Consider the following 72,089-nt stretch of genomic DNA (forward strand, 5'->3'; position numbering starts at 1 on the left):
TACTTTGGTACTGATATGCCATGAAGCTTAGAACAAATCACTTTACCTTTCTGTGCCTGTTTCCCTACCTCTAAAATGAGAACATTTCTACCTCATGTGGGTGTTAGAATGAATTAGTTCAGTTTTATACAGCACCTCAAAGAAGTAAAGATCTATATAAGTGGAAGAATCATCTGTCTCAGGAAAATACATAACCAGTGCTCTTTATTGCACCTAAAATGAACTTGTAATTTTAAGAAGTTTCAATAAAAAAAAAAAAGTGTTTCTGACTTAGTCTTGAATTCCTTATTTATATGTGAATAAGATGTGAAGGATACGTGAACACATTGTGAATTCATCCTAAGAAATGCTGCAGTTGCACACTGCTAGCATAAGAAAGGAAAGTCTGTCACCCAGATATGTTCTGAGACATTTAACACTCATGTTTAACCTTTTTGGCTAATTCTTTGTGAAATCCTGTCACTTGGCTTAATAGTAAGATTGTCTGTATAGTGGGTTTGTACGTCAAGACAAGAATCCAAATATATTGGTCAAACTCCAAAAGAGGTGTAGTTGCAATAATACCTAAGTGAATTTACTTTTTTGTACATTGTTTAACAGAAGAAAAAAATACAAAAGACTCAACTGTCAAATATTATACATGAAAGAACCAGAACATTATATCCCCTCTCTTAGAAAAATCACCAGCCACTCTGTATCCAGTAAAAGCATCTGGACTCCTCTGGAGGATGCATGGTGTTCTTAAGACTCAGAAGACGTGCTAATACTCTGACTTCTGTTTTAGCCGTAATTAGGTTTTATTAGATCATGGGGTTTCACAAACAGGGCAATCATGGGTTTAACTGGAGGTATTACCCTGCAAGCGTGAGGACAGCACTTTATTCTGATGCTTAGCCATCCTCTGCTGGACAAACTGAAAGGACTTTCTTGATCTGTGACTGAAACTAACTTTTCTCATTAGATCCCTAATCATCTGTCTTACTGGAATGCCCAGGCTCACTTCCAAGTTTCCACAATAAGCCTAGCCTTTTGGATATCCTCAGAGTGAGCCTAGGCTGGAAAGATAAGACAACCTCGCTGAGAATCAGTAGAATTGGGTTCTATGAGTAAGTGCTGTGGCTTTTGATCTATCACTTCTCTGTGCCTCAGTTTCTCTATCTGTAAACTGATGATACTTACCTGCCTGTGTAAAATGCTTGGAGATCTGTGGATGAAAAACACTATATACATTCAAAGGGTTCATGCCACTGGCGCCGACTTCTACCTTGAAACATGCTGAAGTCAGGAAATGCCAACGTTAAAATTGAATGTGCAACCTTAACACCGCTTATGTGCATGTATGCATCACTATACCGCCCTCAATTAGTTGGTCAAACTTTTAATAACATTATATATTATGCTATTTTTTCTGATGGCCTTAGACACCTGTATGACGCTTACATCACTGTGTACAATCCATAAGTCACACATGCAGTTTGTGAAAATAGTTTATACACAAGAGCCCTACATCACTCTCCGCTCCTCTTACAAGATTGTAGAAATAATTGCATTCTTTTAGAGTGTCTTTAACTATGTGATTATGTACACCGTAATGGAAACAGCTGTATAATATTATTTTTGCCTGTGTAAATTTAAGAACTTTAGAAAGTTATAGAATTTAAGCTTTTAAAAGAAAAAAAAATCATATTCTGTAAGAACAACCCTGAATTTCACTGAATTATGCATATTACTGAATTGACAACGTTATATATGGAACAGATGAAGCTTTTAACAATGAGGAATTGTTAAAGGGCTGTCTCCATGATATTGTAAATTACCAGCACTCTGCTTCATACTGTTTGCACTTTTAACTGTGCAGGTCCTAAGGCAGTTGGCTGGCATACTGTCTGGCAAAGTTAGCCACAGCAGCATACTCGTTCTTAGGACATCAGTTAAAAAGGGCCAAAAAATCATACCAATCAGTGTTTAAATATAAGGTGAGATTCTTAAACCCGCATGCCTGCCAAATCCAAAGTATTGTTACAAGGAACTTCCTTTTTTCTTACCATATGTCAGCTTCAGTCATTTTGCCCTTCAAGCTTTTTTGTTACAATAGGACAAAATGTACAGAATCGATTTCATTTCAAATTAAAAAAAGTTTCTTTTTGAGTGTAGACCAGGCCTGTAAAATTTCAGTCCAGAAGCTTGAATGTTTTCAGAATGTTGAGTGAATGAAAAGAGGGCTAAAGGAAACATTTAGATAACCTTAAATACCACTGTTAGGAGAGCTCCAGCTACGCAACCCACCGCTACTTTAAATGATGATGTGCAGTGTCTCTGGTAGGCAGATCATAGAGGGTGTGAAAAACTAATGCATTACAGCAAGGTTTTCAAAAAGATGGAGTCACATAATTTAGGAAACAAAATGGCTCTCTCCTGCCCCTTGAAACCAGAATTGTTTTCAATTCTAGGTATCAAACGTGGGAATTACCATCGTTCAATTCATCTAGGGGAAAATGCAGTTGTAGTTCAGAGACTGAGCTTCTAAATCTCTACTTCTAGCTTCTCTAAATCTAGCTTTGTTACTACAGGTAGTAAATGCTATCCAGGAAAACACTACCTAGGAGTTATCTTTCCCTTTTTAAAAAAACTAGTTGGAGTTTGTATAGAAAAGTGTAGATGCTCATGGGAATAAAATGAGTAAGATTAAAAGAAAATTACACGATTCAGCCTAATATGTCATTTTGCTGTCAAGGCTGTTACTGTTGAACGTAGACACTTCCAAAAGCTTCCAGAAAGCTCAAAGCCAGATTGGTCAACAGGGCATTGAGCATGGACAGTACAGCTATGGTCTGTTGTGTTTACAAGTCATAGAATTCTGTTGGACTAGTGAGCAGGACTGATTTAGCACTGTTTCACAACACCTTCCCGATCATGATGACTTTATTCAGATTACATTCCCATGAGAGCCACACTGACCATTTACAAGATCTGCTGTTTAGTTTACAAACTTTAGAGGGCAAAGTCTGACCTGAACTAGCAGATATTTACCTGCATTTTTCCAGTTAGAATCAATAGGAGTTTTACATATTATTGCCCAATTTACTGCAGTAAATTCCCAACAGAAGCAATGTTTGTATTCAACAAGCAAAAAATTGCCCAATTTGAATTTAGTCAGGTTTCTATAAATTATTTCAAAATTTGCTCTTTGAGATAAGGCTTCCTATAAATATAGTACCATTTTTCTTGTGAGAATCCACCAGAAAGAACTCAATTTTTCAGGGGCTTTGCAATACAGCACCGGTAAGTTTCATTCCATATGGAAACTTCATATTTGTACCATTTTACCTTGTTTTGCATTCAATTTTTGCCTTAGAACAAGTGATTTTTATGATGTAAAAACATATGCAGAAACTAAAACTAACTTCTGTCCCAGCCTGGTGCTGTCATGGCAGAGAGGATTTCATTTTTCTGAGTAGAAATCATCACTTTGGTAACTCTTCTGAATTGTGTGTGACCCTGAAGATCCATGTACCTGTTCCAGAGCAGTTATAAGAGGAATTTACATTATCTCTGCAGTCTTTAAAATATTGCCCAGTTTTCTGACATATACTTTCCTTCTATTACAGCCTAAATAAGTGAACAATGAAGTTCTACAATTGCATGTTGTTGTTGTCCCTGGTACTGTGTGTCAGTGCCCAGAACTGGTTCACTGATGCTGGAGCATTCGTACGGGATGCTTATCTAGGTATGCTTTTTACTCACTGCATGCCCGTCATCCAAACTGTTCTCAAAAGTTATGTTTGATGAGAAAAACCATAACAAATCAGTTTTGGTTTGAAACTAAAAACTCTTTTTTGGATTTCTCTGATCTTCCACTGAACCAAAAAAATCAATATTTACTCAGCGGTATATAGGAGCCTTTCTGCCTTCTCTAGAAGCACTTTACTTGGAAGCCAGAGTGGTGAAGTGACTAGAATGGAATAACATCTAAGTTTTGTTTTAAATTTGCAGTGTCTCTATAATCCTTTCTCTTCTCCAGGCGCTGGGGATATGTGGCGTGCATACAGCGACATGCGGGAGGCAAATTATAAAAATGCAGATAAATATTTCCATGCTCGTGGGAATTATGATGCTGCCCAAAGAGGGCCTGGCGGTAAATGGGCAGCAGAAGTTATTAGGTAATGGATTGAACTTGGATTATGAGTTACATGTCAGTAAAGAGCTATGCAATCAAATTACTATGAAGTACATTGTAATTCATAATTAGTTATTGTCCTGTTTGAAGTGAGGACATTTTTATTTAACCTCTGAACTGGCTAAGTGTGAAGACCATGCCCATTCTTGAGTTGTAAAGGTGATTTCTGAGCTGACCTATTTGGATATGTTCTGATATCAGATCCCATTACTATGGGCAGGGAGGCCGATGTTTTCACCAGAGGGCTTTTAAAATTTAAATAATCGCAGGACCTCACTTTAATCTAGAACCAGTACATATTGCCCTTGGTATTTCATCCAAGAAAACTATGATCAGTGGTTCACTTGCAGTCCTCTAATGAGGATTGTTTTAAAATATTGCTATTGAACGTGATGACTATGATATAAAGGAGCTTATGAGGAGTGGGTAGAACTTAGTGGAGGCAAGTAATGGGAAAGCTTTTTAATTCACAACTGCTGCACTGATGCACTTCTGGGATGACCTCTGCTATTCACAGACAGGCTAAGGTTTGTGTCTGTGTTTGTGTGTGACAAGGTAGGCGAGCTAATATCTTTTATTGGAACAACTTCTGTTGGTGAGGTATTTGTGCGGGTCCTCAGTTTTATGGAAAAGTCGTGATTAAACTGTGGGGGATAAGTGAAAAGTAAATAATTTAGTTATTGAGATTTAATAATAAACTAAGATAATCTTTGTTTCCTTTTTCCAGTGATGCTAGGGAAGGTTGGCAGGGTGGCATTAGTGGCAGAGGAGCAGAAGACACACGTCAAGACCAGGAAGCAAATGCATGGGGCAGAAGTGGAGGAGACCCAAACCGCTACAGACCAGAGGGCCTTCCCTCAAAATACTAATGCAGCCTGTAATACTTTACAATGGTTCCATTTTTCTACCCAGTTGTGCAAAACCACAATAAATAAAATCTTAAATTTCTGAAGCTCTCAGTGAATGAACAAACATCCTCAGCTACATTAGAAAGGATGAAAAGCAATATACATACAAATCTTTCATGATTTGGGGCCAAAGGTTACCCTTAACTGCCCGGGATTTGGAAGATTCTTCCAGATTATTTAATGATTGTCCTTTACTGGATTTGTTGCATATTCCTGGAAGCAGCGGGCACTGGCCACTGTCAGAGACAGGCTCCTGGACTATTGTGATCCATTATGATAATTCTCCTTGTTATTGTTATCCCCATTTTACAGGGCTATTAATGTTAATGTTGACTTGCCTAACTTCACAGGGGAGTCTATAGCAGAACTAGGAATGGAGTCCAGTCCTCTAACCATAAGACCATCCTACCTGGCTAATTAGTTTGGGGTGTAAAAACCACCATACAACGTTTTAGGTATCATGGCAAAAATAGAAATTTTGGGGGCAGGTCAGGAGGAAAGTTAACATTTTAAATGAAAGGATGAAAACACATTTTCCATGGTGCTGGGAGTCTAGGTCCACTTTAATGAGCAGTAATGGTGCTTATGTTTTAAAAGTATATATTTATTGTTGTCAGGTGGGTAGAACCTCTGTTCCATCTGAGGTCAGGCTAGAAATGCTGGATCGGAGTCATCACTGGATGAAATTTCCCATTGTTGCCGAAGAGCAGGAGTGTGGGGAAACAGCATCAGACAGGGGTGGCAAAACTAAGTTCAGGACTAGTTAATGTACATTGATAAAAACTTGGAAAGATTATAGGGTTTAAAAGGCTCAATGCTCACATCTTGAAGTCGAAAAGAAAGTAAAGGAAAGGAGAAGCACAAAATCAAATCAAAATGAAACCAGTGTTTTCTGGTTGTATGCTTCCTAGTCTTTGGATAGTTACCAGGCAGCTGACCGCAGTCTCATCAGAGTTTTCTGGTAGTGCATTTAACCCTAACATCTTCACTTAAAAACAGAGGAATATTAGAAATTCAAAATCATGTCGGCCTAACAGTCCTGAAGAAGAGCTCTGTGCAAATCAGAAGCTTTACTCTCTTCCCCAACAGCAGTTGGTCCAATAGACATTATTGCCTCACTCACCTTGTGTCTCTAATAGCCAGGGAGCATTAGAGCTACAACAACGATATAATTAGCCCCTAGTCCCACTCTTGAAGCAAAGATCAAACAAATTTGCAGCATGCAGTGGCGGATTCTTAGCATGATTCTGTTCAAATAATTTTTAAGGCCTTTCCTCAGTTTTTACGGTAAAAGTGCATAGTCAATTGGCCTCAAATCTATCACAGACAATTTGTTGGAGACAGACCAAGTCAGTTGTATCTGACAAACATTAACAGGATCTTGGGCTTATTAAAGTATCTCTCATGGTATAGAGAACATATCTATTTATAGCCTTGTTGATTAAAGCTCTGATCCAAATCCCATTGAAGCCAGAGAGAGTCCTTCCATTGGCTTCAAAGGTCTTTGGATCAGGCCTGCATATCCTATTTTGGTAAACATATGGACACTCATATTTACCAGCTACTTGAATCTGGGGATTGTAATTCATGAGTTAGGGTTTTTTTTTTTTTTTGGATGGGTAGCTATGAAAAACTTCAACCCCTTTTCTCAGTAGCTTATTTGGGCTTAGTGAAATTTACTTACGAGCACAATATTTTAGATATTAGTGAAACCTCCTACAAGTCAATTACCAGAATGCACCATAATATGGAGCGTCTGGGAGAGATCCTCCAAATCAGTCTTTCTGCATTAATCTGTGCAGTCCCACACTATACCCTCAAATCCTTTCAGAGTAGGGGCTTGGTCCAAGTGTGGCAGGAGTGGTCATGGCAGTACTACTCCCTTTTGGCTGTCATGGGTGATTTGATCTGGGGAACATCCTCAACACAGCTTCCTTAAGATCTCCAGGTTTATTTCCCTGCAGCTTTTGGGACTCATGCAGAGCGGAAGGGCTATGCTCTCTGCCCACTTCATAGGTGATCAAATTCTGTCCCCTCAACCCACTTGAAACTTTTGGAACGCTGCAAGTTTGAACTCTCAGAGTTTCTCCTCATACGTGTCCCACCCCATCCTTTGCATAGTTTAAAAATTTACTGTTTCACAGCAATTTTCCATTTCTGGAAACAACTTGTGTCTGTTCATGTATCATCGAAGTGATGATATACAGGTGGGTTTTGCAGTTTAAAAACACAGGCCGTGCTCGACTTTACGATGTTTAACTTAAGATGAACGACACTTAAGACGTTTCTGAATTGACACCCTGATTCGACTTGCAACCATTGGTTTTGACTTTACGACGCTCGGTCCCGCAATGGAGTGGGTTCCGGGTTCCAAGTTACAACATTTCGACTCATGACGCAATTTTCAGGAACCAATTGTGTCGTAAGACCAAGGCCTGTCTGTAGTGCTTTTTAAATTGAGTGAAATTACCTGTGAACTTACACAAATGACTACAGGCAAAAAGTTCAGAGCTGGATGCTTGGGACTTGTTGGGTCTGAAGCCTATTGGTCAGGCAGGTGTGGTGGTTTCTTTATTCACTTCAGTAGGTTAATTATTTTGAGATCAACTGATCTACATACATCTCAATGAAACATTAGGAGGGTCGGAGTGTCTCTGGGTGAGGCAGGGTTGGGGGGGCTCTGTGCAGTGGCTGAGGTGCTGACTGTCTGTGGGCTGCAGGGGGCGCTGTGGGGTGGCTGAGGCACTGTCTGTGGGGGGCAAGGCTGCAGGGGGCGCTGTGGGGCGGGTGAGGCGCTATCTGTGGGGGGCAGGGGGCGCTGTGGGTCGGGTGAGGCGCTGTCTGTGGGTGGCAGGGCTGCAGGGGGCGCTGTGGGTCGGGTGAGGCACTGTCTGTAGGCAGCAGGGCTGCAGGGAGCGCTGTGGATCGCGTGAGGCGCTGTCTGTGGGGGGTGGGGCTGCAGGGAGCGCTGTGGGGTTGGTGAGGCACTGTCTGTGGGGGGCAGGGCTGCAGGGGGCGCTGTGGGGCGGCTGCGGCGCTGTCTGTGGGGGGTGGGGCTGCAGGGGGCGCTGTGGATCGGGTGAGGCACTGTCTGTGGGGGTGGGGCTGCAGGGGGCGCTGTGGGGCGGGTGAGGCGCTGTCTGTGGGGGTGGGGCTGCAGGGGGCGCTGTGGGGCGGGTGAGGCGCTGTCTGTGGGGGGCAGGGCTGCAGGGAGCGCTGTGGGGTTGGTGAGGCACTGTCTGTGGGGGGCAGGGCTGCAGGGAGCGCTGTGGGGCGGGTGAGGCGCTGTCTGTGGGGGGTGGGGCTGCAGGGGGCGCTGTGGGGCGGGTGAGGCGCTGTCTGTGGGGGCGGGGCTGCAGGGGGCGCTGTGGGGCGGCTGCGGCGCTGTCTGTCTCTCTCTCTCTGGCTGGCTGCCGGGCAGGTTGTTGGTGCCGGCCCCAGCAGCCGCGCGGCGGAGAGCGCTGAGCCCCGCTGCTAGGTGAGCCCTGTGCGGCGGGACCTGCCCTCGCGGGGCCGATGCAGAAGCCGCTCCCGTCCCCGCAGCAGTGTGAGGGCCGAGCCCCCGGGGAGGGGAGGAGGAGAGGGCCCAGCCGGGCCCGGCCCGGCCCGGCCCTCTCCTCCCCTCCCAGACCAGCGGCTGACGGGGCCGGCCGGGGGAGCCGGTGCCCCGTGCGCTGTGTGGTCTGGGTACGTGGGGTGGGGGCAGGGGAGAGCTTTTTGTGTCGTCACACCCCTGAAGGCCGGATGAACTTTTTGTGGGCCCCATGGGGCAAGGTGCAGGGGGCGGGATGGTCAGTCTGCAGAGTGAAGGGCGGGCTGGGGACAATGAGTCACAGCGCGGCGGGAGCAGCCGCTCTGCGCAGCCCAGCAGGAGGACGCTGTTTACAAACTTGCAGCTGCCAGGCGCACACAGGCCTGCCCAGCCCTGAGCTGCCAGTCTGCCCCTTCCCCTTGAGGGCAGACCCGTACCACACCGCCCCCCTGCCCAGTGCTCCCTCGCCCACTGATCTCTATGCCCAGCCCCCACCCCTCCCAGAGACCTCCTCCGCTGGCCTCCCACCACAACGGCACATCACCCTGCACACCTCACCGCTCACCCAGCGCCCATAGACCTCCCCACTGCCCACCACCTTCCTCACAGTCCCACTATCACAGCTGCACGGCACCCCTCATTCCTGAGAGGATTCTGCACCACAAAATTAAAAATTCTGCACACAATGTTTTAAAATTCTGCAACTTTTATTTGTTAATAAATAAATGTGGCGGCTCCAACATGGCAGTGGGGAGCACAGGCCACTAGTTGCATGGAGGTGGGAGACCACCCTGCAGCCTCCCCCCACTCCACCGGGACAGGGACTCGGCAGTGAGGCTGCACCCTACCTTAACACAGTGCAAGGGCCAGGCCTGCCCCAGAAACACCCTGGGGCCTAGCCCCCTTGTGCCAGGTGCACCAGGTGTGGGTGAGCAGGCTCAGCCCGGGAGCAGGATCCAAGTGCAGAGGGACTTAGTGTGGGGGTAAGAGAGTTCTCTGTGGGGCAGTCTGGTTGCAGGCGGCTCAGTGGGAGAGCTGGATGCACAGAAGCTCATTTGGGGGGTTCCAGGTGCAGGGGCAATGGGACTCTTCAGGGGATCCAGGTGAAGGTGTTTGGGGCTCAGAAAGGGGGGGGTCTAGGTGCAGGGGAGATGGGGTTCATTTGGGTGGGGGTCTAGGTGTAGGTGATTGGGGCTCAGTGGGGAGGGTGTCTGGGGGAGCTCATCGGGGTGGTACAGAGGCAGAGGAGGTCGGGCTTGTCAGGGTGAGGGTTTGATGGGCCTGTTTAACAGGGGAGCCCCAGTTTCTGCCAAGGGGATGCTGCATGCTGGGCTCCAGCTTCCCCCTGCCCCCCATCCCCTTCTCTTCCCCATCCCATGCCCCTTCCCCACTGCCTCTTTCCCCTAGCTCCCGCTTCCCCTGCCCCCTTCTCTTCCCCATCCCATGCCCCTTCCCCACTGCTCCATCTCCTCCCCATCCCACCCCCTTCCTTCCCCACTGCCTCTTTCCCGTAGCCTGCCCCTGCCCTTCCCCACCATAGGCACTCACTGTTGTACAGAAAACAGAATGGCTCCCAGCACACAGAAGAGGAGCTCAACCAGCACTAGGACCCAGAAAGTGGCATCTTCTGAGCAGCACCCTCTTTTTTCAGCGGAGCAGCTCTGTGCTTGCAGAAAGTGCGGGAGGCAGTGGCATATGACTCTGTGAGCCCCCACGCCTCGCCTCTGTTTGGGGGGTACTGCCCCCCAAAGTAAGCCCATGTGGCCCCTCGGAAGCAGCACAACCAGCAGGATGAGCGCGAGTCTGGCCTTCCCTGGCCAGGCTCCCTCAGGACCCACATGCCTGGAGGGGCCCAGTAGGGCCATCCCTAGACATCTCTAGGCCTCTGCGGGGGGCGGGGGAGAGCTGCACCCAAAATCTGTGGGGGGCAGGAGCAGGCTTGGGGGTCAGGGAGGAAACTGTCCCCCAGCACGAGCCGGCAAAGCGGGCTGTGGCCGGGTTGCTCCATTTCCTGCCATCCAGTGATTGCAGGGTGGGCCTGACCCCGCACTCACAGGGCGGCGGGAAGTGGAGTGACCCAGACCCAGCCCGCTCTGCTCTGTTCCCCTGGCTCCCAGCCTTGGGACTGGGGGGCAGGGGGAACTGCCCCCTAGCATTCACCGGCGGTGCGGCTGGGGCCGGGTCGCTCCACTTCCTGCTGCCCCGTGAGTGCAGGGCACACCTGACCCCTGCTGCAGCCCCCCGGGGAAGGGGCAGAGTGGGGGCGGGGCTGGGGTGGAGCAGGTGTGGGAAGAGATGGGGTGGGGACAGAGCAGGGGTGGGGGCAGCTTTTCTGGCCGGCTCAGCTGTCTGGGGGATCAGGTTGGCTGCTGGAGGCTGGAGCAGCAAGTCCGGACACTGGGGCCCCTTCTGAGTGTGGGCCCGGCGCCATGGAGCCACTGCCGCCATGGTAAACCCAGTACTGGGACCTCTCTGTGGTTTGGTGGGGACAGGCATGCTGCCAGCTCTTTCCTGGAGTCACTCCCCACTCATCTTTTTTTCCAGAGAAGCAGGATTTCTGGAAAGCTTCTGGTCCAGAGTTTGTGCTGGATTTCTGAAAAATGGATCGGAATCCTTCACCCCCTTCTAGTGATGCTGAGGACGAGCAGGCTGCAGGCGATTCCATTGGGAACACAGTCTACAGCAAGCATTGGCTGTTCAGTACCCTTACAAAACTGATTGAGGTGCGTGATAAGTACCATTCATCGGTCTCAGAAGACCGGGGGACACTCTTAGGTACTGAGATCTTGCTGTGTTAACAGTTGGCCTGCAGGTTAAATAATGCGTGTTGTAACATAGAGAGAAAGTGTCCTCAGTGAGTAACCAGGAATAAGATTGCTCACTATTATAAGGAAGGGTGAAGAGCTATTTAATCTAAAGGACAACTGTGACGTTGTGCAGTCTATATGGTTTTATAAAAATATAAGTGAGTATAATGTAACTGGGATATGCTTCATGCAAAAGGTCTCTTGTAAGGTATCATTACAAAGCTTATAATCTACTGAGTGTGATTATCCGATTTGTATAAATGTACCACTCTTGTATCTAAAACTAGAAATATAAAACATAACTCTGAGGGCCTATTGTAATTATGTAAAGTGTGGGCCATTAATGATGGTTTGGAATCTTGATGACTCCCATTAACAAGGACCATTGTCTGCAGATGACTGTGTTTACCTGTGAGTCTTCCTGTATATGTGTGCTGGCAAGTGAGTAATGAAGTCTTGCAGTGACATGTGATCATGTCACCTGAACTGGAATCCATCTTTAACCTGGTGCTTTTCCAGTGAGGGGGGGTGGAAACCCAGAGAGACAAAGGGTTCCCGCCTTATGCAAAAGATATATAAAGGGGTGGAAGAGAACTGAGAGGGGGAGAGGAGCCATCATGGAGAATCCCCTAGATAACACCTAAGCTGGAACAAAAGCTGTACCAGGGGAAAGAATTGTGCCCAGGCCTGGAAGGTGTCCAGTCTGAGAAAAACTTCCTGAAGCATCTCTGAGGGTGAGATTATCTGTATTTAGTTTGATTAGGCATAGATTTGCGCATTTTATTTTATTTTGCTTGTGACTTACTTTGTTCTGTCTGTTACTACTTTGAACCACTTAAATCCTACTGTCTGTATTTAATAAAATCACTTTTTATTTAGTAATTTACTCAGAGTATGTATTAATACCTGGGGGAGCAAACAACTGTGCATATCTCTCTATCAGTGTTATAGAGGGCGAACAATTTATGAGTTTGCCCTGCATAAACTTTATGCAGGGTAAAACGGATTTATCTGGGTTTAGACCCCATTGGGAGTTGGGCATCTGAGTGCTAAAGACAAGCACACTCCTGTGAGCTGGTTTCGGGTAAACTTGCAGCTTTGGGACTAGTAATTCAGACCCTGAGTCTTTGTTAGAGCAGACTGGAGTGTCTGGCTCAGCAAGACGGGGTGCTGGAATCCTGAGCTGGCAGGGAAAACAGAAGCAGGGGTAGTCTTTGCACATTGGGTGGCAGCTCCCAAGGGGGTTTCTGTGATCCAACCCGTCACAGTGGCGTAGTCGGCAGGATCTGTGCACAGCTGATTGCTTTGAGATACTGGTAGTGATTTTAAGTGAATTTTAAGTGTGGTGGCTGAAGAACAGACAAAGTGGTTACTGGTTTGTTATTTTCTGTTTGCTTATTTCGGGAAAGGAAATTAGGGACAGAAAAGGAAGCAAAATAAGTAAGAATGAAGATCAAAAGAAGCTAAAACTACACAAGTTGCAAATTGCCCAGAAAGACTGAACAATGGGCGCTGGAAATGTCTCTGTTAACTAAGAAGCCCCTGAGCTGAGTACATCTCAGTTTCAGTGAACTGCAGATGGGTGTGGCCCAACCTCTGTCTGTGCTGAAGCTGACTGGAGTGTCTAACCTAGCAAGACAGGAGGGGAGGGGTGCCTGTTCTGGCAGGAGGGTGTTCTCTGTGGTATCCCAGCTCATCAAGTGATGGTCTCAAGGGAAGACAAATGGAAATTAATGTACAATTTGCCTGGGAAAAGGCTGCCCTGGAAAAAGAAAAGGCTGCCCACCAGCCTGAACTTAAGAGACAAAGCAATTAAGACCCAGAAGCATAACCTGGCTGTAATGAAGTGGAAGAGGTGCACAGAGACATGTATCCTGGAGCTGGAAGTTGGGGTCCTGGTGACTGCTGCGGTGGGAACAAACCCCAAGGACTCTAGCTGGAAGCAAACCCAACCTGAGTGAAAGGGGGGGGATTTTGCTGGCCAGCGAAAGGTCTCTCATAGCTGGTAGCTGTGAGCCTACAGCTGGATCAGGGTCTCTTTCCCTTTTGGGGGACACAGGAGTGTCTGCCCCATAGGGGAGCCCAAAAACGAATTTTAGGTATACTGCCTCCGCCATGGTCAGTGTCCAAGTCTCTGGCAGTAAGTTCAGGAGGAGGGTGTGACGTTGTGCAGTCTATATGGTTTTATAAAAATATAAGTGAGTATAATGTAACTGGGATATGCTTCATGCAAAAGGTCTCTTGTAAGGTATCATTACAAAGCTTATAATCTACTGAGTGTGATCATCCGATTTGTATAAATGTACCACTCTTGTATCTAAAACTAGAAATATAAAACATAACTCTGAGGGCCTATTGTAATTATGTAAAGTGTGGGCCATTAATGATGGTTTGGAATCTTGATGACTCCCATTAACAAGGACCATTGTCTGCAGATGACTGTGTTTACCTGTGAGTCTTCCTGTATATGTGTGCTGGCAAGTGAGTAATGAAGTCTTGCAGTGACATGTGATCATGTCACCTGAACTGGAATCCATCTTTAACCTGGTGCTTTTCCAGTGAGGGGGGGTGGAAACCCAGAGAGACAAAGGGTTCCCGCCTTATGCAAAAGATATATAAAGGGGTGGAAGAGAACTGAGAGGGGGAGAGGAGCCATCATGGAGAATCCCCTAGATAACACCTAAGCTGGAACAAAAGCTGTACCAGGGGAAAGAATTGTGCCCAGGCCTGGAAGGTGTCCAGTCTGAGAAAAACTTCCTGAAGCATCTCTGAGGGTGAGATTATCTGTATTTAGTTTGATTAGGCATAGATTTGCGCATTTTATTTTATTTTGCTTGTGACTTACTTTGTTCTGTCTGTTACTACTTTGAACCACTTAAATCCTACTGTCTGTATTTAATAAAATCACTTTTTATTTAGTAATTTACTCAGAGTATGTATTAATACCTGGGGGAGCAAACAACTGTGCATATCTCTCTATCAGTGTTATAGAGGGCGAACAATTTATGAGTTTGCCCTGCATAAACTTTATGCAGGGTAAAACGGATTTATCTGGGTTTAGACCCCATTGGGAGTTGGGCATCTGAGTGCTAAAGACAAGCACACTCCTGTGAGCTGGTTTCGGGTAAACTTGCAGCTTTGGGACTAGTAATTCAGACCCTGAGTCTTTGTTAGAGCAGACTGGAGTGTCTGGCTCAGCAAGACGGGGTGCTGGAATCCTGAGCTGGCAGGGAAAACAGAAGCAGGGGTAGTCTTTGCACATTGGGTGGCAGCTCCCAAGGGGGTTTCTGTGATCCAACCCGTCACAACAACTTTGGTGCAAGAATATACGGATGTAAACTACTCATGAACAAATTCAGGCGGGAAATGAGAAGAATGTTTCTAGTCATTAGAGGAGTGGAAACAACATCCCAATAGGAGTTGTAGGGCAACCAACTCAATTGGTTTTATGAGAGCACTGGAGAAATGTATGAGTATGTATGACCAGGTTGATTGTGATGTAGGGGGTCAAGGCTCAAGAGCCCTTGGGTTCACTTCTGGTTTATGTCTCATGCAGGGCCGGCTCCAGCATTTCTGCTGCCCCAAGCAAAAAAAAAAAAAAAAAAAAGCCGCGATCATGATCGGCGGCGGCAATTGGGGAGTGAGGGACCTGCCGCCCCCGAATTGCCGCAGGTGCCGCCCCTCTCCCTTGGCCGCCCCAAGCACCTGCTTGTTAAGCTGGTGCCTGGAGCCGGCCCTGGTCTCATGTTCCTAAAAGCTCATGCTTCATGGTTTTAGTCAGCCACTGGTGGGGGTCAGGAAGGCATTTCCTGGCCCCCAATGTATTCTGGGTGTGTGTTCTTTTTTTTATTTCCTTCCTCTGAAGCATCAGGAATGGCCAGGGCTGGAGATAGGACATTGGATTGGGAGGGCCAGTACTCTAAGTTGGCACCAAACGTTCTCTCTATCAGGTGCGTGGCTGGTTGGTTCTTGCTCACATGCTCAGGGTCTAATCAATTACTATATGTGGGGTCAGAAAGGAATTTCCCCCCAGTTTAGATTGGCAGTGGCCTTGGGGGATTTTTCCTTCCTCAGCAGCATGTGGATGCGGGTTACTTGCCAGGATCATCTAGGTATAATCTCACATAATCAATTATTTCCCTGCCATTGCAGGGGCCTAGGGCACTGGTGCACCTCAGTCTGTGGCACATAATAGTCTAGTCTGTTGTGGGCTGTAAAATTTTTGTCTAATTTTGGTGGTTTGGTTTAGTGTCCAGATGCTGGGTGGTGATGGTGGCGTATGATATATAGGAAGTCAGACTAGATGATCTGGCTGTCCTTTCTGGCTTAAACTGTGTGACTGTGACTTGTTTCCACTACAGCTTTAGTTATTTAAAGTTCACTAGACATCTCTAATATCGTTGTATGATTTGATAACTTTAATGTAACGAGCTCAGAGCACACAATTAATTTGTTATGAGAAATATATCTTGCTCACCTGTGTGTAATATCTCTGCAAAGGAAGTAATACTTGAACATTTCAAGAGAGGACCTCCCACCCTCTAACAAATGTTGATTAAACTTCCCAGCAATCTGTCAGGTAGGTAAGTATTGTTGTCCCTGCTTTTTTAGATGGGTAAATTGAGGCAAGGTGAGGTGAAAGGCCTGCATATTGTTTAAAGGAAAGTCTTTTCTGCCTAAGAATATTAATTTAGAAAATGCTTAAAAATGAGCAGTACAGTTTTGGAAGGTCTGAAAAGAGTAGATTGTTAATGACGTCTGTCTTTGGATAACTAAAGCAATAGATTGTCTTGAACAGTTCATTGTAGTTCTTCACTGTCACTCCCTTACTATTGTTCCATTTTCTTTTTACTTCACTTGATAGGTCATTAGCCCTGAAAAGAGTGATTCCAACTCGAACTGTGAGGAAGTGCAGACAGAGCTAGATGAAGAAATGGAGCATGACATTTGTAAAATGTGGGACATGTCAATGGACGAGGTATGTTGGTGAGCAGCCTGTAATGAAATGTTGAATACAACTGTAAAGCTGAGAAATTTCTCTGCAGTGGTTCAACCTTTCACTGAATGTCCTCAGTCGAAATGCTCCTCAAAGAAGAGGATTGATAGTTCTGGTTAGTGCAAGACCTAGAAACAAGCACTCTTTGCCAGCTTCCAAACTTGAATGGTGTTGCTCCTTCTCTATTCTAGCTGACGCTATCTGCTGAGGGTCCCCTAAGCAGAGTATGAAAGATGCCTGTCCCTGTCATGAAGCTTGTTCGAGTATGAGTCTGAGAATAGCAAGCATTTTTTATGCACTCTAAAGCAAACACTAGCTTATGAAGAAAGATCTTCAGTTAGACACAGGCAGTTGGGTCCCGGGAACAGAAGGGGCAGACACCAGGATGGAGTCACATTGGTGCTAAAGTCCAATATCTTTTCATATGTTGAGGACAATATTTAGAATAAAATCTGCTGCTGTCACAATAGTACAAGCAGGGCTTTGGAGCGGAGCCTGGAGCTGGAGCGCCGAGCAGCTCCGGAGCAGTGGAGCTGTAGGTTTTTAGCTGGAGCGGAGCCGGAGCACAGCTCCAAAGCCCTGAACTGTACAAGTATATGCACTGACTGTAGCACCGCGCAAGGAAGAAACCAGTGAATTTGATAATGCTGTACAGAAAACAATACAAGAAGTTTGAAGACAAGGTATGTTATAGTGTTGGGAAACTTTCATGTGAAAGTAGGATTGGACTGGATTTCTGGGATGGAGCAAAAGGGCAGATTGAAACTCAGTGAAGAAAGCAAAAGAGGAGAGAAGCTACTAAATTTCTGCCTATGTAACAACCCAGTCATAATGAACACACTGTTCCAATAAAGAAAGGTGATGAGGGAGTGGAATTGGCCATCACTTGATGGGCTAAGTAAGAATACGATAGACATTATACTTCTGAATCGCAGGTGGAAATCAAGTATGTTGTCATGCAGATGATTTTTGACAGATATTGGATCAATTCATAAGTTAATGTTGGCATTGATGGGGTTGAAGCCTTGAGCAACTGAAAATGTGCCAAGAGCTAAAATCTATGACCAATTTATCAGGAAATGTGTCAGGAAAGAATACAAAGAAGCTGTGCAGAAAAACATCATGTTTCTGGTGAAAGAAGAAATTAACATTGAAAAGACATAGAACAATTTTTTTTTTTTTTTTAAAAGAGAAATACACAAAAAGAAGTGGAGGAGGAGTACTTGTGGCACCTTAGAGACTAACAAATTTATTTGAGCATAAGCTTTTGTGGGCTACAGCCCACTTCATAAGATGCATAGAATGGAACATATAGTAAGAAGATATATATATACACATACAGAGAACATGAAAAAGTGGAAGTAGCCATACCAACTGTAAGAGGCTAATTTATTAAGATGAGCTATTATCAGCAGGAGAAATGGGCCATCTTGATTATCACTACATAATAGGTCATCTTAATTAATTAGCCCCTTACAGTTGGTATGGCTACTTCCACTTTTTCATGTTCTCTGTATGTGTATATATATCTTCTTACTATATGTTCCATTCTATGCATCTGATGAAGTGGGCTGTAGCCCACAAAAGCTTATGCTCAAATAAATTTGTTAGTCTCTAAGGTGCCACAAGTACTCCTGTTCTTTTTGCGGATACAGACTAACACGGCTGCTACTCTGAAACCAACGAAAAGAAGTGTGACACAAGTTGTACTGAAAGATAAGAAAACTGAATGGGACATATAAGTTGAAGCTGTCAACTGTGAAAGACAAGTGGGGGCAAATGGTTGAGGATGAAGAAGTGAAGGAGGGAAAGAATATTTTGAAGAGTTGTACAGAGTCCGGAACACAGTAGATGAAATGGTCCCTGAAAAGTTTTCCTGTACAAATGAGAGAGAAGAGAAGCTGAAGTTCTTAGAAGTAAAGATTTCACTAGAAAGTCTGAAAAAGGAAAAGGTGCTGGGAATTAACAACATGCCCGCAGAGCAGTTAGGCGCAGGTGAGGAACACACATGAAAGGCAATGCACAAACTGTTTAACAAGATTTAGAAGTAAGAGCAAGTGCAGAGCGAATGGGGGAAAGCGATAATAGTACTGATCTTTAAAACAGGAGATAAGAATGAGTATAAGAACTATGGAGGAATCAGTATGCTGATTATGCGGGGAAAAGCACTCATCAGCCTTGCAGAGGAGAATGAAGAGGTACATAAAGCAGTGCTTGCAGAGGGACAGACCAGATTTAGACCAGGATGGAGTATAAAAAGTCAGCTCTTTGTGATGAGACAGATATCAGAGAAGCAGATAGAACACAACCAAATTTGTTATAACAACGTTAGAGATTTTTAACAACCTTTTGATAGCATTTGGCAGAAAAGATTATGACAAGTCTTGAACATATGGCATCCCCCAAAAATTGATCAAGCTGCTAGAAAACATCTACAGCAAGTCAGTCAGTATGGCGAGAGTAGACAAGAAGCTGATGGAAAGGTTCAGGATAACCATAGGAGTGAGACAAGGATGCACGCTTTAGCCAGATTTGTTCAACTTGGTACTGGAAGCAGTATTGATTAGCACTGAGAGATAATATGACTCTTCTTATTTCGTGTGGGAGGATAATGAATAACCTTAGAGTCACAGAGGATATTGATTTCATAGAATTGTCCAAGGGAGATTTACAGAGAATAACTGCCAGGTAGACTGGGAAAGCAGAAAATTTTGCTTTGAAGATCAGCATGAGGAAGGCAAAAACTATGACAACTGGAAGACAAGAGGGAAGAGGTCAAGATCAAACATATCTACAGTTGTGTGTCTCTTACTTTCTTTTGTAAGAAAGACTGTAATTGACAAGCCTGCAGGGGTTGGTAGATAACTCACCTGTCCTAGTGAATCTGACAACTGCTTGATCCAGCCTGATTCCATGAGAGAAACATTTGATTTGCATGTGAAAATTGTATTTTAAAAAGGAAAAAAATATACCTAATTAACACTTTTTCTCCCCAGGATGTCGCATTATTTCTCCAAGAATTTAATGCCCCTGATATATTTATGGGAGTGTTTGCCAAGTCTAAGTGTCCTCGACTTATTGTAAGTATAGATTAATGGAAAGTGCTGTCCTGTTTAATAGCAATAACAGATAGTCCTGGGTGAACACTTGCAAAATATCCTCCTCTTTCCCCTTTCTCCTTCCTTCATGTTTTGCTTGTATATGATTTGAATGGTAAGGTGGAGGAGGGGGGTGGCTTGTAAAATACACTACATCCAGTGCTTTCAATCTTCCTTCTGCTCCTTGGTCTATGAACAGTGCTTAAAAAATGTTACAGGTCTTGAATGTAGGTATTTGTTCTGGTCTCCCAAAGTGATTTTGGTCTTAGTGGATTATCAGATATCAGTACTTAAAATTCTATCATTCTTATAATCACTTGTCCCCGCAACCCCCCCCCCATCCCCCGCTTTCAGTTTATGTGATTTTAGCAATCTGTATCTCACAGTCCACTATAGATAGGAATTAAGATTCGGAATTCCAGAAGTGCTCAGTGTTTTCTTAACTCCACTTGCACTGAAGTCAGTGGAAGAAGAGTTAGGCTAATACTGATGTTTTTTGAAAATCTCACTCTTAATGCTTTATGTCATTTGAAAGCTGGGTTCCAAATTCTCTGATCATATACTGCCATGGCATTGGCTTCTCTCCTGAGCAATTTGAGACAGTGACTGCCAAAATTGTGGTGTAATTTAAAGGTGGTGAAAAAAGACTGGAGTAAAAATGACGACTTCTTTTTTTTTTAAACCTTTTGACCTGCCAGGGCTAGAATCCAAACTTTACGTTACTGAAGATTTGAGATTTCCAGGTTTCCAGTGACATTTGTTATTAGCACTGGTTATTCACAAGATACTTCAGAGCCCTTGATCTCTGTGTAGAGCTGTACATTCTTTTGGTCATAGTCCAGGAGTGAATATAGTCTATTGGTGATATCTGCTGCATTTTGTTTTTTAAAATACTGCAATCAGAAATTGAGGGGGGTCTGTTGGGGGTTTATTGAGAAGATCCTTTCTCTTGTCAGGAGGTGAATGTGTCATGGGGTTGCATTTGTGCCAAGTTTGTTTGTTCTTATGCTGTTCTTATGCTTATGAATCCAACTAAGCTCCAAACTGATTTGCACAAAGTATCTATTTGTCTGACCTAACTAACGAAACCAGAGAAGTTTGTTTCAAGGTATATTCATTTTTTATTTTTTTAAACCCTTAACTAAAATAAGCCTGAGGAATACTTGCCATCATTTGCCCATAGTATAATTAGCCATCAGTGCATCCGAGGCATTCCTACATGACATCTCTAATGGAAACATTCAGTCTATGTGGAAAGTGAACGCTGATACTAACTCATGTAGAAGAGAAGCTCCACCACAGTTAGATCTGTACCCTAAGGTCATGGAAAGGAAATTGTCACCTATATTGCATTGTCTAATCCAACTATATTGTGATTTCACAGGAAATCTGTGTGGGAATATTGGGTAATATGGCCTGTTTCCAAGACATATGCATGTCTATTAGTAAAGATGACAATCTTGGGTAAGTTTGTGTGTGCTTTTGCTTTCCATCGTGTGCATATATGTTTACAAAATATGGATTAAACATTAAGACTCTTTTTAGTCTTAGATTTTGGACCAAATAGATTAGGTTTAAATGTTAGAAAATTAATTTTATTGTAAATATTTTTGTCTCTGTAGTAGTTTTTTATATTTTTTTTAACAAAGAAAGGATCATTTATTGGGCTTGTCTGTCTTGAAAAGTGCAATGCAGATAAATTAATCCACTGTTCTGTATCTCACACGGGTTAAGAAGAGGAACACAGTTTCTCGTCCTCTGCCCCAACTTAGTTCAGGCGTTTCAACTGACTATTTACTGAATGAAGGATAATGCCGCTTTGAGAAATGTTCAGTGTTTAAAAAAAGCTATGATGAAGAGTTAACCATGAGTCCCCTCTTATCACTCATCATGTGCCCTTGAGCATATATTGATGCCCAGGAATGTATTTTGTCTGAATTTTTAGAATTGGAAACATCATTAATCTCTACACAAATAGAGGAGGATTTTACTTTTATGTTGGGGCAAACTGCTGGTATGAAAAATTGATAGGAAATTAATCCTGTTCTAAAATTAATTTTTTTCTTTAAGAACAATTCAGTTAAACTTCATATTGTAACTTTTATTTACAGACAAATGTTATTGCAACATTTATGTGATTCGGACTCTCCTACTCTGCTGGAAACAAGCAGGTAGGGCATCTTGTTAGCAACTGAAATATTGATGTTTGATAGAGTTTTAGTATGTTCTAATGACTGTAAATAAAATCCTTGAGAGTGGACTGATTACACTGCTCTACAGCCAAAATGCTTCTGAAATAAATGTAGTCAAACTTTACTAATTCTGGGTCACTGAGAACGAAAATGATGCTTAAAATTGTTGATTGGCTCTAGTTTTCAAGATATGCTATTGGGTCAGTATATACGACCCTTGACTTGGGAATGGCGGAGGATAAGTGAGTTATAAAGGGAAGGGATCTCAATTTAAACCAGAAATGACTAAAATACATCTTTGACTGGATCTATGAATAAATCTATGACTGGGTTTGGACAGTACTTGCTTTTTAGGCAAAACAATGAACGATGCAATCTGAAGCTGGTATTGCGTTATACATGATATGAATTGCATCATGTTATTCCTAGAAGTCATGGATGATGCAATCATAACGAAGCTTACATCACTCTGCTGAACAAATTGCCCTATATCAGCTCTAGAAATCATACAGTGTTGTGCTCTCTTATTTGTCAGTGTTTGATTTTGCAAAGGGACACATTTCTGTTTAGCCAAGTGAGCAGAGATGCCTCGTACTTGTGTGAACAGTGCAGATAACTTCTGCTATGTTTGTGGTGAAGTGACTTTTGCATCACAAAAGCACAGTATAACCACTATGGTTAAGAGAGCCTATCACCTTTATTTTGGCTGCAAAATTGGAGATCAGGACAAGAGGTGGGCCCCACACATATGCTGCAACACTTGTGCAACAAATCTTCGCCAGTGGTTGAACAGGAAAGGGAAATCTATGCCTTTTGCAGTGCCAATGATTTGGAGAGAGCCAACAGATCATACCAGCAATTGTTACTTCTGCATGGTGCCTCCAGTTGGGAAAGGTGTGTCAAAGAAGAAAAAGTGGACTGTGCATTATCCAAACATTCCATCAGCTATACGCCCAGTACCCCATGGAGAAGGACTGCCGGTTCCTGATGCACCAGAATCATTCTCACTTGAGTCAGACGAGGAAGAGGAAGAGGATCTAACTTCTGGTCCTGAACCATCAATGTAACAGGACCCACATTTTCTCCCATCCTCCTCCTCTGAACCACACCTCATAACACAAGGTGAACTGAATGACCTTGTCAGGGATTTGGAACTACCCAAGAGTAAGGCAGAGCTGTTGGGCTCCAGACTACAGCAGTGGAATCTCCTGGCAGGTGATGTTAGCAAGAAAGATTGGCCACTCTGACAGTCATTGGAGCCTGGGAGGAAAAGTGTTCAGCATCCACCACTTGTTGAATCAAGGAAGATTTTGTTACCACCCTTACACATCAAGCTGGGTCTGATGAAGAACTTTGTCAAGGCCATTGACAAAACACAAGCAGCTTTCAAGTACCTCCGTGGAAAATTTCCAAGGTTAAGTGAAGCTAAGATAAAGGAAGGTGTCTTTGTTGGTCCTCAGATTCGTGAACTTCTTCGAGATGATGCATTTGACCATGCACCTCATGGCAAGGAAAAGACTGCATGGAAAGCCTTCCAGTTAGTGGCAATAAATTTTCTCGGAAACAACAAGGCAGACAACTACAGGTTGGTGGTGGAAAACCTCCTCAAGGCATACAAAAGCCTTGGTTGCAACATGTCACTAAAGATACATTTTTTCCACTCTCATCTAGATTTTTTTCCACCGAACTGCGGAGCAGTGAGCGACGAGCACAGCGAGCGATTTCACCAGGACATTGCAACAATGGAGAAACGCTATCAGGGCAAATGGAGCCCATCAATGCTTGCAGACTATTGCTGGACAGTGACAAGAGATGCTCCATTTAATGAATACAAGAGACAAGCCAAGAAGCGCCGAGTAGACACTGAATAGGACTAAACTATGTACAGAATAGTTTTTTGCCTTTTGTTTCATAATAAATTTTATTTATATAACCCTTTTGCTGATTTTTAAAAAGTGTTACATAAACAGGACAGGTGAAATATTATCATGTAAAGCAACCATAAACACATGAAAAGACCTAGGTTTACAATTTATGATTAAAACTCTACTATCTACACAATATACATAGACATAAAATGTAAAAACTTAAATATCTTAGAAACAGTAGCCAATCAGTTGTTTTAATTGTCATATTTGAATTCAGCACATCAAAATACGTAATAAATAGCACAATTTATCTCTGAAGCAGACGACTTCTCAAAAATTGTAGACCAGTGTTATTTTGTTTTCTCTCCCTTTCCCTTCTTAAATTCCACAGTGCACTTGGATTTCATCCCTCGTGGGCTTGATTTTTTTCTCCATTGTACCAGTAGGATTAGTGTAAATCCACAGTAACACTACTGTAACTAGGATCTGACCCACTGTATTTTAATTACATGCAAAGCTAAAATTGCAATTATTGTCTAGGTTGTTGTTAACTTGCCTCTCCCAAGCTGAGGTGGCCAACATCTGGGTTGAAAGAATCCGAGAAAACCCATCCGTGTATGACTGTGTTTGTTTTATCATGTCAAGCTCTACAAATGGTAGGTTGCCAAGTAATTTGAGTATTGGTGGTGTTAGATAAAACACAATGCAGAAGTACATCTGAATTGTAAAGACAAATGGCTTTGTTTTGAAAGTGTAGAATACATTAAAAATAGTAAACTTCATGAATACAGAATAAACTGCATCTACTATTATAGGTTTTATAGATCTGTCTGAGCCCTAAAGAAAAAGGGAAGATTGAAATCAGCCCTAGATTTACATCTGTGCCAGATCAAATTTCTTTCATTAAGGCAAATCACATGGTCCTTATTGAAGTACATGTACATAGTATTTTTATTGTTTTAAAACAAGCCCATGTTTTCAGTTATTCCAGTGTAACATTGTATCTCTTTTTAAGGTTTGCTGTCTAAATGCACTGTTTTCTTGTTAGGACTAAACTGAAAAACACTTAGAAAAATAAGCCAAGTGCTGGCAGCTATTCTGCTTATTCTTGTAACATTACAACTCTTACACTGTTTTAAGCATGTAGCTTGACTGACATTTATAAAAATGTGTTTTTCGTCTTCAGCTAAATAAAAACAGCAGAACATTTATTTAGTCTTCAGCTAAATAAAAACAGCAGAACATTTGTGCAAAAATCCTAAAATTTCAGCTTTTTGGCTTAAAAGAATGTTAGCCATAGTGTTCCCTATTTTAAGAAATAATAATACTTTGTTCTTCTATTTGACGGTCTCATTTGTTTGATTTCAGTGGGCCTACCGAAAGTGTGAAGTGCTATTCAACATGAGTATTTATTCTGAGTTTTGGTTTTTGTGTGTTAACAAAGGTGAGAATTTTGTATGCTGGTTTTTCATTATTCATCAAAATTTGTTCTGTGCAGTTGAACTGCTGGTTAAAGTGGGCGAGGTGGTGGACAAGCTCTTTGATCTGGATGAAGAACTAATGTTAAATTGGATTAAAAATGGCTCTTGTCAATCAGTGGGACAGTCTACAGATGATTCCCCAGAAGAACGTCCAGATTTTAAGATTGTACCTTGTGTACTTGAAGCAGCAAAACAAGTCCGGTACGTGTGCTCTTTCTCCTTTACTTTTGGGACCAGGGTAACTGCTGATTATCTTCTTGCGGCTCAATCCTGAAACTCTTGACTTCAGTGGGGCTACTCCTATGAGTAATAAGATTTGGTCCCTGTGATTTGTCATATAAAAGTGCTATGATTTATTATTCTAAAGTTTCTTGTTGTTTATGGGCCCGTTGGCTAATCCTTGTATCCTAGTGTTCATGAAGAGTCATTTTTCTGTTAATAATGAACTCATCTGTTTTGTTTTGTTTTTGTTTGATGTAGCTCAGATAATCCAGAGGGGCTTGATGTTTATATGCATATCTTGCAGCTCCTAACCACAGTGGATGAGGGCATTCAGGCTATTGGTAAGACACATGAATTTTTGTATATTATGGAACGATGCTGCAGTGACGTTAGATTGTGACAGATACTTAAGTAAAAAAAATATATATATTTTTCTCTCCTTGAATCAATGGTTTTTTTCTTTCTCAAGTGCAGTCTCCTGATGGAGGAAAAGAGACTTGGACTTTACTTTATGGTCTGGTTTGCCATGAACTTTGCCAGCCAGATGATCCACCGATCATCATTCAAGAGCAGAAGAGTGTATTGGCCTCTATTTTGTCTGTACTGTCTGCCATGTTTGCTTCACAGATACAACAGGAATATGTCAAGAGGAGAAAAAGCAAGTATCATTTTTACATCTTGTACAATTGACGACTAGAGTCATGGCAGTAGTGGGGTGGTGTGTTTTAATTTATTAATGGTTACTCGAGACTGGTTTAGGGCACAGAATTGTTACAGGTTTAGAACACCATCAAGGTAACAAATTGGCCCATTATAAATATAGGGGTGGCTTGCAAAATTCTTTTCTAAACCAGAGTTCAGATTTTAAACATTTCTAAAATTCTGGGGGTATTTGGAGCTGGATTTTCAGCTGAGTCTCCTCTTTACTGGTTATGGTGATAAGTAATAGAACTGCAAAAATAATACTTGTTAATAACAGAGGCTGGGGTTGCAGTTACTTTAAGAGGTAGGGGGGAATTCTGCATTTAATTCATGCATTTTTATAATTTACATCAATCGTGAATGTCACTGAGAAATGGATGAAAACATAGGCCAGCCTTTAAAATGGAAAGGAGTGACATGGAATGAGAGTTGATTTCTTTAGCAACAGAAGATTGCACTGCTCACTTGGCTGGCAGTTGGGTTTATTATTGTGCAAAGTTTACTGTACTACCCTCTGTTTTCCTTTCTTCGGATGGTAACTAAACTGAAGGGCTTACAGCGAAGTCCAGGTTTCCTTTGTTATTGGGTCTGGGCTTGGTACAGCCTAGGTATACAAGTAATGGGGAGAGGGCTCAAGGAGTTGGACCTGCAGGAGATAGCACATACCCTTCCAATAAAAGAGGGGAGATTGGTTTGGTTTAGGGATCAGAAGCATGGGAGTATTGTGCTTGCTGTGAGCTGTTGCTGGGGAAATTCCACCATGCCATGGGGCTATGTCTTTAAAGACACATAGCCTGCAGAAAGGAGTGGTGTGCAGTTATGATAGCAAGTGAGATACCAATTGTATGTAACAATTCCCAGTTCTCTAGAGTTTTGTCTCCTGGATTGTGCTATCTCCTAACACTTTTAAAAACCTTATTGACAAACGGTGACATATACAGATAACCTGTGGACTTGAAGCAATCAGAATGTACATTTCTACATCCTTATCAAATCTTTCTTCATGTTTCAAAATGGATCCTCTTGACAGTAGCTTGAAAAAAATGCCAAATCTGTCTTTCAGTTTGTAAAACTGGTTTCCTGTTTTTGTATATTAGATATGCCTCTGATTGGGAGCTTGATTCGAATCTTACAAAACATGGAGGACTGTGGGAAGAGATCTTTTGATAACTCAAAGAAATCCCAACCAGAGGAGACTGAGAAGTTGGGAACAGTTGAGGAAGACTTCCATCTGAAAATCTTGAAGGATATCTGTTGTGAATTGCTTTCCAATATGCTTCAAGAATTGTCTAAGGTAAAGAGAAAAATTTTAGGAGGATTTTATGCAGAGGAGGGAAAGAGGAAATATTATTATTTAAGGGACATTTTCTTCCTTTTCTTTGCTCAAAGTACAACTATGTACCAGAATTGAGTTGTGTAAGGTTCTGTTTAGAGAAGTGACTGGAGGTACAACTGTAACCTATATGGCACAAGATAGAGACCAAGATATTTCTGAGTTCTTCAGTCTATTTTGTGAGATAAATTATCTTCTTGATGTACATTGGTAATTCCTTTTTGAATGTGAATTAATGAATTTAAGTCAGGGAAACAATATATGTATGTCTTTAAGCAATTTCTCAGCTCTTGGCTAAAAAGTTCTGAAGATCTTTTTTGTGAGAGCATTTAAGCTGAGAGAATGTTTTCCCGCTTTCTATTCAGTTTTGTGTCAACTATTGTCTCTAGACCAGGGATCAGTAACCTTTGGCACGCGGCCCATCAGGGAAATCAGCTGGGGGGGCCGGGATGATTTGTTTACCTGCAGCATCCGCAGGTTTGGCCGATCGCAGCTCCTACTGGCCGCGGTTCGCCATTCCAGGCCAATGGGGGCTGCGGGAAGCGGCACAGGCCGAGGGATATTCTGGCCGCTGTTTCCCGCAGCCCCCATTGGCCTGGAATGGCGAACCGCAGCCAGTGGAAGCTGTGATTGGCCAAACCTGCGGACACTGCAGGTAAACAAACCGGCCCGGCCCGCCAGCGGATTTCCCTGACGGGCCGCGTGCCAAAGGTTGCCGATCCCTGCTCTAGACTATAAGCTTTCTTACTTGTTTCATGTATTTTACCTGCTTTACAATATGAGGACATGTATATGTAGAGTCCTTTATTTTCCGTTTTTATTTTGTTTGATTTTTCACAGGAATTTATCAGTGTATATTACCACATCAACAAAAACAGATGAAAGTCAGTGCAAAAAACTATTAATAATTTTTCTGGGTAAATATCGGGGTTTATTTTGGTGGATGGAAAGACGGGGAAAAAAGTATTCAGTAGACTAATGCTCTGAATTCCATTCATCAATGTGGTTTGCTGCAGAATTAAAACAGCTCAAAACACAATGCCACCTCTGAGTTTAAGAAAACAATATATCTCTAATCCCTAAATAAAACTTTTCATTTGAATAAAGTTTACTGTTGTATACTTAGAACTATTAGACTATGAATATTTACATTTAATAATTGGGTCACATCATGTGCAGCGCATACACTCAACTTCATCCTTTTCTCCTGCTTTTGTTTTTTTAAAACTTTTGAGGACTTCCTTGAGTTCTGAAACGTATTCTGATACAGATTTTCGTTTTCTTCCCATTTGTATATGTCAAATCTTTAAACCGTTATCTGATAACAGCTTGAAATGTGTACGTGGTGGGCGTGAGATTCATCAGGATGTTCAGATGCTCACGCACTTCAGAGCTTGTGCCCGTGACTGTGTATTGTGTGTATCTTGTAGACTAATATGTAGCTTTACTTCAACAGACAGCTTTGCACATACACACAGACTAATGTATTATCGTAATACAATACAATGCACGAGATATCTGTATTTTCCTAATAAAACAAGTTATTTTTTATATATTTGAATGATACAAAAGTAGGGTGAAAATCAGAAAAAAATGAATAATACTTTTTGTAAAACCCGGGAGTTTTTTGGTAAATGAAAACGAAGGGGCTTGTTTATATGGCACTATGCATGTGACTGTGAGATTATGTATTCAGCAAGTGTTTATGAAATACTAGTTGTGTTTATTTTTTACTGTTGTTTTCTAGGAAAACATATTGGAGGGATTGAACCAGGGGCATCTAAATGAACAAAAATGCTCCTGTGCGTTTCAGAATCTTTTACCACTATATTTCACTTCTGTGAGTATGTGACAAAATCTTTAACATGGGTGAAACATGCAGATTTAGAGAGGGCGGGATTACTCTGACATAAGATGCAATATCTAATGCAACATCAGACATTCTTATTTTCTTTCCTTTTCTTTTGGCTCACATCAGCCAAAACTTTGAGCTAGATCATCAGCTCACGTAAATTGGCAGAGCTTCTTTGTTTTTATAGAGTGATTTAAAAAAAAAAAATCTGATTTCCAAAGAACGAAAAACATATACGTATATTTTTTTAAGCACGATCAAACCTTCACTGGTATTGGAGCCAACTGTATTCTATAGGTTAGTCTGTGAATGTCACTGGCCTCAATGATATCTTGTGACAAGAGTTTAGCATGATTCAAAAAAGGTTTAGTTATTTATCTAGATAACTAGAAGATCCAGTTCTACACTAGTAAACACTTAAAAAAAAAAAAAAAAAAAAAAAAAAAAAAAAGCCTTGCAAGTGATATAAACACTCGTTCTTCAGGCTTCAAACCAGCTTCTAATTTTGGACATTTGAGGGGCAGATTATCCTATAACTGCCTAGTGCGGGGTTTCTTGCAGCTTCTTCTGAAATAGTACTGTCTGCTGTCAGTGATAGGATACTGGAATATACAGACCACTGGTCTGATCCAGTATGGCAATTCCTTTGTTCCATCTCAGTGTATTTGGCATACTTGTGTTTTATTTCTAGGTGGAAAGTTTCCTTGAAACGCTGCGTGAGGCTGATCAGACGCTTGCTGACAGTCTAGAAAAACGTTTCCCAAGCCTGAGGCTCCAGACATAAGAAAGTACATGGAATATTTTCTTCCTATGGAATGAGGATTTTGACTGTTTCTTTACAGTATTTTAGAAATCAACATGTCAGTAAACTCAGAAGTATGAGTTTAACCCCCTTACCTACAGATGGTATTTAAGAAATTTCACAGATATTCCTGGTTAATCTTGGATTAACCTGATCTGGGATGGGGAAGGAAATAAACTCACTTGAAGTCAGTTCTTCATCCTGCAGTCTTGTCGGCTTTTGTTATCAGAGGCTTTTGATTTCTAGCTGCTTATTTGGTACACAAAGCAGAACTGTAAATATACTTTTGTGTTTTAATAACCTGTGAGCTTCTGCTTTTCATCTATTGAAACAATGAAATGTACTGAATCTTTTAAAATGCTACTGACTCTTTTAAATTGTTCTTGGTAGGAAGGTTAGTCAATAAGAAATCTTAAATATCTTCTAGCTAAGCAATCATTAATTTCTTCAATCACCTCAGAAAAGCAGTTCTATCACACTGATAAATGACTTGCTTTGTTTTGGAAGATGTCAGTAGTGTGTGCAGATGTTATAGCAGAAATGTTCCAACATAGTCCACTACGATGTCTGTACATCTAATTTCTAAGCCCCTTGCACTATGGGGCAATCTAGGGAATCTAGCTCCAACACAGTTTAAAATGAATTACTTTCAGGCTACACTGCAACTTCTGCTTGTTGTAGTCAAGTCGCCTGACTCAGAGTTATAGAGTAGATTTGGATTTAATCTCTTGCATATAACAAAACGCTGCTTTTTAGAAATGCTCTCTATGCTTCAGTTCAGAAAAATAGCGTGTATCAAACAGTTCTCGTTCCTTATTGATGTATGTTATTATGTGAATTATTTTGAATGACATTAGAAAATGGCTTTTTAGGCTGGGATTTTCAAAGACGCTTAAGGGAGTTAGATATCCCAACTCCCATTGAATTTCAACTCTCTCAAACTCTTCTTAAAATCCCACTCTTCAGGGTTTTTTTAACTGCAGTATATTTTCATATGTTTTATCTGGGTGCAGTGCAGCTCATCTTGTCTGCTGTGTTTGGACATCAAAGATATTACAATAATATGTTGGCTCATGTCGTTTCTATAAACTGGGACAGGCAACAAGTAGACAAAATTAATTTGAGATATAAAGGAGGATGGAACAAGTTAATGGAGAATAGCTCATTAGCATACATACATTCCGCAGTTATCCAGATTTCTCTTGGCTTCCACTTTACTTGCCGTGAGTTACATGTACAGGAGGTAATGATTGAAGATACAGTATCTGTGTGCTAAGTCTTTTCATCCACACTTCTAGTTTTCAGGGGTGGTATTACTCAGCCTTTCCGTGAGGTAATTGACAGCATCTCTGTTGTTGGCAAGGGGACTGAAAAGCCTGAAAACACTGACTGAAGTCACCATAAGAATTGCAGTCGTTTCTGGCATTTTTTTGTATGTTATTGGAAGCAGTTGTTAACTGAGTGGCTACAGGAATTTTTTTGAATATTTTGAATATTTTATTAAAACTACAGGTTTATAATAAAGATATTTTTAAAAAGTACTTTGGTTTTCTTTGCCCTGTGTCAAATATACCTTCTGAAGAACTGTCAAATATTTACTACTGTCGTGAGTGAAGGTAACTTCTAAGAATAGAACTGAAACCTGTTTCCTATTGTAAAATATCCTGTGAAACATGTCCTCCTTTACCAGAAATTTGTTTTTAACACTGTCTCTCAATATATTGTAAGCCTTTGCTTTGTCACTTAAACTAATGAGACAAAGCTCAGAGAGAAGGTAATGAGACAAATTATCTTTCTTCCAGTGGAAGTAGCCTCCTTGCCTTTTCACTACATTATTTTAACTATGCTTATCTAAGAGAGTACCATAGATGTGCCTTTATTTGGAAGGTACCAGAGGTTTCTTTCAGCATTCACAACCTTTGCTTGTTTGCATCTCTTGATGTGTAGTGCTTTACAAACTCTCCTTAAAGTAACTTTCATAGAAATTGAGAACGGAGACCTATTGGCTCATCTAGTCCAACTCCTGGCCAATAGAAGGTCATTCCCCACTCCGTAGTATCAATTTTTTATGCAGAGGTTGTATGTGTTTTAAATGAATGGGTGTGGGCGAGAGGATTCAGCTCTTTCTGGGATTTTTTTCCCCATAGGCTGGGTAATATCTAGCATTGCAAGAAATGGCCTGAACATCATATGCTATGGAGAAAAAGTGACTATTTTTAACTTCTTTTTTAATTAGAGGAAAACAAATGGGATCTGTTTAGATTTGGGTGGCTCTAAATTCAGGATAGTATCTATATAAATAAAAAATGGCAGTGGTTCTGTGTTGTTAAATCCCTGTAAAAATGGTCCCCATAGATATAATACGAGTACTTCTCAACATGTTGTAAGAATGGAAAATTCTCCGTTCCAGGAGTTCTACCTTTTTACAACTAAGCCAACTGTCATTAAACAACATTTCATCTACAGGGTTTTAAGATTAAAAGGGAATTGGACTGGTAATGGGATATATTATTAATATATTGGGCTTTAGGAGTAGGGACTCCTCAGTGAACAGCTCTCCCCTCTGAAATTCTTTTTTCCGCTGTTCTGACAGAGTGCTAGAATGTTGACCTTCAGGCCAAGGGATAAGATTCCAGACTCTTTACTGTAAGGGAATGATTATCAGCATAGTATAGTTTATTGGTGGAGTAGAGTCCACTAGTGACATCGGCCAAGCTGTTGGGTTCTTTTTAATAATTAGGGTGAATTCCTGGCCTCATTGAAATCAATGGCAAAATTCCCATTGACTTCAGTGGGGCCAAGATTTCAACCACAATCTGTTCACACTCATTAGATAGTGACAAAAAATTGTTACCGACTGATGGCTTGTTTGGCCTGTATGAGATTAGCTGAAGATCCTTGTCCAGCTCCTGTTGGACTGCAGTCAATACAAAAAAACACTATTCTAGTTAAATTAATAGATTTTAAGGCTAGGAATGGTCCACTAGATCATCTAGTCTTACCTCCTATATAACACAGGTCAAAGAATTGCACCCAACTAACTCTGTATTGAGCCAAATAACTTGTTTGACAAAGGGGGGCTTGTTACTTAGGGAAATTTCGTGGCATAGCTATAATGGAATTATTATTTTGTTATTATATCAGTACACATCCCTGTATAGACCTCTATTGTGGAATAAAGGTGATATTGTGTCAGAAGAGTAATTACTCTGCTTCTATTCTGGCATAAAATTACTTTTATTTTGCAATAGCGGTCTGTACAGGGACTTGTACTGATATAATTATAGCAGAATAATTATTACAATATAATTGTGCCAGAAAATTTCTCCATGTAGATATTCCCTAAATGGGAATGTAGTTTGAACTCTCTCCTCATGACTCCCCCAGAGTCAGCCCTTCATTGTCTGAGCTGTGGTGTATTGTCAGGAGAGTGTAGGGAGAGGTTTTTTATTTGCTTCTGCTGCTCATCTGTGCCTAGTCTATGTATAAAGGGTTTCAGTCTGCAGGCTGCTGATTTGCACCTTTTGCTGGTGCTACATTCTCATGAAAAGTTTGAAAGGCAAAAATTGAGATTTTAAAATATTTTCAGTTGTGACATATTTCTTGGTGATAATCCCTTTCATGCTAATATCATTTAGAGCAGAGATAATGTTTACTGAGCCTGTGGACTTGTTAGTGTGTGTTTAAAAAAATCCCTGGTATAGTGGGTAAATACAGTAGAATCCCAGCTCGGCAGCACTGTGATAGGAAACTTGCTGAACAAAAGTCTGGCAGCAAGTGTGCATTTCCCCTGCACACTAGGCAAATATATGTAATATTTGTAGCATTCAGAAATGGTGCGAGTTATGTTCCTACATTAGTTGGTGGTTTATGTGTGTGGAGGTTATGCAAGTGCAGTATCCATAATTACCACAAGGGATCTCTCTCAGCCTGGGCTTTATATCATGCTCCTGTTTAGATTATAATCTTTATTCTTAGTTTTGGCTCCCGTTTCCAGCCTTGTTATCATGCTCATTGCCAAACCAGAGCTATCCACATCATTGTGATTTTGAATGTGTATACCTGTTTGTGCAGGCAGGTAGCTTACTCCCAAACAGAATGGTTCCCTTCGGTGACATCTTATCTTTCTTTCGTGAAAAGAAAGCTACATCTCTTTGACTAGTGCAGAGTTCTAAAAGAGAAACATATCAAAGTGCTGAACCAACAAGACAGAGGATTTTGGTCCCAATGGAACTGAACTTGGCATGAAGCTTTAGTGATATGGGACAGCACCAAAATATTACAGGGATGGGAAATTTAGAAATCAAGAGAAAAAGCTTAGTTGGTTCTATGAACAAACTAGGAATTGTATTTGAAAACACTAAATTAGATTAATCTATGCTGTAATTCTGTTGACTTCAAGGGAGTTACAACAGATTAATTTGGCCCATGTTTTTATGTAAAATTGCAATTTATATGCCTCCTGTGGATAGCTCCCTCCTGGTGGAGCACTGTCTCATAAAACCATAGAAACTAGAACTGGAATAGGACTGTTAGAACATTTAATCTATTCCCCTGCCAATGCATGTTTGTGCGCTACGTTCCAATTTTTGTAGTGTGTTGCCAGTATAAATTTATATGTCCCAACTGGTGGGATTTTTACCATTTCCTTATGGGGAGACTAAACCACAGAGCTTAATGTTGGGAGATTTTTTCTCTACTTTCAGGTTGAATTTCTGCTTTCAGTTTTATCCCATTACTATTTTTAGTTTATACTCTCTCACTTCCCATATTTTTTTCCCTCTTTTGTGATTAGATAGTTCTCATACTTGTATACCTGTTTTATCTACCTTTAATCGTTCTTTGTAAGGCAAGCTGTCTGCGTCATTTGTGACAGTGGTGTGAAAGATGCCTGATACAGGATACCTTAACATCCATTAACATTCTGTATGAATGGTTGGTTTAGTGATCAGAAGAGCACTGCTGTTGTATCTTTTTTAGTTTTTGTTTTGTATTTTCTTTTGTCCTCTTGGATATTTTTCTTGTCTGGAAGAAACTAAAATAATTACTTTTTCTTCCAAAAATTTTTGTTGATCACACACACACTCGTGCCGTATACACAGATATAAAAAAGAGATTTTTATGCAGTGTGTTTATTGAGGGTTAATGTTTGGCTAAATCCTGAAGTCCTTATTCAGTCCTTACTGATCCCACTGACTTCAATGAAAATTTTGTCTGAGCAGTGGCTACAAGAGTTGGGATAAGTGCAAAGATCCAAAGTGTTAGCACAGATATTTCATTCATATATGTGGTCAAACAGAGGGAAATACCTTTGGAATGAATACACTGTTCTACAATGTTGTATTTTTCTTGTTAAATCTCTTCAGTTGAACTGTATCCGTGATTTTTTTAAATAACTAGCTAACGTGTGTACAGAACATTATTATATGGAAAAAGGTTCTGTAGCTAAGTAAAGCCCTGTCTACACTGGCAAGTTTCTGTGCAGTAAAGCAGCTTTCTGCGCTGTAACTCCTGAGGTGTACATACTGCCAAGCCACTTAGTGCGCAGAAACTGTGCAGTTGTAGTGCTGTTAAAAAAAACCCACCCCAACGAGAGGCGTACAGCTTTCTGCACCGGGGCTACAGCGCTGCAGTGCCAGTGTAGACACCCTGATCAATTACAGCGCTGCGACTGGCCTCCAGGAAGTGTCCCATAATGCCTCTTCTTGCCTCTCTGGTCATCAGTTTGAACTCTACTGCCCTGCCCTCAGGTGACTAACTGTCATCCCCATCACGTAAATTCCTTTGGAATTTTGAAAGTTCCCTTCCTGTTTGCTCGGTGACGCATGCAGTGGTCTCAGTGCATCTTTCCAGGTGGCCATGCTTACTCCACGCACCAGGCGATCCCCCGCTTTGAGCAATGCCGAGCTGCTGGACCTCTCCAGCATTTGGGAAGCGAAGGCTGTCCAGTCCCAGCTGCGCTCCAGCCGTAGGAATTATGATACCTACGGACAGATTTCATGATGCATGATAGAAAGGGGCCATTACCTGGACACGCTGCAGTGCAGGGTCAAAGTGAAGGAGCTGCAGAATGCCTACCACAAGGTGCAGGAGGCAAATCGCCGCTCCGGTGCTGCGCCCACGAGCTGCCAGTTCTACAAAGAGCTGGACGTGATACTTGGCAGCAACCCCATTTCCACTGCGAAGACCACTGAGGATACTTAAGTGGCTCTCATGCCAGTTGAAAGTGGACCGAGCCAGGAGGAGGAAATCTTGTACAAGGATGTGGAGGCGGAGCGGGACCCAGAGGCAGAGGATGACTCGGATGTCAGAGATGCATGCAGCCAGGAGCACTTTTCGACCCCGGAGGAGGCTAGCCAGTCACAGCTGTTGGATGTTGGCGAAGCGCAAACAGGAGAGGAGGCCCCTGGTAAGTGGATTTGATTTTGGGAATCGCTGAAGCGAGTTGTTGGGGAAAGGAGGGTTGCAGAAAGCAGGCTTGTCTCCCACCGCAAGCCTAGTCTGAGTGGTGGAACAGGCTGTTGCTTGACTCCCTCACTTCATGGGAATCTCCCTCAGAGATCTCCAGGAAACTCTCATGGAGATACTGGGCAATCCACTGCCGCAGGCTTTTTGGCAGAGCTGCTTTGTTTCTTGCCCCATTAACGGTAACTTTCCTGCGCCACTGTACCATCACGGGCAGGGCCGCCCAGAGGATTCAGGGGGCCTGGGGCAAAGCAATTTCGGGGGCCCCTTCCATAAAAAAAAGTTGTAATACTATAGAATACTATATTCTCATGGAGGCCAGTGTTGGGCCCGAGGCAAATTGCCCCACTTGCCCTCCCTCCCCCGGGGCGGCCCTGGTCACGGGGGGTGGGGACCATTGCTGCACACAGGCGAGCCGCATAGGGGCCAGGGCGGAAGCCGCAGTCTTGGAGAAGACCCTCCCTTGATTCCCTGCTGACCTTCAGCAGCGAGAGATCTTCCATAATGATCATCTCCTGTGGAAAGTGTGAGGACAGGAATGATTATCAGGCTCCCCCTACAGTGCTGGCTCTCCCCAAGAGTCACGTGCCCAGTGTACAGCAGGGTTCGGGAAGAGTGATTTACCCTACCCCTGCGGCTACTCGCCATTTTGTGGGTCTTGTGGCTCATGTGTGCTTGCCTGGGGTCAGCCAGTTAGTGACAGGTGTGTGAGTACTGGCTGTGTTTTAAATCACTGAATCTACAACCTATCCTGAAGGACAATCCCTCACTCTCACAGATCTTGGGAGACAGGCCAGTCCTCGCTTACAGACAGCCCCCCAACCTGAAGCAAATACTCACCAGCAACCACACATCACACAACAAAAACACTAACTCAGGAACCTATCCTTGCAACAAAGCCCATTGCCAACTCTGTCCACATATCTATTCAAGGGACACCATCATAGGACCTAATTACATCAGCCACACCATCAGAGGCTCATTCACCTGCACATCTACCAATTTGATATATGCCATCATGTGCCAGCAATGCCCCTCTGCCATGTACATTGGCCAAACTGGACAGTCTCTACGCAAAAAAATAAATGGACACAAATCAGACGACAAGAATTATAACCTGTCAGAGAACACTTCAACCTCCCTGGTCACTCAATTACAGACCTAAAAGTCGCAATACTCCAACAAAAAAACTTCAAAAACAGTCTCCAACGAGAAACTGCAGAATTGGAATTAATTTGCAAACTGGACACCATTAAATTATGCTTGAATAAAGACTGGGAGTGGATGGGTCATTACACAAAGTAAAAACTATTTCCCCATGCTAATTTTCCCCCTACTGTTACTCACACCTTCTTGTCAACTGGGCCATCCTGATTATCACTACAAAAGTTTTTTTTCTCTCCTGCTGATAATAGCCCACCTTAATTGATTAGTCTCATTACAGTTGGTATTGGTATTTTTTCATGTTCTCTCTGTGTGTGTGTGTGTGTGTGTGTGTGTGTGTGTATATATATATATATATATATATATCTTCCTACTGTATTTTCCACTGCATGCATCCAATGAAGTGGGTTTTAGCCCACGAAAGCTTATGCCCAAATAAATTTGTTAGTCTATAAGGTGCCACAAGTACTCCTTGTTCTTTTTGCTGATACAGACTAACACGGCTACCACTCTGAAACCAGTGTTCTCTGTGTTGCAAACAATACTGCTTCTGTAAAATATTGGGTTTAATCTTCACAGAGATGACCTTGGGAGTCCAGCCTCCCTCTTTATTATCGGCGGCTGAACGGCTGCGCAGAATTAGAAAGCGGCCAAGAAGAACTAAGGAGGACTTTTTGCGTGATGTTATGATGCACTCCACCGCCAAGAAACAGGAATCGAAGGAGTGGCGGGACAGTGAGAAGAGGGACTGAAAGGAGAACGCGGCATGCCAGAATGAAGCCACGGAGTGGCTCTTAAAGGTTATGGAGCACCAAGCAGACATGCTCCAGGCAATAATAGCTCTTCAAACCCGAGCAGCTCTGCGCCCGCCCTCCCCTGCAGCCGCTGTCGCAAAACTCTTTCCCATGCACCTCCCAGACACCGCCAATACACTCTTATCAACCTCCTGGCTCCAGTCTGTATCTGTGGCATTCCACTCCTCCCCCGTCACAGTCCAGCACTTAGACTTCCACTGCACTCAACACCCATCCCTCTGCAGTTTGGCCCTGCTGAAGTACAGTACCTGCTGCATTGTTCTCCAAAGGAGAAAGTTGGATATGATCCCTGGACATACACAGCTGTCCCGGGACCCCTCCTCCTCCTGGGACCTTCCCTTCCTCCATCCCTCTCTGCTGATGGGTTTTTTTGGTTTGACTCTCTCCTCCGGTTGTTGTTTTTTAATAAAAGAATTGTGTTGGTTTGAAAGCAATCTTTATTCTATTAACTGAAAGCAAGAAGAGCCCTGCAAAGCAACATACAATTATGTTAAACCCACATATTGCATCGTCTGCACTAATCACCTCCTAGCATTACAAGCACTGCACTCCCGAGCATAGCAACAAATATTAGTGGCTTTTAGCTTCAACTTGCTGCCTCCAGGCATCCCTGATCCTTATGGCCCTGCGCTGCGCCCCTCTAATAGCCGTGGTCTCTGGCTGTTCAAACTCTGCCTCCAGGTGCTGAGCTTCTGAGGTCCAACCCTGAGTGAAGCTTTCACCCTTCTCTTCACAAATATTATGGAGGGTACAGCACGCAGCTATAAGCATAGGAATATTGTCATTGGCCAGGTCCTGCTTCCTATAGAGGCAGCACCAGCGGGCTTTCAAATGGCCAAAAGCACACTCAACAGTCATTCTGCATTTGCTCAGCCTATTGTTGAACCTCTCCTTGCTGCTGTCAAGGTGCCCCGTGTATGGCCTCATAAGCCACAGCATTAAGGAGTAGGTGGGGTCTCCCAGGATCACAATGCACATTTCAACTGCTTCCATGGTGATCTTCTGGTCCAGGAAGAAAGTCCCGGCTTGCAGCTTCCTGAACAGGCCAGTGTTCCAAAAGATGTGTGCGTCATGCACCTTTCCGGACCAGCCTGCGTTAATGTCTGTGAAACGCCCACGGTGATTGACAAGTGCCTGGAGAACCACTGAGAAATACCCCTTGCAATTAATGTACTCAGTAGCTAGGTGGTCTGGTGCCAGAATTGGAATATGTGTGCCATCTATCACCCCTCCACAGTTAGGGAAGCCCATTTGTGCAAAGCCATCCACAATATCACGCATGTTGCTCAGAGTCACGGTCTTTCAGAGCAGGATGCGATTAATGGCCCTGCAGACTTTCATCAACATGAGTCCAACGGTCGACTTTCCCCCTCCGAACTGGTTAGCAACCGATTGGTAGCAGTCCAGAGTAGCCAGCTTCCACAGTGCAATCACCACGCACTTCTCCAGTGGCAGGGCAGCTCTCATTCTTGTGTCCTTGCGCCACAGGGCTGAGTCGAGCTCATCACACAGTCCCATGAATGTGGCTTTCCTCATCTGAAAGTTCTGCAGCCACTGCTCGTCATCCCAGACATGCATCATGATGTGATTCCACCACTCAGTGCTTGTTTCCTGAGCCCAAAAGCGGCATTCCACTGTGGTCAGCACCTCCGTGAATGCCACAAGTAATCTCGTGTCGTAGCTACTATGCATGGCGACATCAATGTCGCACTCCTCTTGCCTTTGTAGTTTAAGGAATAACTCCACTGACACTCGTGACGTGTTGGTCAGAGCGAGCAGCATACTGGTCCGTAGGTGGAGAGTTCTATGGGCCCGTTGTGCCTGGGCACCAGAAATATTCCTGGCCTGGGGCCCGGCTCCAGCAGTGTTTGGGGCCGGGTCTCTCCCTTGGCCCCGCCTGCCGCCCCTGTGCGCTTCCCCTCCCCCCTCCCCCGGCATCCCCATCCACCACCGGCAGCGCAGCGGAGCGGAACGGCTTCTGCGTGCTCGCTCCAGGTGGCTGCTGGCCCCTCCCTGCGGCCCCTGGGCGAGGTGGGTCGGGTCTGTGTCCATGCGTGCTGCTCCCACCTCAAGCGCCTCTGCGGCCAATAAGAAGCTGCAGGGGCAGTGCCTGGGGGTAGAAGCACATGGAGGCTCCCCGGCCCGCCCTGCCTAGGAGCCCCAGGTAAGCGCTGCATCTCCCCACCCCTTCCCAGAGCCTGCACCCCCACCCCTTTCCCACACACCTCTTCCCGCCCCACCTCCCTCCCAGAACCTGCACCCCCTCCCGCTGCACCCTCTCCCATCCCCAAACTCCCTCCCAGAGCCTGCACCCCTCACCCGCTCCTGCACCCCATCTCCTGCCCCAGCCTGGAGCCTGCACTCCCTCCCTCTGCACCCCCTCCCAGAGCCTGCACCCCCTCCCTCTGCACCCCCTCCCATCCCCAAACTCCCTCCCAGAGCCTGCACCCCAATCCCCTTCCCCAGCCCAGGGCCTGCACCCCAGACCTCCTCCTCCCACCTAAACTCCCTCCCAGAGCCTGCTCCCCTCCTGCACCCAATCCCCTGTCCCAGCACAGGGTGTGTACCCCAGACCTCCTCCTCCTCCCCCCACCCAAACTCCCTCCCAGAGCCTTAGACAGGTGGGGGTGGCGGAGTTGGGGGGGCAGAGTTTGAGGGGGCAGGCTCTGGGTGTTCTGGGCACCACCAAAATTTCTACAAACCTGACGCCCCTGTACTGGTCAACAGTTCAGGATCCATTCCTGCAGCCCGAAGAGGCAGGGCACGCAATACACAAACTGTTGAAAGATGGCGCCAAATGCAGACAGAAGCACAGGGATTGCTGGGATGCGAAGCAATGCATCACGGGGCACTGGGACAGGACCCAGGATGCCCTGTGACCCCCTCCGCCTTCCCACAAGTCTTAGTGGCAAAAGAGAAAGAGGTGCTCTGTGGGATAGCTGTCCAGAGTGCACCGCTCCGAATACCACTGCAAGTACCGCAAGTGTGAACACGCTATTGCGCAGGCAGCTGACAGTGTGAACACACAACAGCGGTTTCCCTTCAACGCTCTCTGAGCGGCGTTGTAACTCCTGGTGCTGTAACTCTGCCAGTGCACTTAGACTCTTAAGGTTTTTTTTTTTAAAAAACCCTTATGTTGGCCTAACGCTGCTCCTGTTGAAATCAAACCCTCATTGATGTCAATGGGAGCAGAGTTAGGCCAACAGTGAGCACTTTGAAAATCCTACTATTTAGCCATATCAGTGGTTTTCAACCTTTTTTCATTTGCAGACCCCTACAAAATGTCAAATGGTGGTGCAGACCCCTTTGGAAATCTTAGACATAATCTGCGGGCCCCCAGGGGTTCACTGACCACAGGTTGAAAACCAGTGAGCTATATCATTGACATTTCTGCAATTAACAAATTAGAGTTATGAAAGCAACATCTTTACTATATTTTTACTTAAACATTTCACTGTAGATCTTGGGCAAAATGTCTTGGTATCAATAATGGTCTCTCTCCTTTTCCTTCCCAAAGAGTCTGAACCTTTGTCTTCTGTGCTGTGTTTTTGTTCTAGACGATGACGATAAAATCGTATTTGCTCTGTTGGACCAGATGAGAGACTTTTGGGGGTCTAGTGTACCTGAAGTAATAACTATTCCACCATATTATTATGCAATTTCTTAAATCTTTAGTAGAGCACAAACCGTACTAGAGCAGCCTTAGGCTCCCAAGTTACAATTGTGCACATCAATCATACCAGGTAGCATGTCCACAGCTGTAGGAGTAGGTTTTGCAATAAGAAAATATTCCTTCTTTTGCTTCCCTCTCTGAGTGTAAGATTTATTTTCTGATTTATCACTTTTTTTTCTCCCATGCTACATAATGAGTAGAAACAACAGAAGAAGCAGAAATTTAAGAGTGGTAAACTAAAGAAACAAATGTGTTCTTGCAGAGTAGTTACTGTGAAGGAAGCATGGAAAATTATTGCACCATCTGAAGTCCATTGAAGTCAATGGGAGTTTTCCACTGACATCAATGAGAGCTGGATCAAGCCTTTAACGAGGGGAACAGAAAGGTGCACTGTGCAAGGGCTTAATTTTACAGACTGGCCAATGTGAACTGGATTCACGAGGAGATGACAGCAGTAGGATGAGATGGAGAAACAGCAGAGAGAGAGAAAAGATGAAGCAACACAAGAGAGAGGTAGGAGAAGAGGAGGAAATGGAGAAAGAAGAAAGGAATTAGGAGTAGAAGGATGGAAGTCTAGAACAGAAGAGAGAAATTTCTAAAAATCCTGACGAAGAAAAACAGGGTTAAATAGTAGTAAAAAAGGGATGTTAATAAATCTAGGCCATTAACTTCCCCCCAAATGCCGCATTTAATACACCATTGTATATCTCTGAAATATGAGGCCAGTCTAACATGTTGAAAAGTGAATGCACTTTGCAACCTTCTAAGATGATGTGAAGAAGTTTGGCTAGGCTGGATAATGTGGGAATAAAGATTGCTGCAGATCAGAATGAACAGGGATATGAGGGCTTCTGATATCCATCACTGTCTTCATTTGCCAAAAAGTGCAGTTTTTAACTGGTTCCTAAAATGAATGGGAAGCCAATGGAGTTGTTTAGGGATGGTGATGTGATGCAATTTCAGTTTGTGTAAAAGCTTGGGCAGCATATGTTATCATTCAGCATATGCTAGGGTTGAGGTCAGAGACCTGGGTTTCATAGAGCTAATACTGATTGTTATTTTGCAGTGCATTGGGATTAGTAAAGTACCTTTCAGTGTGCTATAGAGTTTTATAACTAGTCAAACATCAAATTAAATGGTATCACATCATTTTGAATGTGTGCTATTTTTCTTTCTTTGAAGGAAATAATTTCTAAGGCTGCAACATCACTCACTGAGGTGACCCAAGATATAATTTCAATAATTGTTGTCTAAAATCTTTTGAACTAGATCTAGAAACTCAGTCAACTAACACATTCAATTCCTGTTAGGATCAAAACCCAAGGCCCTGATTCAAAGACTATTGGAGTCAATGTTATTTTCCCCCCTGACTTCAAAGAAGTTTGGAGTAGGCTCCAGGTGCAGAATAATCTGATTTATTGATGACTTCCAGCAGGCTCATGTACATAATAACTATAAGCCACAGTGGTGTTGACAGTCCCATGCTTTGTTTTGTTCCTTCAAGCTATTTAAACATTTTTCACTTCAAAACCATTTCAAAGGAAACCCTAAAGAGCAAATGCATCTCCATACTCTTCTGTATTGCAATGATAGCAGTGATTTATGTTGCGTTCTAGTTTATGTAGACAATCTTTTAATTGTACACTGAGTTTGTATCAATATTATTTTTGTTGCCACGCAGAGCATTTTTGTGACAGCCTATTTAAAGAAGAAGTTGTAACTTTAATGGACCATCTGTTAACCCTCCTTAGAGAGGAAATGCTTTCGTCAATTACTCTAATGAAATCACAAAAATCATTTCCTGGTCTCCAGTCCTACCACAGTTCTCCTATCTTCTGTCAATAGAGGATATTGAAATACACAGGGAAGTGTACGTACACTTTTATCCAGCTCTACAATATAGCCACAAGTTATATTTTAGTGTTAAAGATCATAAATAACCTGTGACGTCAAACCTTTTGCAATTATAAAAGGTGATTGATTAAAAAGCTTCTGCGTTGCACAAACTCTTCTTTATTTACATCATGGAATTTGTTCGTAAATAATCACTTGCCTACATGTTTCCTAAAGAGTAGAGTCTTGTTTGAATGGGCACAGGATGGGGAAGGAGGGTTAGAGACAAGAACCCTGGGAGTGGCCATATCTAAAGTCCCTCTTGTGCCTTGTGCAGGTCTGTCCTGATTTGTGAGGACTCTGATTTCATGGCTTAAGGGTGTAGAAAGGAAACAGTAGCACAATAAATTATTTTGGGACAGACCAATCCTATATAAAAAAGATAATCTGCCAAATGACTAGATAATGTTTGTGAAGCAGGCATTAAAATTAGCTGACTGAAGGAGGAGATGAGGGGTGTGTTTGTGTATGTGTGTGTATACACAAACACACAAGGTCTGGATGGGGAGAAAGATAAAAATGAAATGTGATTGTAGTGGAAATACATTAAGGAAAAACAGGCAATTTGGGGTTTATGGGCTCTAATATAGAGAAAAAAGTAAGCTCAGTAATATGTGTTGTATACAACTGAAAGACGTTTAGGAAGGAAAAATAGGAAACATGGAGGCAAAATTTCATATAAGGCATTAATAATGTGGATCCAACTGAAGCTTGCCTGGAGCTGTGATGCCTTGGACATTGAGTGCTTCAGGTTGTTTGTATGGGACAGTTTGAAACACGGATGAAGGGAAGATTTATCCTTTTTTGTTAGAGAGGATTTGATAGTCCTTGAAAGGAAGGAGGAGACGGATTTGGAAGATATTGGCACCGAGTCACTCTACCTGAAGACTGAAGATGCATGAGTCAATTACTTAGAGGATTAATGTATATTATAAGCCACCTGGTCATGAGGATGAGGGACTAATAACTGGAGTAGTCTGGGCACAGTCTGGACAGACAAGCTTCTCCACACAGCTCAGCCAGCATATTTTAGCCCTGACATGCAACACCCCTGCTATTCCAGTCTTGATCAGCTCTTGAGCATACTGACAAACATAGAATCATAGGACTGGAAGGGACCTGGAGAGATCATCTAGTCCAGTCCCCTGCACTCATGGCAGGACTAAGTATTATGCAAGTTGCTGAAGTGGTTTTATGATGTAGACAAATGATGACAAGGAAGAGCCTATATAATTCACTGCACTAGTGACCTGCCCGGTATTTGAATGTACTGTAGTTTTCCAAAGATGAAAGTCTAGCATAAGGGATTAGAATGATGACTTTTACTATGTTTTTCTTCATGATTTGGGTGCATGTTTTGGGTCAAATTCTGCTAATGTACACCCCCTAATGAATTCAGTGTATAAGTCAGTACAGAATTTGGCCTTTTAAGTGTAAATTGTAGTCTCATATAATGCAAACTTTAGCAAAAGTATATTCAAGGACTGTCAATATCAGTGTGTTCCACAGGTCCTCTTCATTTTACAACACAATGGTGATGTCATGGTGTGATGACTACTTTAGATCTGGAAACAATTTTGCAGTATGATCACTTGTGGGCAGTTGGGTGGCAGAGTGAAGAGGGATTCCTTGCTTTCTTTTGGCTAATTCATCCCTGGGCATATGGCCATTAACTTCAGTGGGTTTTCAATCTGGGAGAGTGTGGCCCAATGGCTCTATTTTGTCCTGTTTTTGTGGCTGCCACAGTCATGGGTTATAGTAGCCCCTTTGGATCAGTATATGCATTGGGTACTACATAAAAGATGATCTCAGTTCCATGGGAAGCAGATGATAGATGAAAGACAAGGCATTCCCACTTGGAGCAAGAGTGCAAGGAATTGAACTGTCTTGTAGGAAACAATTACAGGAATACCCCATGGCTGTCAATTTCTGAATTAGAAAATCCCCTTGTAATATTGATATATCATCCTTTAAATGCTAGAATGTTTGCTAAACCCGGAGTGTAAAGTGTGACAGAACTACTTTGGAGGAACGTGTCAGGCGCTTCATAGCACAATGCTGACTGTCCTTTAAGTAAATAAACAGTGTTCATAATCTAATTAGCCTGGTTGCTCTGGAGCCAGAGTTTACTCAGACTTGAAAGAAGTGAATTTAATTAAAATTAAACAAAACTCTTTCCTCCCCACGTGGTCCAGTCCCTTTGCTGCTTCTCCAAGATGACAAAAAGGCTATAAATAAGGGAGTAGTGCTTTTTGTTGCCGCGTCACAGAAGAATAATGAGAGAAACATTGTATCCAGGTGCAACGTGTTCATAGAACCAGAGAAAAAGGACACGGGTGTATTTAGAATGAACTTATTACATTTAAATCTCTATGAGTAAACACTGTAAAATGATTGAACTGTCATAAGTTCAGTATGACACATTTATAGTGTGATCAAGATCGCTGTAAGAAAAGGATGGGGACTAGAGAGGAAGCATGCTCAATTGGTTCTGCTACAGAAGTGGGAGGCAGGAGACCTGTGGTTTGTTCCTGGCTCTCCCAGTGACTCTGTGCAACCATCAGTAAATCAGTTAATGTCTCCATGCCTCGGTTTCCCCATTTGTAAAATGAGGGAAATAATATTCACCTATCTCAAAGGAGTGCTGCCAGGCTTACTTCATGAATATAAAACCCTTTAGATCCTCTTGTGACAGGAGCTATAGAAGATAAAAGTATTTTTTATTTTTTTATTTTATTTACTGACCTCTCCTTCCAGCAGTCTTCTAGTAGGAATGGCAGCAGGCCCCCTCCCCTGGAGTTCGTGCCTGGTAGGAATTGGCTGAAACCTGAGCCTGGCCACATTCAGAAAGCGTTGTGAAAAGCATTTCTTTGGCCTGGCATTTTGATAACTGCTGGCTGTAGTCTCCTGTCATGTCAATGGGAAGTGGGATTGGAACGGGGCCCCAGTGGCAAGGCTTTCCAACTCTCTCTCCTGGTAAAGTCATGGTGCCAAGGGGGAATTATGTAGTATTAGCGCCTTATGCCTGGGAAATATATTCTTTTTAAACTGTGCCAGGTACAGCCCGGCTGCTGACCTGCAATATTTTGTTAACACCTGTTCGTTTTCCATTTGAAAAATGAATGTGGGTGCATTTGGCTCCGAATGTGTGCATACAAATGCCATATACGTTACAAAATTATAGGTACAAATGTAGTGGCAGCACTGAGGTGTCATTAATAATTTTTCCCTACTGCTATTTTTCATATGAACTCCTACCAAAGAATCAGATGGATGCAATTCATTATAGGCTCAACCCCCATAGGTTGTTTCAAAACATCTCCATAAAACTAGATATGGGCTTGACCCCCCAAATTCAGTCCCAGGCTTTTCCAAATGCTGAAGCTTGGGTCCATTTTGATAAAACTTGTATTATAGATCCCTCCTCCCCCATAAGGTTCGGTACCTGTGCTTGACAAGCCTCCTCAGTGCCTCCTTCGATGTCATAAAAATCAAATCAAATCAGTGGCCACAGTAGAGAGCTAGGGCCAGAACCTCAGCTGGAGTAAATCCACATAATGCCATTGAAGTCAATGGAGCTACAGCAATTGACACTCGCTGAGGATCTGACTCACTTTGTTTCGAAGTATTGGCTGGCTTTGTGCTAATTGCCTTTTCTTATAATGTTATAAAGTATTTCTCTGAAATGAAATTTTGCACAAGCTGAAACTGAAAGCAGAGCCCCCTAATCACACAGATGGAGCTCATTAACAGTTCATTTAAGAAAGATTTTCTTTGATGCAGACTAATGATGTTTACCTAATTACAAAGTTGGTCTAACGCTAATGGTAGGTAAAATTTGATGAGAGAAAAAGAAAGGAGACTCAGATACAACATGGGCTGTCATGAGAAGGCAGGTTTTGCTAATCTTGGCCATAAAGGTTTGTATTAAAACTCTTGGCCATTTTAGGATCTGTTTTCCCACCGGCGTACTGTGGCTATGCACAAAGCCCCTTACTGCATGAGAGTCGGGGGATGATTTTCTTACAGCAGAAAGTATCTTTGATTTAATTTACCAAATTCATACTGAGCCAATGCTCCATCCCTGTGTGAGGGGACAGTGTGCTGTGGGAGGTACTGGGTCAGACTTTGTCCCCAGCAGCACAAAACAGACTTAAAATTAATCTGTGTGGACAGCTGGGGATTCCCCTTGCATGCGGGGTCCTCGATGCCACAGAGGTGAGATGATTTAGGAGGGAAAGTTCTGAGTTTTGAGTACAGTTGTCCAAGCTCATTTCACTTTGGAACTCCCGTGGTACTTAAAGAGTGGACTAAGGTAAAAGATCTCTCAGCATTCTCGGCTCCAGAACAGTGTATGGTTTATAAAGATGAACAATGGAGTGAACACAGAAGACCGCTTTAATAGGCAAACCTGTGTTTTTAAGCAACCTCTTGTAAAGCATCTCCAAGTTTGATCTTTAAAGACCCAGCACTTGATTTTCTTACTGGTTCCATAGTCTGACAGTTTTCACTATATTTTTACATCACACTGACATATCACATGCTGTCTTTCTGTTCTCTAAATGTGACCATCTGGAAAACTTACATGGCATCTGACTGATTATGAATAAGGAAGATCGTGGAGAGAGAGAGCGAGAGTGTGTGTGTGTAAAAGACAGAAGGACGCCTGCTTTGTCAGAAGTGACTGAAAAGCTCTCAGCTGCGTTTGAGTGGATCAAAGCCTGCTGAGTTGCTTTCTGAGCTGTGCTTACTCATATCATTTAAAACTACAAAGCCTGCTCCATCGCTACAGTGCTTTTTCCTCCCCTCCGATGTAAAATGTGTTGCTCGTAATCTTTGTGCCTGTTGGCCTAATTAGTATAACAAAATGTTCAATAGCTTCTGTCATTAACAAGATTATTTATGCATTTGATTATTTTGCCCAGTGTTTGCCTACGCCAGGAAAGACTGAATAACTCATGAGTTTATTTGTTTAGTGGAAGCGCTGGCACAGTAGCAGTACACAACAGTGGCCCTGCGGTGAATGGTTTGCACTTCCTCTGTACATTTGTTTCCAGGGCTGTAGAAGGTGTTTGGAGGGGTGTAAAAATAATACATGATTTTGAGTGCAGGTGAAAAGTGTTAGACTGATAGCACTTGTGGCTGATATCCACAGAGTAGTTATAGCAGGGGCATGCTCATGGGGCTGTGGGCTCCAGGGCTTCCCCAACTAAGTGATGAATCAGGCATTGTTGTCCTCCTCTTTTCCAGTGTTTTATAATGTTTCCATCTTGTACCTCTTACAGAAGGTGAAAGGCAGCATTAACAAAATAATCAAGATTCGCTGTTAGGAGAGGTTCTTAGAATAGGGCTCTTCAGCTACTATCAATACCACTAGCAGGGCTAAATATTTATTAGGATTGGACACCGGGGGCTTGATTCCACTGCCTGGCATAGACAAATACACTTGTGAGGACAAAAGGGGTGTAAAATGCCAGATCAGAATGGTAGCTTTTAAGATTTGCACTGGTGTCAATAACTGCACCAGGTAAGAAATAGAATCATACAACTGGAAGGAACCTCAAGAGGTCATCTAGTCCGGTCCCCTGCACTCAAGGTAGGACTAAGTATTATCTAGACCATTCCTGACAAGTGTTTGTCCAACCTGCTCTTAAAAATCCCCAATGATGGAGATTCCACAACCTCCCTAGGCAATTTATTCCAGTGCTTAACCACTCTGACAGTTAGGAAGTTTTTCCTAATATCCAACCTAAACCGCCCTTGCTGCAACTTAGGCCCATTGCTTCTTGTCCTATCCTGAGAGGTTAAGAAGAACAATTTTTCTCCCTCATCCTTGTAACAACCTTTTATGTACTTGAAAACTGTTATCATGTCCCCTCTCAGTCTTCTCTTCTCCAGACTAAACAAACCCAATTTTTTCAATCTTCCCTCATAAGTCATGTTTTCTAGGCCTTTAATCATTTTTGTTGCTTTTCTATGGACTTTCTCCAATGTGTCCACATCTTTCCTGAAATGTAGCACCCAGAACTGGACACAATACTCCAGTTGAGACCTAATCAGCGCAGAGTAGAGCAGAAGAATTACTTCTTGTTGCTTGCTTACAATACTCCTGCTAATACATCCCAGAATGATGGCTGCTTTTTTTGCAACAGTGTTACACTGTTGACTCATATTTAGCTTGTGATCCACTATGACCCCCAGATCCCTTTCCGCAGTACTTTTTCCTAGGCAGTCATTTCCCATTTTGTATGTGTGCAACTGATTGTTCCTTACTAAGTGGAGTACTTTGCATTTGTCCTTATTGAATGTCATCCTATTTACTTCAGACTATTGCTCCAGTTTGTCCAGATCATTTTGAATTTTAATTCTATCCTCCAAAGCACTTGCAACCCCTCCTGGCTTGGTATTGTCCGCAGACTTTATAAGTGTACTCTCTATGCCATTATCTAAATCACTGATGAAGATATTGAACAGAAAAGGACCCAGACCGATCCCTGCGGGACCCCACTCGTAATGCCCTTCCAGCATGGCTGTGAACCACTGATAACTACTCTCTGGGAATGGTTTTCCAATCAGTTTTGCACCCACCTTATTGTAGGTCCATCTAGGTTGTATTTCCCTAGTTTGTTTATGAGAAAGTCATGTGAGACAGTGTCAAAAGCCTTACTAAAGTCAAGATATACCACATCTACCCCCCTATTCACAAGGCTTGTTACCTTGTCAAAGAAAGCTATCAGGTTGGTTGACACGATTTGTTCTTAACAAATCCATGCTGACTGTTATTTATCACCTCATTATCTTCTAGATGTTTGCAAATTGATAGCTTAATTATTTGCTCCATTATCTTTCTGGGTACATAAGTTAATAGTGCAAATAGTGGAGAATCAGGCCCTGACTGTTAGGTATATGCACCTCAAATGTACAATAGAAGATGTGCTAAAACTGTTTACAGATGCTTCCTTTTCCTCTGTCTCTTAAAGGTTCCTGTATATACAACTGTATTTCTGAGGAGTTTGGAGATCCAGTTTTCATCCCGTTCTACTTGAATTTTACCTTCCTCTGTTTCATGTATTCCTATTTGTGGATCAATTTGTGTTCCCACTGAAATCAACAAACCTCTCACTGACTTCATTGCAACTGGGATGTATTCCAATACTGCAGACACTTTTTCTCCTTCCCCTGTTTTTCAGGCCTTGTATTTTGCACATTCAGTTTGAATCTGAAAGTTTGACTGATGACAACCCACTCAGGATCCTGTCCCCTCTCGTGTGTAATTTTCCACATTAGTTTACTATCTAGAGAGGTGACTTTATAATCTAAGTTATGGAATTTTCCATTCATGAGGTCACTGGTAGCTGAAGGCTGCTCTAACTTGAGCTGAGGGGACCAACACAGCACTGAGCAGACCCAAGAAGTGGGCACTGCAAGTGGCACCTTTACCCCCACCTCCCTTCCTCACTTGCAGATGAGGAATTTGGTCCAAAGAGTTTTTCAAGGATTCTACATAGTTTTGATCTAGAATCTGAAAGCAGGTTTAATTGGAACGTAGCTGATGGTACGTGCATGGTTGCATGTTCAGTGTTAAAAAGAAAGCAAAGCATAGTTAAAGTTTTTCTCTGTTCTCCTCGATATCCTTAAGCAAACCTTTCATAAAAAGCTTACACAGATATTAATTGGCTAAATGACATCTTGTTTGCTCAGAGCAACACCTAACTCATACCAGTCCGAGTGCTATTTGACTTCTACAAAAAGAAGGGAAAAAATGACTTGCTTCACATGAAAGGGCTTATATTACTTCTTTCAACAGTGCAAAGCAAACACAAAAACAGCTGATAGTCTGGAAACTGGATGCGCTTCACTACATTTACAGACTTTCTGTTTTTTTAAATAAGCATGGTTAGAGATTATTGATACTACAGCAGTTGAATCATTCATTGTAAATAATTGACCCAATCTATTCTGGCAGGTTTTTTTAATTGGAAAAAGGTATTTGTCAATATTTTTGAAATGATTTGACCAATTCAAAAGCTGGTCGAATAATATGCAATGAATAGGTTTTTTTCCTGTCAGTTATTATATACATTATTTGCAAATAAATGTTTTCATTATTCAATCAACTCTAAGTGATATTGTAGAATTACCTTTTTGCTAAAACCGTACAGAATGAGTCAGCCTGTCCAGTTACTGAGCTACTGCATTCTGCATTAGCTGAAACTTCCAGATGCTTCTCAAAAGTCATTACAAGTACAGCACATTGCACTATTCCAGCTCTGACTTTACAAAGGGATGGCTGCATCGCTGTGGTGAGGTATGCACTGGAGAATAATGGTTCAATTGCCACTGGCAGAAGTGCTAGGCCAACAGCAGTTTTCCCCTCGTTAAATTTCTGGGACAAAATGAATGTTTTCAATGAAGCTGTGCACTTTTTCAGAAGTTTTGACCAGTTCTTGAGATTCTGAGGCACTTACCTTCTCTAATTTAAAGAAAAAGGAAGCTAATATAGCACGAGATAGCTAATGTGCTTGGAAGTTAAGGGGTAGGAAAATGGAGGTGAGAGGATGGTTGGAAGAGAAAATTGTCAGCTAGACCCTATAGTCAGTGATGCTCTACAAATATTTATGATAAACTGAAAAAAATCAATCCGAAGATCTGTTAAACCAGTAGTGTCCAAAGCAACAATTTCTGAGGATGAACCATAAGACCCACACAGGCATATTGTATTTCAAGCGTTCAACCTCTGCAATTTCTATCACTTAAGATATAGTGCAGGAGGTGGCAGTCAGGTGAGTAAAATAAATGTAATAGTGAAGAGTGACCCAGGTTTTGAACATCCCTTCAGAAGGTCTTGTGACAGATGCTGTAGCATAAGGTATAAGAAGTGGAAGTTCCCAATGTGCTAAATGGGGATGCTGAGTTCTGTTGCTGTCATGTCAAAAGAAAAGATGATAATTAGCACATCATGTCTCCTGTCAGCCGTAAATTCATTTTCATAGATTCACAGGGTGTGATCCTCACCCCCCACTTTGGCCCCTTTACACGGGGTAAATGATCCGGAGTGGCACAGAGGGGTCCTAAAAGTCATGGTTCTGGCTGGAGGAGCATTCTCTCCAGCTGTCAGGCTACTTCCTGAGGACTACCTCCCAAGTAGGGGGTGGGGCATGTCTGGGGCAGATGCAGCACTGCAGAGATTCAGGGCAGCCCTGGGAGGTGGTTGTAATTTAGACAGGGACCCCCAGGGCCAGGGCCGGCTCCAGGCACCAGCCCACCAAGCTGGTGCTTGGGGCGGCACCTGGAGGGGGGCGGTGACTGGGCTCGCCGCCGGGGAGAGCGGAGCCCCGGCGGGGCTCTCCGCCCTCCCCCCGGCGCAGCCTCTGGCCGCCGCGGAGAGCGGAGCCCCACCGGGGCTCTCCGCCCTCCCCCCGGCGCAGCCTCTGGCCGCCGCGGAGAGCGGAGCCCCGGCGGGGCTCGCCGCCCTCCCCCCGGCGCTCTGGCCGCCGGGGCTCCACTCTCCCCGGCGGGGCTTGCCGCCCTCCCCTGGGGGGAGGAGCGGGGCGGCGGGAGACTTTTTTGCCTGGGGCGGCAAAAAAGCCAGAGCCGGCCCTGCCCAGGGCTGGTTAAATTATGCTGGGGGCCTCTCCAGGCCTTGGAGGATATAAAGGCGGCTTAAAGCCACATTTGCCCCCCTCCCCCGAGCTTCTAGTTTTATCCTGCACCTCTCAGAAACATAGCACAGCCTCTCACTCTTAAGTAAGGCCAGCAGGGACCATTATGATCACCTCTATTCAGTAGCAGTCCCAAGAGAAAACTAGAAAAGCCCTTTCCCTACAGTTTCAAAGAGCTGCATGGTACTGATCTGTATGCTTCCTATTGACTTCATTGTTGTTTGGCTAAATCCCATGCAACCCTTGACCATTTAACTCCCCTGCAGCAGTTAACAAACAGAAACGTAAAGGCTGCGGTTAGACCTTGCAGCAGTCCGTTTCAAAGCAGGTAATTAAGACAAAGCAGACTTGGTATTGGATTGTCTTAAACCTGTTTTGCAGAGGGACTTGACACTTTATACCTCTTACTGTAAAAGCCTCAGGTAGCTGAATTCCGCCCTCAGTTAACACACGTGCAACCCCATTAGCTTGAAAGAGGTTAAATGTGTGTACCTGAGGGCAGAGGATGGCCCTAGAAACCTACTTCCCAGAAGTGATAATGTGAAGTTGCCCCCGAAGATTAGAGCACTTTCTCCTTTCACAATAGAAGCAGATTTAGTTGACATTCATGACCTTGAGAGGATTGAAAAGACTTTATGGCTGACTGATTATCTCTCCAGCATTCCTGCAGCCCTCAGGTAATTAACCTCAGCTTTCTGTGGCGGATTAATATCTGTGCAGATCATTCTTGCCTCCTGTTCCTACAGTCCCGATCACCTGCGTTATGCATATTTGGGCAAATCCATCTTCCCAATCCTACCTCAGCCCTTTATGGGCAGAGAGGACCGTAATGCATCAAAAATGGTTTGGTTTCACTACAGCCTACACTGAACACTTGGGGTGTGATAAAGAATAGGTAGGGATGGGTGACAATACAGATTCCCAGTCATTGCTACTGTGTGCGTGGTGGTGGAGGGGGGTCTACTGCATATAGGAGCTGTTGAAATTGCTGCAGTGGATCAACTCTGCTACTCTTCCAAGGCATATGAGAAGATTCCTTCCCCCAAACCAACGGAGAACACTTGAAGCAGGGTACAGTATGTGCCCCACACTGTACATAGAGTAGTACAGACACAGTAGTTCTAGCAGCCTCTGAGGCAGTTTGGACAAGTGATTAGACTCCTGGGGTGAAATCCTGACTCTACTGAAATCAGTGGGCCTTAAATGGAGCCAAGATTTCACCATGGGCTTAAATCCATAGGCTCCTTTCCTCAACTTTGCCACTGACTTAATGTATAACCTTGGGCAGATCATTTAACCCTGGCTTTTAACCGATCTATAAAATGGATGGGGTAATCTGACCTTCCTCATAAATCAAGTACCAAACCCAGGCCTAGAGGGCTGCTAAGCAAGAGCCTTAGCCTTTATACTATTAATTACACTGCAAAGGGGGACAACAGGGAACTGCAGCTAACACCCCACCACCAGAGGCGACACCCACTGACTCTGTTGGGTCAGGTGACTAGAACCAGACTTCTGATTGGACACCACTGTGCGTAAAGCTTCCTGTTCCTATACCACCCTTTGTCTGAGCAACTAGTTGCTAGACTTGAGACTAAGGGCACGTCTTCACTACCCGCCGGATCGGCGGGTAGCAATCGATCTATTGGGGATCGACTTATCGTGTCTAGTGAAGACGCGATAAAATCGATCCCTGATCGCTCTGCCGTCGACTCCGGAAATCCACCGCGGCAAGAGGCGGCAGCGGAGTCGACGGCGGCGCGGCAGCGGTCGACTTGCCCCCGTCCTCACAGCCAGGTAAGTCGACCTAAAATACGCAACTTCAGCTACTGTATTCACGTAGCTGAAGTTGCGTATCTTAGGTCGACCCCCCGCTGTAGTGTAGACCTAGCCTAAGTAACTTCCTCCTTATTCCTGGTTTTGCTCTTTGTCCCTGTTATCACTACTTGTTACTGGTTCCTGCTTCCTCACCTTAAATCCAGTGACTACTCTGGTTATGACCTTTGATGTGACCTTGATTCCACCCTGGGTCTGACCACTGGGTCAGACTGGCCCAGTATGGGCTCTCACAGATTGTGAGGGGTAATTGATTTAATATTTGTAAATCACTTATAGATCTGCAGATGAAATGTGATAGTTAAGTGCAAATTATATTAGTAATTTTCTTATCATTTGTTATTTAGTGGATACTGTGGCTTTTATGTTGAGAGCCAGATTATAAAAGCATCTAACCAGGTTTCTTTCTCCCCCCCCCAATCAAAAACCTAATTTTACAGTGGTGTTAATGCTAGGGGCATGTATGTTTGGGAAGTCTGCATCGTTACCCCCCCCCCCTTTTTTTTTAATGAGACACTGAACAGGGGCTAAAGAATTAAGGTCAAAGTTATACAGTTACCATCAGAGAGTGCAGTGACTGAGGCTTCTACAAGTGGTTAATGGTGGTCATGGTGAATGGGACAATTAAACAAAACACGCAAGATTTAAGCTACTCAGAGCTTCATAAGAAACCCATGTAGGACAAGAACTAAATCAGTCACTTCCATAGGGCCTGATCATTCCACTGTGTACTAAAAGCTGCCCAAGAGGATGGAACCTCCATGAGGTTCCCCTTCTGGAGGAGGACCCTGCTATCAGGAGCAGGGGGTGCAGGTTTGCCCTCTGCAAAAGAAACTAGGGATTGAGCCCCTGGAATCCAATTTCTCTCAGGATTCCCTATAGATCTTGAAGGCTCCTCCAGAGGTCAGAGCTATCTATGCAGTCCCTGTGTGAAATCCCAGATCCTTTGAAATCCATGGCACAATTCTCATTGACTTTACTGGAGCCAGGATTTCACCCTCTGTGTCTCCAGAGCAGCTTCAGGGCCTCCTGCTTCTTGCTCCAGTGGATTTCCAACGAAGTCATGCTGACAGGGACCACCGCCACCTTTGGAGCCCTTGTATGTCCTGGGGCTGCATTAATTTTAAAGACAATTCCCTACAAGGGTGGTGGATGGGCAATGTGTGTAGCACTCCCATTCCTGCTATTGGTCAGCCATGCCTCTCCCCATAGCTCTTGCCCCATGGAGAGCCCTTTCAGGGTCTAGGGATGGAATAGGGTGTGGGGATAATGCTGCAGAGGTGCCAGCCCCCCTTTTCACATGGAACAAGAAGGGAGTCCCTTCCACGTGTGCATTGTGGTGTGGGGGGAGATCAGTGATCCAGCCCTTTATATTTTCAGTACTTTTTAGTCTAACAATTGCCAGGTGCTTTTCTTTACAGATGTATACCCAGAAAACTAACCTTGCTCTTAGGCTCTGACTGCAATGCCAAGGAAGACTAGGAGGATAGGATTTTATCCTGAAAGACCCGGCAGACCTGCATTGACCAGAACTATAGCATGTACAGAGCCATGGTAATAATTATGTCAGTTGTTTCTTTCAGAGACAGTCCACTTTACTGGAGTGACACAGATTTATACCATTTGAGGCTCTGGTCCTAGGAATCTTGTGGCTTCTCTCCTTGTTTTAACACTGCCCTTTTGCTCCAAGCATTAGGGTGCGGTGAAGACGGATTTATGCAATGAGACTAATTAATTACCAGGGGATAATGTAATTGAAAGAACAGATCTACCAGCTTTTCAGATAGGGTGTTATTAAAGTTCCTGTTATGTCAATGGAATATGTCAAGCAGGCACGCGTGACAGAACTCTACTTTTCAAAACGTAGGATCAGTTTCCTTGACCCTGTTTCTAACAGGGTCAGATTTGTACCAGATTCTCAGGTGCTGATAAGCTGATTTTTTAGAGGGAATAGCAACTAGAAGCGAAGTGTCAAAAATCTCCCCCTAGCTACTAAATGATTAAATGTACATAATTCCCCTCCCCCCCCAAAAAACCTTTCTCACCTCTTGCGCAGCATGCTGAACATCATTAACACCATGTCTTACAGCAGTGGCCAATTCCAGGTGCTTCAGAGGGAATGAACAGAACAGGTAATCATCAAGTGATCCATCCAACCATTATGTGGTTATATCTTTTCCTCTCTGTTTTCAAAGTCTTTATTCCCTGCTTTCTCTCCCATGTATGACTTTCATTTTTTCTTTTCCATTTTCCTTTTTCTATCTGTCTGTGTTTCTCTCTCTCTCCCTCCGTAGTTTATTATTATTGTATGTCCTCTTTCCCTATGCTTGCCTCTGGTCTTTTTCCTCTCTCTATCCTGGTACCTTTCTTTTCCTATGCATATTCCATTTCCCACCTGGATCTTCCCTTGTACTCTGTCATTCCTCATTCTTTCACCTTATTGTTTGTGTTACTGTTGCACCAACCAAGATCAGTCTCCACCAGCCACTAATCACATAGCTCTAGACAGTCCTTGCCCTGGAGATTGTATCCTACAACTAGACAAGACAGACAATGGAAGTGATGTTATCATCTCCTATTCCTCTTTCCCCCTATAATCTTATTTTTCCCTCATGCTCCTACAATATTTTTATCCTTCTACACCGTATGCACCATGTCTTTCCTTTTCTCAGAAATCTATCATTCCTCAGTATCTCCTAAGTCATTCCTAAATCTCTCCCCCCCCACTCTCACCTCTTTTCTTCCCTCCCCACTTCTTGCTGCCCATGTACTCCTGAGCTATATTCCTGGTGAATGCATGAGTTTTCTGGATCAGTCACTGGCCATCTTCTCCCACTCAATAAGTGTGGTGACCCTCATAGCCCAGTTGTTTGTACCGAGCCCCATAGGCTGGCTGCTGGCACCTTATCTGCTGCACTGTGTTGCCCATCCCATCCCTGCCCCCGTGGCCACAGTTAACATCAGCACCTCAGCTATGTGGTCAGTACCCAACCTTTTGAAGGAGGGTTAAGTGGCCATTTGCTTCATGGGCCACGAAAGGCAGTGCTGACTAGGGCCGAGTTGTAAAAGGAATACTGCTATAACTGAATCATCCCAAAATTACAACTTGGAGTTGAGAACACACAATGGGACATTCCACCTTGTAAAAAGTGATATCCGGTTGCTAAATTTCCTAGTCATAAGGTTCCCTTTGTCCTCAGAACAAAGCTAGAAATGTTCCTTAGCATTAAACGTACACACCTTTTATCTGCAGAGACAGCAGGAATGTAACTTTCTAAGCATTTGATTTGTTTAATTTCCTCATTTGTCCAGACATTACAAAGACACTGCTTTCAGATTAAGCCTTTTAAACTGTTCCCCTTAAACCATCTTCAAATGCACAGCAACTACAGAGCTGGATTGTGGTGAGTAGAGAAGAATGGGGCAGACAGTAGTAAACATCCAGTGAAAAATGAAGTGTACCTTAATGTAGTCAATTCACGCGTCCATGGTTCTTCTCATCCAGACTATAGGTCACTGACTGTGGTAAACTACATTTATTATGATCCAGTGAACTGGGTTTAACCAGTGACCATGGGATCAGGATCTTGTTGTGCTAGGCACTGTACACACACACAATAAGACACAGTCTGCGTCCCAAAGAGCTTCCAGTCAAAAGAGAGAAGACAGGTAAGGGACAGGGACTGTCTTTTTGTTCTGTGTTTGTGCAGTTCCTAGCACAATGGGGCTTCTAGGGGCTACAGCAATGTAAACAACAGCAAAGGAACATTTAAGCTAACATTTAAGGGAAAAGGGAAAGGTAAACTTGATGCCCAGATTATATCGTCACTGGTTAAACTCAGTTCACTGATTCATAACAAATATAGTTCATCACAGGCAGTGACCTGTAGCCTGTATGAAAAGACCCATGAAGCATGAATTTACTAAATGATGGTTCATTTCTTATTAACAAAACAAGAAAATTGTTAATCTAATGTACATTCCTGATTAACACGCCAATTTTCTACTGTAGATTGAAGATAATGGCTCTGGGTATGTTCACCTTTTATTTTCTATGTCTGTATCCAGTAACTAAACTGATAATTTCCAAGCTAGATTAAACCCTCATTCCTAGACTTCAAACACAGTGCTGATGAGGGTGCCTCACTTGAGAAGTGTCATCCATCCAAAGAGAGAAGGGCTCTCTCAAACTGGCAGTTGATCACAGAATACTTGCCACCAGGGCACCTACTGAAACAATTTTCCACAGAGCACAGTGTTGAATGAGTGAGCATATTACTGTCACTACATTGGTTATGTATGCAGTTTACTTCTTTGGAAAATGATTCTACTGTAACCTAATGTGCTGTTTCTCAAGGGAGATTGTGATAAGAAAAGTGTATTTGTTTGGAAGCAGTATAGTTAGATTACTGTATTTTGCGCTTGTAATCTGAGTTGGGTATGGCACTTTATTTATGCTGTTACTTTATGAAGTTTAAGGCAGGGCTGGCTCCAGGCACCAGATGAGAAAGCACGTGCCTGGGGCGGCACATTGTAAGGGGCGGCATTCTGGCCAATCTTGGGGCGGCACATTCCGGCCGCCCTGCCGTGGTTCTTTTTTTTTTTTTTTTTGCTTTGGCAGCCCAGTCCGCAGCTCCGGAGCCCTCGGCCGGCTCCCCGCGCTCCGCCAGTCCCAGCCCAGCCCTGCAGGGGCACAGACCCCGGTGTGGGGGGCAGGAACTAGCGATCCCCACCGCTCACCGTGCCGCCGGGCTCCCCGGGACGCACCACTCCCCGCCGCCTGCACCGGCCTCCGCCTCCCGCGCCACTCTGAGCCCGGCCCAGCCAAGCCCCCTTTAAAGGAGCAGCTGAGCCAGCACCTCCTGCAGCCCCCGGAGGGGGGAAGCCCCTCTCGCCCGGCTGTGAGGCGCCGCCCTTCACCTCCCTGCGAGCTGCCTTGACCGCCCTCCATGCCGCCCTATTTTTTTTTTTGCTTGGGGCGGCAAAAAAGCTAGAGCCGGCCCAAGCAGACAAATGGATTTTGCATGAGCAAATTGGTTGGGTACCTGATTTTGCATGCAGATACAGATGTGTTTGCAACTACATGTACTTTCCAGCCTTCAGCATTTGTGCAAGTGTCAAATATTTGTGGCCACAATCGACGGACAACATGGTTATCCATTAAGCAATAAGACATGTTATTCCTTTACAAAATAATGAGAAATTAAATTCCTTGTAGCCAGAATTCCTTTAAAGCAGAATGCCCTGTAGATTTACATTCCTTGGTTCTAGTACTTTGAAAACTTGGGCCATATTCTGCTCTGTGCAACCACCTGATTGACACTTCCACTGTATCTTTTACTTAGACAAGTTAGGCAGTAGAATCAAAATAAACTAATCACAAGTCCTGTGGTGCTTGGCCATCTCCTTCATACCATCCATATCCAGAATTTAATTAAGGAGACTGTTCGCTATTCTAGTCAGCCTTAAAGATAGAGATCAGTTTTGTCTAAACAAACCAAACTGAGTCTTCACCCACAACTTAAACCAAACTGAACCCCAAAATTTTCTGATGACTGAAAAATTCTGGTTGACTTTAAAAAATTTTTTTTTTAATTTGGTCTGCATTTTCTTGGTTTTATCCAGGATGGATGAGAGCAAAGGTACCATAATACAACAAGACAATCATGCTGTGTTGTTGTAGCCATGTTGGTCCCAGGATCTTAGAGAGACGAGGTGGGTGAGGTAATATCTTTCATTGGACCAACTTCTGTTGGTGAGAGAAACAAGCTTTCAAGCTACACAGAACTCTTCTTCAGGCCTGGCCTAGCATTTCCAAACAGGCTGCAACCAGGAAATACTAGAAAACTGGCATGATAGCCTGATCTTGGGAGATTTCCAAATCAGGGACATTCAGGTAAGTTTGGAGAAGCTTGGCTTTAGCAACTGAGCTTTTACATACTTCTCTAAACTTTTAGAGGCCTAACCATGGCTAATCAATTTTAAAATCATACCTAGGAGGAGAGGACACACTATCTCTGACTGTTGCTGTGTGGTAGGTGCTGTCCCTGGTAAAACTCTTACAGGTTAGCCACATTAAGTCATATTATAAACATTTTACTGATAGCATGTTTGCAGCTTCTTTATTAATAACAGGATCTTGTATGCTTAAATTTCATTGTAAAGATAATGTTCTGATGAGCAGGAATATGAATTGTTTGTCTTTTGAGTCAACTTGTTTGCTGGAGAACTTGTTTGCTTGTTTTCAGGAACCAGGAAGTGAAATGTCTATCATGGTATTAAGAATATACAGCAAGTTAATGCTGTGTTACTTTATGAATAGAAGACTGAGTCATTGTGTGTCATGAAATTCCTAATAAAAGATCTAGGCAGACTAGGATTTTCCATTATGGGTCATGTTTTATAACATGTTCTTTTAATGCTCTTGTGTTGTTAAAGGAGCAAGGCGAGTCCTCATTTTTGCCACCATAGAGGTCCCCTTGGCAGCAGAATTGTTTGAAGTTCCATGTCACAAGCAGGAAGGGCTAGATTTGGGGGGCATACCCCTTGCACTGACAGAGACTAGCTTCACACAGGGTGAGTAGTGGTGGAGTCTCTCTTCCTGCTTGGCCCCCACCCATTCCTCTGCAATGCCAACAGAAGAGTGGACTTGTGTTTCTGTGACTTTCAGCTGGAGGCTGAATCAGGGCTGGCGTGGTCCCCCAGTGGTCAGCAGGTTTTCTGCTCACTGTTTGTTTATCACCAGCCAGAAAAGTGACATTTTAGATTTGCATTTGTCCCACTAATGCTGTAATTGCAGACTGGTTCCCTGACTCCATTTGTTAGAGACAAGACCCTGATCCTGCAAGAAACTAATGTCCTTTAGTCCCATGGGACTTCACTGGGAGGAGAAGAGGCTCAGCATCTATCAGGAGGTGCTCAACACAGTGCAACCCTGGGCCCTATTTCAGCAGGAGCAAAACAATTTTGAAAAGTTCAAGGAGTGAAATTCTGCCTCTATGGAAACTTTACCTGTGTTATCAAAATAAGTCCAAGTACTTCCATTCCTAGCCATTACTGCTCACTTGCAAGAGAGCTGCATTTCCTTTACAGTATTTTCTTAATACAAACCAACCAGCAAGAAACTCTTTTATCCAACATGTCTTCCTCCTTAAATGTTTTACCTAGTAGTCCGTGGGGAGCCTAATTCTGACTGAAGGCAGGATTTGCCCCAAAGTAATTCTTTTAATGTGAGTTTACTTTCATTCACATGCTCAAAGGATTCCAGGGATGTTAGTTATGAAAGTTGCCATGATAAGGATTTTGCAGAGAGAAATAAAGCCCTGTACATTTTCTCGACTTGATAAAGGTCTCCAAAGTGAATAGTCACTTACAAAGGTGAGGATCTCAGTTTAGATAATGTTTGGAAAAATGCTTTTAAAAACAGAATGGTTTTCTGTAACTTGCCTGATTGATTGTCGTAACTTAGTGTAGTGTAACAGAGATCAGCTCCCACCCAGACAGGTTTAAGGGGCTAGTTCAAAGGGAGAATTGCTGATAGCTAGCACAATAGAATGATGATTGCTTACAAAACTACTGTAATTGGATTTACCTTCCAAGGGCCTGGTCCTGCAATTCATTCCATGTGGGCAGGCACCTGCACTGCCCCTGAGGGAAGTCAGTGGGACTCTGTGTGAGCAGAGCAGACTGTCCTTGTGCAAGGAATTGCAAGATCAGGGACAAAGTTGATAAACGGGCTTGATCCTGTACCTTTGAAGTGATTTGTTGGAGTTTTGTTATTGACTTCAGTGGGAACATGCTTAAATCCTAGATTAGCTATTCACACCTGTTTAAAACTTTGTTTTATTTTCTCGGTTATTTTTTTGTCTGAGAGGTGGACATCTGAGTTCAGAAAAAATCTGATTAAAGTAAGGAAACAGATGAAGAAGGTCCCATTTTAGAACGTAACTGCTAACTTTGCCCCTCATTCAGCAAAGCACATGTTTATCTTTATTCTCCACTCTCGCTGCCATATATCAGGTGTAAAACCAGAATCAGAGAAGAGTCAGGGCCCTGGAATATATTTTAGGCTTGTGCACAATCTGTGAATTTTGTGATTCTCCTCCCTCCTCCCCCACATCAATATATTTTAGAACTTAAATATATAAATAAGGCTTCAAAGAGATTTACAAAATAACCTTTCTTAAACAAGAAGATTTCCCTATCGAAGACGTGACAAACAACAATGCTTTGTTTGCTAAACCATTTATACAGTTGGTTACTTTATTACCATATCAATGAGTAAATATTAAATCCTACGGGAAACAATGAGGGCTAATTATATCCTTTTTACAGGAATGTATTTTTAAGGGGATAGCAAGTAAAGTTAATAATATACTAGGAAGTAGGTTTATGTAGGGGAAAATAGATCTAGATTTCAAACTATTCTTCTTCCTCCTACAGATAATCAAAGCCTAGTGATGACAAGATTATTATTTTCATCAGTTTTATTGGCCCATATTAATCTTCTGGTCTCAGAACTGGATGATTTTGCTGCATTTTTTTATAAAAAGACTCACTACCACTGTTTTAAATAAACATTTTAGGACTTTTATGATGGAGGGACATGAATTACACAATAGGGATACAGTCCTTATTCAGACAAAACTTGTTGAAATCAATTGGATTTTTGCCTGCATAAGAACTGCAGAACTAGCCCTACTGTTATAATTTATACTTTGTATTATACAAGTGCTTTGAAGACCCAGCCAAGATCAAGATCCCACTATGCTAGGCATGGTGTATACAGGATAAATGGGATTTGCATTGGCACCTAAGTGAATTAGGTGCAGTGGCTTTATCACAAGACTATTATTTTTGCAGTTTTCTTGGGCAAGTTTGCACTGTGTGTCTGAAACGAGCTGGAGTAAGATGGCATTCAGGGCATGATGAAAGTTTATTTATGCGAGTTTGTTTTTTTGCTGATGTTTATATATTTTAAAACATTCTGGGTGGATCTGCTCCTGCAAAATACTGAGTGCTCTCAGCTTGCATAGACTTCAGTGAGAGTTGCTTAAATATGTCACTTAGGAAACATGAACCCAACTGAGGTGAGTTCACCTCAAATGTCGAGTGCCCCCAGTTCCTATTTTAATTTAACCAGTGGGAGTTGAAAGGTTCAGGGCCATAATATTTTTAAATAAAATCCAGTTGCTATGGCTCTAGGCACTGTGGGTCTGATCCAAAGCCCGCTGACATCCATGAGAATCTTTTGGTTGGCTTCAATAGGCTTTGGATTAGATCCTAAGTAATTTACTAATGATCTGATTCCAGAGATGATGACCAGAGCTGGCTTAAAAAAATAAAACCAACTTTCATGCAAAATTTACATAATAATTCTTCCTGTTTTTTGCCAAAACTTTGAAAAAAAATTTTTTAACAGCTCTCATGATGAACAATCCCAGCTCCTATTAGAGTCAGTGGGAGCTAGAGTGGCTCAGTGTCTCAGAATATCGGGGTTAAATAATTAACATTATACTCACAGTCACACAATCTAGAGGAATTTCTTTTGTGTAAGAACTATTGTTGCTTATTATATCATTGGAATATTAATCCATATCATCTTCATTATTGAATGACAACTTGGGGGTGGGGCTGAAGAGTTTGATCCAAATATATTTGAAATATTTTAGCTGCCAGTGACAATGTATTAGCTTGTTTGTTTGTATTGTGATAGAGCCTATAAGCCCCAGTTAAGGACCTGGACCCCACTGTTAGGTCCTGTACAAACATAGAACAAAAAGACAGACTCTGCCCCAAAGAGCTTACACAATTTCTGAATCTCAGGAGTAATATTCCTGGTCTTGCTATCATAAGTCAGCTAAAACTCCACTTAAAGTCACCCGAGAGTTTTTCCTGAGTAAGGACTATTAGGCTCAGGCGCATGCACTCCTCGTTTGATCAATGCATTACAAACAGGTTTAAAGGTTTCAGAGTAGCAGCCGTGTTAGTCTGTATCAGCAAAAAGAAAGAGGAGTACTTGTGGCACCTTAGAGACTAACAAATTTATTTGGGCATAAGCTTTTGTGGGCTAAAGCCCACTTCACTGGATGTATGCAGTGGAAAATACAGTAGGAAGATATATATACAGAGAGAACATGAAAAAATGGGTGTTGCCATACCAACTGTAACGAGACTAATCAATTAAGGTGGGCTATTATCAGCAGGAGAGAAAAAAAACTTTTGTAGTGATAATCAGGATGGCCCAGTTGACAAGAAGGTGTGAGTAACAGTAGGGGAAAAATTAGCATGGGGAAATAGTTTTTACTTTGTGTAATGACCCATCCACTCCCAGTCTTTATTCAAGCATAATTGAATGGTGTCCAGTTTGCAAATTAATTCCAATTCTGCAGTTTCTCGTTGGAGACTGTTTTTGAAGTTTTTTTGTTGGAGTATTGCGACTTTTAGGTCTGTAATTGAGTGACCAGGGAGGTTGAAGTGTTCTCTGACTGGTTATAATTCTTGTCGTCTGATTTGTGTCCATTTATTTTTTTGCGTAGAGACTGTCCAGTTTGGCCAATGTACATGGCAGAGGGGCATTGCTGGCACATGATGGCATATGTAATTAGGTCCTATGATGGTGTCCCTTGAATAGATATGTGGACAGAGTTGGCAATGGGCTTTGTTGCAAGGATAGGTTCCTGAGTTAGTGTTTTTGTTGTGTGATGTGTGGTTGCTGGTGAGTATTTGCTTCAGGTTGGGGGGCTGTCTGTAAGCGAGGACTGGCCTGTCTCCCAAGATCTGTGAGAGTGAGGGATTGTCCTTCAGGATAGGTTGTAGATCCTTGATGATGCCCAGGAGAGGTTTTAGTTGGGGGCTGAAGGTGACGGCTAGTGGCATTCTGTTACTTTCTTTGTTGGGCCTGTCCTGGAGGTGACTTCTGGGTATTCTTATGGCTCTGTCAATCTCTTTTTCACTTCATCAGGTGGGTATTGTAGTTTTAAGGATGATTGATAGAGATCTTATAGGTGTTTGTCTCTCTCTGAGGGATTGGAGCAAATGCGGTTGTATCTTAGAGCTTGGCTATAGACAATGGATCATGTGATGTGGTCTGGATGAAAGCTAGAGGCATGTAGGTAAGTATAGCTGTCCGTAGGTTTCCAGTATAGGGTGGTGTTTTTGTGACCATCGCTTATTAGCACTGTAGTGTCTAGGAAGTGGATCTCTTGTGTGGACCGTTCCAGGCTGAGGTTGATGGTGGGATGGAAATTGTTGAAATCCTGGTGGAATTCCTCAAGGGCTTCTTTTCCATGGGTCCAGATGATGAAGATGTCATCAATGTAGCGCAAGTAGAGTAGGGGCGTTAGGGGACAAGAGCTGAGGAAGCGTTGTTCTAAGTCAGCCATAAAAATGCCCAAATAAATTTGTTAGTCTCTAACATGCCACAAGTACTCCTCATTCTTTAAACAGGTTTAAAGTTTACTAAATTGAATGTTTCATGTTATCTGAAAAGGACAATGATTCTGAATCCTTATTACATGTGCAGGTACTTAACAGTTCCAAAAGGGTGATAGTCATGCACCTTTTATTTTAATTAGCTGAACAATGTGTTCATTCCTTTCAAGAATTTGGGATTTGTGCTTCATCCAGTACAGAAACTGGTGACGGAATAGATCTAGTCCATATCCACCATATGTCAAGTCAGTATTCCTATTGCAGGAAGCAATTTACAATCTGCACCTTGCAGGATATTTGCAAAATACTGATGGGGCCAGATCCTCAACTGGTATATTGACTTTAATACAGCTAAGCCATTGACTTTAAAGCAGTTTGATAATGCAAAGTAGTACACATTGGAAATCATAATCCCAACTATATATGCAAAATGATGGGGTCTAAATTAGCTGTAACCACTCAGGAAAGAGATCTTGGGGTCATTGTGCATATTTTCCTGAAAACATCTGCTCAATGTGCAGCAGCAGTCAAAAAAGCTAACAGGATGTCAGGAACCATTGGGAAGGGATAGAAAATAAACAGAAAATATCATAAAACCACGGTATTAATCCATGGTACATGCACACTTTGAATACTTCATGTACTTCTCACTTAATCTCACTTTAAATCCCTTTACATAACACAAGTACCAGGGGTCACCCAATTAAATTAATAGGCAGCAGGTTTAAATCAAACAAAAGGAAGTACTTCCTCACACAATGCATAGTCAGCCTGTTGAACTCATTGCCATGGGGTGTTGTGAAGACTAAAACTATAACTGGGGTTCAAAAAAGAATGAGATAAGTTCATTGAGGATAGGTCCATCAATGGTTATTAGCCAATATGGTCAGGAATGCAACCCCATGCTCTGGGTGTCCCTAAACCTCCAGCTTCCAGAAGCTGGGACTGGACAACAGGGTATGGATCACTCAATAAATTGCCCTGTTCTGTTCTTTCCCTCTGAAGTATCTGGCACTGGCCACTGTCAGAGACAGGATACAGGAATAAACAGACCATTGGTCTGACCCAGTATGCAGTTCTTATGTTCTTACATACAGGATGTGGCTATACAAGTGTTTTTTCTGGTAGGTTAATGCACTTGTTACTGATAATACCTTCTGTTGGTAAAATGGCTGTATGAAAAACTTGGAAATACAGACAAGTGTGATCCAGCATGGAGGATCAATTTCAGCACCTAACAAAAACAGCTCCTTCCTGTCAGCATCTTTGTATTAAACAGCTGTAGTTTTTCAGCACCACAGTTATAGGGACAGCTCCACAATCACAGCTGTGTACCTGCCACCAGTCCTGAAAAGAAAGGAAATTTAACAAAAACCCTTCATCACTCTCAACCTTAACCTTCTTTATTTGAACCCACAAGAACAAGGAAATTTTGAGGCCACTAGGAAAATCCCTTGTGATATATCTGGTTATCCATTGTTTGGAGATCTCCCTGCCTAAACACACACTCTTGATTTTCAATTTGAAATCAATCCGTTGTGATTTTTTTGAGTGGCTATGTTTCATTTTTCTGGGGTCAAAGAGCTTAGCTGTGATCTCAACAGCAGTTCTTCCCTTGGTGTCCATTGTTATTAATCACAACTACCTACTCTTTCTGAGTTACAAAGTTTGGGAAGTTGTGAATGCAAAGACAGAAGCATGCTCGTGTGTTAGGAATGGGATTCCTGCTCTAGCAGACAGACTGTGCCATTGGTGATGGGAATGATCACATGGCACCAGCCAGATAAATAGATATATTATGAGCCAGACCAAACAGTGCTGGAGAGCAGAGTGCTAACCCAGGAGTAATCCCATTGAAGTCTGCTGCTGGCAAGGGTAAGGCAAAATGTTGCCTTTCTTTGTACCTTTTTCAATTCTAATATATCTTTTTTGAGATTAAGTAAGAAGTACATGAAGTACTTCGCAAGGGGCAAGGGTAAGGCAAGATTTGGTGGTGATGGGGGACTTCAACTATCCGGATATATGTTGGGAAAATAACACAGCGGGGCACAGACTATCCAACAAATTCTTGGACTGCATTGCAGACAACTTTTTATTTCAGAAGGTTGAAAAAGCTATTGGGGGGAAGCTGTTCTAGACTTGATTTTAACAAATAGGGAGGAACTCGTTGAGAATTTGAAAGTAGAAGGCAGCTTGGGTGAAAGTGATCATGAAATCATAGAGTTTGCAATTCTAAGGAAGGGTAGAAGGGAGAACAGCAAAATAGAGACAATGGATTTCAGGAAGGCAGATTTTGGTAAGCTCAGAGAGCTGATAGGTAAGGTCCCATGGGAATCAAGACTGAGGGGAAAAACAACTAAGGAGAGTTGGCAGTTTTTCAAAGGGACACTATTAAGGGCCCAAAAGCAAGCTATTCCGCTGGTTAGGAAAGATAGAAAATGTGGCAAAAGACCACCTTGGCTTAACCACGAGATCTTGCATGATCTAAAAAATAAAAAGGAGTCATATAAAAAATGGAAACTAGGACAGATTACAAAGGATGAATATAGGCAAACAACACAGGAATGCAGGGGCAAGATTAGAAAGGCAAAGGCACAAAATGAGCTCAAACTAGCTACGGGAATAAAGGGAAACAAGAAGACTTTTTATCAATACATTAGAAGCAAGAGGAAGACCAAAGACAGGGTAGGCCCACTGCTTAGTGAAGAGGGAGAAACAGTAACAGGAAACTTGGAAATGGCAGAGATGCTTAATGACTTCTTTGTTTCGGTCTTCACCGAGAAGTCTGAAGGAATGCCTAACATAGTGAATGCTAATGGGAAGGGGGTAGGTTTAGCAGATAAAATAAAAAAAGAACAAGTTAAAAATCACTTAGAAAAGTTAGATGCCTGCAAGTCACCAGGGCCTGATGAAATGCATCCTAGAATACTCAAGGAGCTAATAGAGGAGGTATCTGAGCCTCTAGCTATTATCTTTGGAAAATCATGGGAGACGGGAGAGATTCCAGAAGACTGGAAAAGGGCAAATATAGTGCCCATCTATAAAAAGGGAAATAAAAACAACCCAGGAAACTACAGACCAGTTAGTTTAACTTCTGTGCCAGGGAAGATTATGGAGCAAGTAATTAAGGAAATCATCTGCAAACACTTGGAAGGTGGTAAGGTGATAGGGAACAGCCAGCATGGATTTGTAAAGAACAAATCATGTCAAACCAATCTGATAACTTTCTTTGATAGGATAACGAGTCTTGTGGATAAGGGAGAAGCTGTGGATGTGGTATACCTTGACTTTAGTAAGGCATTTGATACGGTCTCGCATGATATTCTTATCGATAAACTATGCAAATACAATTTAGATGGGGCTACTATAAGGTGGGTGCATAACTGGCTGGATAACCGTACTCAGAGAGTTGTTATTAATGGTTCCCAATCCTGCTGGAAAGGCATAACGAGTGGGGTTCCGCAGGGGTCTGTTTTGGGACCGGCTCTGTTCAATATCTTCATTAACGACTTAGATATTGGCATAGAAAGTACGCTTATTAAGTTTGCGGATGATACCAAACTGGGAGGGATTGCAACTGCTTTGGAGCACAGGGTCATAATTCAAAATGATCTGGACAAATTGGAGAAACAGGATGAAGTTTAACAAATAGGATGAAGTTTAACAAAGACAAATGCAAAGTGCTCCACTTAGGAAGAAAAAATCAGTTTCACACATACAGAATGGGAAGAGATTGTCTAGGAAGGAGTACGGCAGAAAGGGATCTAGGGGTTATAGTGGACCACAAGCTAAATATGAGTCAACAGTGTGATGCTGTTGCAAAAAAAGCAAACATGATTCTGGGATGTATTAACAGGTGTGTTGTGAGCAAGACACGAGAAGTCATTCTTCCGCTCTACTCTGCTCTGGTTAGGCCTCAGCTGGAGTATTGTGTCCAGTTCTGGGCACCGCATTTCAAGAAAGATGTGGAGAAATTGGAAAGGGTCCAGAGAAGAGCAACAAGAATGATTAAAGGTCTTGAGAACATGACCTATGAAGGAAGGCTGAAAGAATTGGGTTTGTTTAGTTTGGAAAAGAGAAGACTGAGAGGGGACATGATAGCAGTTTTCAGGTATCTAAAAGGGTGTCATAAGGAGGAGGGAAAAAACTTGTTCACCTTAGCCTCTAAGGATAGAACAAGAAGCAATGGGGTTAAACTGCAGCAAGGGAGGTCTAGGTTGGACATTAGGAAAAAGTTCCTAACTGTCAGGGTGGTTAAACACTGGAATAAATTGCCTAGGGAGGTTGTGGAAGCTCCATCTCTGGAGATATTTAAGAGTAGGTTAAATAAATGTCTATCAGGGATGGTCTAGACAGTATTTGGTCCTGCCATGCGGGCAGGGGACTGGACTCGATGACCTCTCGAGGTCCCTTCCAGTCCTAGAATCTATGAATCTATGATTTGAGGAACAGATAGGGGGCCTGGGCTCTTACCTTTAGCACTGACGTGTTCCAGAGACATCCTGTTTATTCTCCACTCCCCATTCACTCCAATTACATTACAGCTGTCCATAATGCCACTTTCCTGGGGGGTTCGAACCAGAAAGGTTCCAACACGGACAATAGTTCAACTGGGTTTGGGTGGACTGCAGTAGACTTCCAGCCCCTTCACCGTGGAAATCAGTCTCCAAACACGTTTAGATGGGCTGATATCGGTCTTCTGCGTCCTGATCAGAAGCAGGGCTGTTGAAAAACCGTGACCATTATTCACACACAACATTTAAAAAATGTTCACTAAAATGTGTTCAGGGAAATTCGAAAAAATTTCAGCTAGTTCTAGAAGTGCTAAGGAAAGATGCATACGGCATTCACCTAGCAAGCAGATACGGGAAAGGACATCTAGGAACACATTTCACCCCAGGAGGGAGAGAGAGAACACCCAATAATAAATGATTATATCTACATCTAGTTATTATTCTGTTTTTAAAGTCAGTGTGAGGTAAATTAAAGCTTATTTTCAAAAGACAGCGATCTCGAGGGGAGGTAAAAGGTGGAGAAACCCGTGAGCAAATATTCAGTAGCGATGGCACGAGGAATGGAGAGTGCATCATTTCCTCCTGAAAGATTCAGTTCGTTTCCATGAACAGCTCTCAGACGCTGCGGGGCGAATAATTCCCCTTGAAACATTAAAATGTGCAG

General features: G+C 42.9%; 2 protein-coding genes across 2 annotated transcripts; both read left to right on the plus strand.

The window, feature by feature from the left end:
• Nucleotides 1–3,624: 3,624 nt before the first annotated feature.
• On the plus strand, nt 3,625–5,046 carry LOC135877697 (serum amyloid A protein-like). The gene is made up of 3 exons (XM_065403232.1): nt 3,625–3,727; nt 4,022–4,160; nt 4,905–5,046. The coding sequence occupies exons 1-3, from the start codon at nt 3,625–3,627 to the stop codon at nt 5,044–5,046; spliced, it is 384 nt and encodes a 127-aa protein (XP_065259304.1).
• A 3,453-nt stretch (nt 5,047–8,499) lies between these two features.
• Nucleotides 8,500–30,592, plus strand: SAAL1 (serum amyloid A like 1). Its single transcript, XM_065403669.1, has 13 exons — nt 8,500–8,563; nt 11,162–11,340; nt 16,289–16,402; nt 19,417–19,500; nt 20,903–20,982; nt 21,630–21,689; nt 24,119–24,234; nt 25,077–25,260; nt 25,540–25,622; nt 25,751–25,939; nt 27,078–27,277; nt 29,064–29,156; nt 29,860–30,592. The coding sequence occupies exons 2-13, from the start codon at nt 11,218–11,220 to the stop codon at nt 29,950–29,952; spliced, it is 1,419 nt and encodes a 472-aa protein (XP_065259741.1). The 5' UTR covers nt 8,500–8,563; nt 11,162–11,217; the 3' UTR covers nt 29,953–30,592.
• Nucleotides 30,593–72,089: the final 41,497 nt, after the last annotated feature.

This window comes from Emys orbicularis, chromosome 4 (genome assembly GCF_028017835.1).
Source record: "Emys orbicularis isolate rEmyOrb1 chromosome 4, rEmyOrb1.hap1, whole genome shotgun sequence".
In the NCBI taxonomy this organism is placed as follows: domain Eukaryota; kingdom Metazoa; phylum Chordata; order Testudines; family Emydidae; genus Emys; species Emys orbicularis.

Bases quoted from the DNA above. Each gene is read 5' to 3' on its own strand.
- LOC135877697 (XM_065403232.1), top strand. From the start codon at position 3,625: ATGAAGTTCTACAATTGCATGTTGTTGTTGTCCCTGGTACTGTGTGTC. The intron at 3,728-4,021 runs GTATGCTTTTTA...TCTCTTCTCCAG, and splicing joins CGTACGGGATGCTTATCTAG to GCGCTGGGGATATGTGGCGT. The intron at 4,161-4,904 runs GTAATGGATTGA...TCCTTTTTCCAG, and splicing joins TGGGCAGCAGAAGTTATTAG to TGATGCTAGGGAAGGTTGGC.
- SAAL1 (XM_065403669.1), top strand. From the start codon at position 11,218: ATGGATCGGAATCCTTCACCCCCTTCTAGTGATGCTGAGGACGAGCAG. The intron at 25,261-25,539 runs GTACGTGTGCTC...TGTTTGATGTAG, and splicing joins GAAGCAGCAAAACAAGTCCG to CTCAGATAATCCAGAGGGGC. The intron at 29,157-29,859 runs GTGAGTATGTGA...TTTTATTTCTAG, and splicing joins TACCACTATATTTCACTTCT to GTGGAAAGTTTCCTTGAAAC.